Genomic DNA, 72,089 nt, shown 5'->3' on the forward strand with positions numbered 1-72,089 from the left:
CACTTGCCAAGCAAGTGAGGGGAGATGAGAAGGTCCTTTAGTCCATGAACTTGAGCAAGGCTAGGAAATAACTTGATACTTGGAACACAAGGCTTGATTCAAGGCAACAAGGTAACGAGGAGCAAGAACAAGATCCGTGGAATTACTTGGCAAAATCCGGGAAAAGAAAGCAAGGCTGAGCCCTGGAAAACAAGGCGAGGTCCGCGGAGGTAAACAAGGCTGGAAACAGGAGCGAAGGCTTGGAATCAGGGACAAGGCTTGAAACAGGAACGAGGCTTGGAAACGGAGCGCGCTGTCCACACACAACTTACTCCAGTAGCTGACGAATTGACTCCGCAAGATCTCTTTGTGGGTAAAACACCTAAATAGGGTCTAGTTTTCCCACCAAAGAGCAGTTCTCTGGGGAACCAGAAACGAAAGCTAATCTCTGAGTCCAGATGCATGACTCCTTAAGGTTTCCCATGGAAAGCAGGCTTAATCAGCTGAATTCTTAGCAGCTATCCTAGCACTCCTACGAGAGGCCGCTTGAACTCCTCTCTGATGTTTACAAAACTCGTGGCGAGAAAACACAGGAGATTAAGACTCAGGGCTTGTTTGACAGATTTCTGGAAGACAAATCTCTTGCAGGTGCAAGGTTCCCAAATCTGGCTGGGAAGGTTCCAATTCTGACTGAGACGGTGAAAAACCCAAGTTCTCCTCTTCATCTGGGACTACAGTGCCATGAACGGGACTACATGGCCCATGACTCATCACACTATCCCCCTCCTCAAGCCCCCTCTCAAACCAGGACTCTCTCCCCGAGGCGCGAGGCCGCGGCTTGGCGGGATAGGTCTGATGGAAGCGGCGGGTTAGATCAGGAGCATGGACTGTGGAAGCGTCTTCCCAAGAGCGTTCCTCGGGGCCAAAATCCACCCAGTCAATGAGATATTGTAGGCGGCGGCGGTGAAAGCGAGAATCTAAAATGTCCTCAACCTCGAACTCCTCCTCCCCATTCATCAAAACAGGAGGGGGGGCCGGTCGGTCTGTATCAGGGCGCACACCATCCGCCGGAAGGAGCAGGGAGCGGTGGAACACTGGATGAATGCGCATTGAACGCGGAAGTTGGAGTTTGAAAGTCACGGGGTTAAGTTGCGCCACCACTGGATAGGGGCCAATGAAACGGGCATCTAACTTCCGGCAAGGGCGATGGGAGGGCAAAAAGCGAGTGGACAGAAGAACCCGGTCTCCTACCTTGATTTCGGGGCCCGGCTGGCGATGTTTGTCCGCGTGACGTTTATAGTCCTCCTTGGCTTGGTTTAATTGCTGGAGCAAGAGTTGTTGCACCGCTGTGAGTTCCTGCAGCCAGTCCTCTGCTGCGGGAACTTCTGAGGTTTCAATGACAGGGGGAAAGAAACGTGGATGGAAGCCATAGTTTGCAAAGAACGGCGTTTCTTTAGTAGAAGCCTGGACCCCATTGTTGTAGGCAAACTCTGACAGCGATAACAGGGAAGCCCAATTGTCTTGCTGGTAGTTTACATAACAGCGAAGGTATTGTTCTAAAGTGGCATTGGTGCGCTCAGTTTGCCCATCTGTTTGGGGATGATGAGCCGAAGATAAACGAGAGTCTATGCCCAATAGTTTTTGTAGTGCTTTCCAGAAACGAGAGGTGAATTGGGACCCACGGTCTGTGACCAAACTCTTGGGCAATCCATGCAATCTGAAAACATGTTGGAGGAATAGATCTGCAGTTTCTTTGGCCGTGGGAAGGCCATCACAGGGAATGAAATGGGCTAACTTGGTGAAAAGGTCCACCACCACTAGGATCGTGGTGAATCCACAGGAAGGTGGTAGATCAGTGATAAAATCCGCAGAGATTATTTCCCATGGGCGGGATGGGGTAGGGAGGGGATGCAGAAGCCCTGAGGGCTTTTCTCTTCTTGTCTTGGAGCGCTGGCATACTGGGCAGGTGTTGACATATTTTTCCACATCCTTGCGGATCTTGGGCCACCAGAAATCTCTTAGGATCAAATGCATGGTTTTAAATAGCCCGAAATGCCCTGCTGGCTTGCAGTCATGACACAGACGAAGTGTTTTTTCCCTGCCCGGTCCTGGGGGGATGTAAACATGATTTCTATAGCAAAGTAGCCCATCCTTAAGCGAAAAGGGAAAACGTAGTCCTTGGCGAAGTTGGTCCTGTGCCCAGGCGTCTGCTTGCTGACTAGCCCTGATTTCCTGAGCACAAAGGGGTCCTGGAGTAGGGGAAGTTGATTCAATGGGAGTGGATTTGGTGTTTCCCACTGTGAGCGTGGCAAAGTTCTCGGGTTGTAGCAGCTGGGACTCAAAGGTCTCCTTGCGCCCTGCAGCGTATTCCGGTTTCCGTGACAGAGCATCTGCTTGCTTGGTCTGGGCTGGGGTTACATAATGAATTTGAAAGTTAAAACGTTCAAAGAATAAAGCCCAGCGTTGTTGCCTTTGATTTAGCTTGCGGGCAGTTCTTAGATGCTCTAGATTTCGATGATCAGTATGGACTTCAATGGGAAATTTGGCCCCTTCTAGCCAATGTCTCCAAGTTTCAAAGGCTGCCTTTATGGCCAATAGTTCCTTTTCCCAAATGGTGTAATTTCTCTCTGGCGCGGTCAATTGACGGGAATAAAAGGCACAAGGATGAAGATGGTCTCCCACTGGTTGTAGGAGTACAGCCCCAATTGCCACATCGGAGGCGTCCGCCTGCACAACAAAAGGGGTTTCAGGATCTGGATGCTGAAGGATTGGCTGGGACGTGAATAATTTCTTTAGTTGCTGGAACCCTTTCTCTGCTTGATCTGTCCAGCGGAAAGGCTGTTTCCCACGGATGCAGCTGGTGATTGGGTCAGACCAGCGGGCAAAGTCTGGAATGAACTTGCGGTAGTAGTTCGCGAACCCCAAGAATCGTTGCACCTCTTTCTTGTTGGTTGGCGCCCGCCATTCCAATACTGCTGAAACCTTAGCCGGGTCCATGGAGAGCCCTAGTGGTGAGACGCGGTACCCCAGGAAATCTACCTCTTGTAGATCAAAAGTGCATTTTTCCAGCTTGGCATAAAGTCCATGATCCCGCAATCGTTGTAACACCATTCTGACGTGGTTCTCATGCTCTGATTGTGATCTAGAAAACACCAAAAAATCGTCCAGGTAGATGATCAAGAACCGATCTAGATAATCCTGAAAGATGTCATTGACAAAATGCTGGAACGTTGCGGGAGCTCCACATAATCCATAATTCATAACTCGGGACTCGAATAATCCGAATTTAGTCTGGAAGGCGGTCTTCCACTCGTCCCCTTCTCTGATGCGAACTAGATTATAAGCCCCCCGAAGATCCAGCTTGGTGTAGACCTTGGCTCCCCGAAGTCGGTCTAGTAGGTCCGAGATCAAGGGCAGGGGATAGCTGTTCCGCTTAGTGATATTGTTCAATGCTCTATAGTCCACCACCAAGCGTAAGTCCCCTGATTTCTTTTTCACAAACATCACTGGGGAAGCGGCTGGGGATTGAGAGGGTCTGATGAATCCTTTGTGAAGGTTTGACTCTATGAACTCCCTGAGAGCTTCTTGCTCCGGTTCAGTCAGGGAGTAGAGATGTCCTCGCGGGATCGGGGCCCCCTCCACCAAGTCAATGGCACAGTCATAAGGTCTATGTGGGGGTAATCTCTCGGCTTCTTTTTCATTGAATACATCCCAATATTCTGAGTACTTCTTGGGCAAGGTGATAATGGGTTCAGTGTCTGTGGCATGGCAGACCTTGGCTACAAGGCAATGGTTTTGGCAATATTTTGAAGCAAACTGCAGTTCTCTGTTGGACCAGGAGATGCTTGGGTCGTGAAGTGTCAGCCATGGAATTCCCAAAATTACAGGGAAATGGGGAACCTCGGTAACAAAGAAGGAAATCTCTTCCATATGTTCCCTTATCCACATTCTGGTGGGTTCCGACCACTGGCTTACGGGACCCGTCTTGAGGGGGCGGCCATCGATGGCTTGCACCACACGGGCATCCTTGAAGTCATGGTATTGTAATCCCAGAGAGTCGGCATACTCTCTATCAATGAAATTGTTTGTAGCTCCTGAGTCTATCATGGCATGGACCATGACTGGCCCCTTTTTTGCTGACCACAAGGTGACCACTAGAAGAAATAGGACCCCGGTTGGCGGCTCTTGAGTGGGTTTTTTGACCGGGTTGGCGAGCCTCTCTACGCCCGGTCGCTGGCTTCCCCCGCCGGCTGTGCGCCAGCCGCCTCAGACGTCTTCGTCTCCGTGGAGTACGCCGCCGCCAGACGGGCGGGGGGCTTCCCTTTGGCTGGGCACTCTCTGGCGAAGTGGCCCCCGTTTCCGCAGTACCAACAGAGATTTAGGCGTTGGCGGCGGGCCTTCTCGGCGGCATCTAACCTGGGACGCACATTGCCCAACTGCATCGGCACCTCCTCGCTCCCCCTGGGGTATGGGGCTGGTGGCGGGGGTCTCCATACTGGACGCGGCTGGACGCTGGTGGGAGCGGGAGGTTTCACCCCAGCTCTACCGCTCTGGCCTCGGACCCATTGTTTTCTGTTGGCAAGCATGACTTCAGCTCGTAAACATTGATCAATGAGTGCTTCAAGAGAGTGGGGGGGGATCCACTTTGGAAATTTCTTCCAACATCTCGATGTTGAGACCCTCCCGAAATTGTCCTCTGAGGGCTATATCATTCCATCCGGTGCTGTGGGCCAGCACTCGGAACTCGGCTATGTACTGGGACAAGGGTCTGTCCCCCTGAGAGAGGCGCCGGAGTTTATGGCCGGCTGCCTCCAAATTGTCTTCAATCCCCCAAGTCGCCTTAATGTGATCCAAGAAGTGTTGCGCTGATCTTAGGTGTGGGGAAACTTGGTCGAACAGTGCCGTCGCCCAGTTGGCCGCTGGCCCGTCTAAAAGGCTGTAGATCCACGCCACTTTGATGTCTTCTTGGGGAAACTCGGCATTGCGGGCCTCTAGATAAGCTTGGCATTGGCGACGGAAAACATGAACCTTAGAAGCTTCTCCAGAAAACTTGGTTGGCAATGCCAGGGCCGGGAGTCGGATTCCGCGTTCCTTCAATCCCTTTATTTCTCCCTCCTGCCCATTGAGCTTATCACGGATGCGGTCCACTTCCTCCTTGTCGATGGTGTAGCTGAGCGGCTGGCCTCCCGGTCCGGCTCCGGTAGACATTCTGGCCTAGGTTAATTGGTGCTTAGGGTGGCGGAGTCAAACTGTCACGACCCAGGCTACAGAGCACCAAAAACCATACACAGAGGCCAGAATCTATCTAATATCTTTATTAAGGAAATATATATAGTTAATAAAAGCAAGTGTATGAAATAGTCCAGAAGTAGACCTTTCAGGAAAGGTCAAAATTAGTCCCAAGAAACAATGTCCAATATGAAATATTAAGGTCCAAGGTTGTAATCCAATAACCGAAACACTCACTTGCCAAGCAAGTGAGGGGAGATGACAAGGTCCTTTAGTCCATGAACTTGAGCAAGGCTAGGAAATAACTTGATACTTGGAACACAAGGCTTGATTCAAGGCAACAAGGTAACGAGGAGCAAGAACAAGATCCGTGGAATTACTTGGCAAAATCCGGGAAAAGAAAGCAAGGCTGAGCCCTGGAAAACAAGGCGAGGTCCGCGGAGGTAAACAAGGCTGGAAACAGGAGCGAAGGCTTGGAATCAGGGACAAGGCTTGAAACAGGAACGAGGCTTGGAAACGGAGCGCGCTGTCCACACACAACTTACTCCAGTAGCTGACGAATTGACTCCGCAAGATCTCTTTGTGGGTAAAACACCTAAATAGGGTCTAGTTTTCCCACCAAAGAGCAGTTCTCTGGGGAACCAGAAACGAAAGCTAATCTCTGAGTCCAGATGCATGACTCCTTAAGGTTTCCCATGGAAAGCAGGCTTAATCAGCTGAATTCTTAGCAGCTATCCTAGCACTCCTACGAGAGGCCGCTTGAACTCCTCTCTGATGTTTACAAAACTCGTGGCGAGAAAACACAGGAGATTTAGACTCAGGGCTTGTTTGACAGATTTCTGGAAGACAAATCTCTTGCAGGTGCAAGGTTCCCAAATCTGGCTGGGAAGGTTCCAATTCTGACTGAGACGGTGAAAAACCCAAGTTCTCCTCTTCATCTGGGACTACAGTGCCATGAACGGGACTACATGGCCCATGACTCATCACAGTTTTTCTCATCCAGCCCATTACCACCTCCAGGCATTTCCTTAGATGAGGCTGTTTTTGAAGGCATGGAGAAATATATTTTGGTATCATCCACATACTGATAATACCCCACCCCATGCCTCCGGATTATCTCTCCCAGTGGTTTGATGTAAATATTATAAAGCATTGGGGATAGAATGGCACCTTGTGGGATGCCATATAACAGCTCCTTTTTTGAGGAGCAGCTATTCCCAAGCTTCACCATCTGGAATCTGCCTCCTCACCCCCCCCCCAGGTCTCGCCTGCTGCTACACAGAGAAACCTGCTGGGCAGAGTTGGGAGAGATTAACCACCCCCACCCCCACCCCCACCCCCAACACACACACACACACACACACGCCTCATCCAGCCAGGTTTTTGTGTTTCAGGACAGGTTGGCGTGCTCATCTAGAATTAAATCTAGGATAGCAGCCATTTTTCCATTCACCAACCTGGCATTAAGCAGCAGCGGTTTTTACCCAGGCGGCATGCCACCTTGGTTATCCAGATTATATATGGCTGGAGACGGCCTGGGAGCAACAAGAAACTTGCAGGAAAAGGAGGCAGCCTAGGAGGCAGCCTGGGGGTGCATATCCCTTTGCCCTGGAGCACCATGATCGGTGCCCCCTCTGGAGGGTGGGCTCTGGAGGCCTAGTGCCTTCCTGGCTTCCCTCCCTTCCTTCTCCACCCCGCCTTCACTCTGCATCACTGTCCCACATTTCCCAAAAAGGCTGCCCTTTGTGCAGCTCCTCCCTTGGGAAGAAAAGGAGAGAGACAGGCGACAACTATAAGTCCCTCCTGCTACAATTAAAGCCCTCCCAACATTTGGCAATGCCGCCTCTGTTGAAAAACCTCCAGAGAAGGAGACTCCATCAGACTCAGGCAGCAATGCCACTGTCGACAGTGGCATATGCATTGAAAGACTGATATGTTTACACTGGTTAAAATTGTTCTTCATTTTATATATTGCATTGTTCTTTCATGGGGTTTTTTACATGACAATTATGACATATGCAGTGTGCATAGGAATGTGTTTGTGATTTTTAAAAATTATAATCTGTCCCCCTTCGCCCCCACCCAACAGGGTGAGAGATAGTTAACTGGCCCTTGGCTTAAGAAGTTTGGATATCCCTGTTCTAAAGTGTTCAAACACTGGTCAGATGTTCCTTTCCCAAGAATGAAAGAGGAGGCATATGTCATTAAGAGTGATGAAGTGTTCTACCCATGTACAACCTTCTGTTGAGAGAACAATATTTTCAACAGTTCTAAGACATTTTTTGCTGCTCTTAGAAAAGCCTTTCCTATGCCCTGTTTTCAAACTATATCATCATCTTATCAAGAGGGAAGGTATAAAAGGATTGCCTATACAGCAGCCATACATTTATGGTAGCTGCTTTTATTGTTGGTTTGATATTATAGCCTATAATTTCTTTATTTTTTTTCATTTTTCATTTTCCTTAGGGTTCCTTTGTCTAATGTAGGTATTTCAGTAATACATATTTTGTTGTACTAGATACATAGTATTATCAGAATGTTTTATAATGGATGTTGTGCTACAGACAGATAAAATTACTGCTACACTCCTGAGTGAATACATTCAGGGTATGTATTCATAATTGCCATAGAATATTCCAGGCATTATTAGACTATTTCTTCATATCTTATCTTTTTTCCCAGTTGAGGTGGCTCTCAAAAATTCAAACAAAGACTACTTAGAAAGTTTGCATCATAAAGAAGATAAAATATAATTATAGAATCATAGAGTCATAGATGCAGAAGAGACCTTGTGGGCCATCCAGTCCAACCACATTCCAAAAAGCAGGAAAATCAGATGGCCTTCTAGCCTCTGTTTAAAAGTCTCCAAAGAAGGATCCTCCACCACTCTCAGGGACAGAGAGTTTCACTGCTGAACAGCTCTCACAATGAGGAAGTTCTTCCTAATGTTCAGGTGGAATCTCCTGTCCTGAAGTTTGAAGACATTGTTCTGCATCCTAGTCTCCAGGGCAGCAGAAAACAAGCTTGCTCCCTCCTCCCTATGACTTCCCCTCCCATATTTATACATAGCCATCATGTCTCCTCTCCTCTCTTCCGTAGGCTAAACATGCCCAGCTTCTCATAGGACTTGTTCTCCAGACCCTTGATCATTTTAGTCGCCCTCCTCTGGACACATTCCAGCTTGTCAACATCTCCCTTAAATTACGGTGCTCAGAATTGGACAAAGTACTTGACATATTGGTACAATTAAGATTTGTTAAAGGCATGATCATTAAAAAGAAATTACAACAAATATAAACAGGACAGCATATTAAGAAAGGTTGATTGTCTCTGCACCCTTTAATATTTGCAGAAACAAAGGTTTTCACATGCCTACAACAATGCCGTCTTCACATGCCTCCTTGACAGCAAGGAGGTTTCAGAACTGAGGAGCAGCCAGTGAGCAAGCCCTCTCTGACCTTTGCACCAGGTATACCTATGAAGGTATGCAAATATTTCTGTAATTATTATGGAAGAGAATACTCCTTAAACAGTGATCCAGCATCAGTGAATTTCTAGGCAGATTGGACATCTCTTATGTCCAATATGCCTCCTATTTCATTCTAGGGAAAAGGACATCTGACCAGTGTTCAAACACTTAGAGTAAACATTGCAGGAAGGGAGATATTTTGCTTTTATTTTATATTCCTTTTCCTGTTGCTAAGCTATTTGCACAGTTTGTCATCTCTCTTTTTGATAAAACCTCTTTTTGGGAAATCCCTCCAGCATTTATTTGCACATGCTATTCTGTACAAACGTCTTCTAACTATTCTTCTATTTCTCCTTCCTGAGGGTCCCCATTCTCTTCAGATGGCTGTCTCTACAGCTTGGGGTGGTGGGAATTAAAAGTTCTTTTCAATGGCATATTGTACTTTGCTTTTGTGCTCTTTATCCCTCTTGGAAATTTTACACTTCTTTATCTTCTTCTATAGACCTGCCACACTGTTCTCCAGAGGTGTAAGTCCTGGAACTCACTCAAGGCAGATTAAAGTGTTTTTATTTTTGTTTTACTTGTAGTTTCAAATTTCAATAATAAGTGTATTTGTTTAGCTGTGGAAATAGAAACAATAACTTAATAAATTTTCTGCCACAGTTACTGCAGTTACTGCAAATCCAATTTCAATTGCCATTTGAAAAATAACATTTCATTAGAAAACTTGTAGAATCTCTTGCAATCTATAAAGACTGTCTTAACTTAATCAGATTACCTATTAGGGAGCTGAATCACACTGAGTGTGTGTACCCGAGTCTGAAAACCAGGGATAGACTGAGGATTCTGTTGGTGTAATGTCCACCTCACTGCCTAACAGACTCCTTGACCGAGCTCACAGAACTGGTCTTGGAGGTGCTGCTAATTCACTCAGACTTTTGCTTCTGGGTGACTTCAACATACCACTGGAAGCCAGTTTTTCAGGTGCAGTTCAGGAGTTCATGGTATCCATGACAACTGGTTTTTGGACCAATGCATTCAGCAGGTCATACCTATGATGCAATTTTCAGCTTATAACATGTGGATCTGTTGACAGAGGTGATCAATACCACCGAGTTGTCATGGACAGATCACTTTCTGGTCAGGGCTAGCATTACACCTACAACCTACCCCTGCAGGGGTGGAGGACCTAGTCAAATGGTCCACCCTTGAAGGCTAATGGATCCTCTGAGATTCCAGGAGGTCTTGGAGGGTACTATGGCTGGCATCACCATAGATCCTGTTGAATCCCTGGTCAATAAATAGAATCTAATGAGGGCTAATGACACAATTACTCCCAGTTGTTCTCTCTGACCCAATACAAATCAGGCTCCCTGGTTTACAGAGACCCTCAGGGAAATGGAAAAGGAAGCATGACGACTAAAGCACAGATAGTGGAAAAATCTAGTTTTATGCGACAAGACACAGTATAGAGGGCAACTCTGCTCCTATAAGGTGGCAATACACACAACGAAGATTTCTTCTTTGCATGCATTGCACCTGCAAATTCATGTGCAGCTCTGCTGTTCAGAGTCATAAGAGGCTTAACTCAGGTACCCTCCCCTACAAACTCATTATTAGAACCTTCAGTAGCTCACTGTGATGCCTTAAATAACCATTTCGCAGATAAAATCTCTCACATAAGAGCCAACTTAGACACTGTCATTGGAGAAGAAGCCAACAGCGAGGTTTCCAGCAACCCTGTGATTGAGTTTACACTCAATCAGTTTCAATTGGTAAGTACTGTTGATGTGGACAAGCTGCTGGAGAAAGTAAGGAAGACAACCTGCTTTCTTGCAAAATACCATGGCCTCTCTCCTGTCCACATATACCCCAACTTTGTACCCAATGCTGTCATTACTGAAATATTTGCTGACCAGCCCTCGTGTTCACATGAATTAGTACCACCATCCCACTTTTCTCACACTCTGCAGAGCAGAGAATGGAGTTCACACTTACTTGTATGATTTTTCATCAATGCACTGGCAGCCATGGACTCTTGGCCAGTAAAACTTGGAGAAAGGAAGGGGATCACCCCTCCATTATTCCTTCCCTCTCCAAGTTGTGCAGATACCTTTGCAGACATTGGCAAAGGTTCCAAACAATGGCTAGGGGCTCTCTGGAGCTTCAGAGCCATTACTGTTGTGACCAAAAATGACACAGGTAACAGATGATTATCCAGTGGGGTTGAATCAGGTTTGGTCCAACTGGGCAGCATGGACTTGGCTCCCACTGCTGATGCATTTTGGGAGCAGAATGGTGATAACATCATGGCAAAATCTCAGGCTGCTTGGAAGCAGCAATATTTTGGACAAGCTCCAGATTTTGTGGCCCCTGTAATTGAGCCCAAAGACAAGAACCCTATTGGTAGTCTCAACTAGAGTCGATCTATTATATCAGTTAAGGAATGATAAATCATGTAATTTTTTTTTAGCCACAAGGTCTGCTTTAGTAGGTAGCCCCTGCTAAATAGAATCCATTCCAGATTTTGTACTCAGATAATTGTGGCTCATTCAGTGCTAATTCCTATCATTAGAATAAAGCAACAACAGTTACTATCACTACACGTACAATTATTGTGTGCAAAAATTCTATCACTCATGTAACCATTTGCAGAAAAGATGTACAAACATATAATCAGTTCTTGGTTTACAAGATATTTCTAATTCTTGGCACGCCTTATGTAATATAAAAATAAAACTTCAATTTGCAAATTGCTTTTCTCCTCAAGCTTTTTTCTTGCCAAATAGAATTTTGTCTTGGTCTACATGGGGATTAAGGGGTTTATTCTGTGACTCTGAGCTACATATCTCATTTCAAAACTAGTTGAATAATAAAACTTTAGTAATATGTTTGCCTGGTAATTGTCCCAAATAAATTTTTAGGCAATGCAGTATGCCATTAACATTTTTGATTATAAATGGTAGTATACTGGTAAGAAAATGATAATTAGAGCTGGTGTGGATTAAATATTCTACTAGGGAAACCAAAGTACAAATCCATGCTCAGTGACAGGAATCCATTGGATTGACCTTAGGCAAGTCACACTCTCCACTCCCATCATTAGAGAAAGCAGTGGGAAACCTGCTCTGAACAAATATTGACAAGAAAATCTTGGGACATAGTCACCTGAAATCTGAGTTGATTTGAAGGCACATAACAGCAAGAAGAAGATAATGGATGCTGAGATTTCTGTCAGTAATTTGGCCAAAGACAGAAGTCTAGTGATGTATGCACAACAATCTGACAGCCACCCCCCAATGGTGATTGACTTAGTTGGTATTTTTATATGTCAGGACTCCAAACACCCACATTTTTCAGCTACTTTCTTTTAATTTGGTTTTTCACATTCCCAGTTATTTTTAGTGAAGAATTTACGAATGGGAGCTTTTGCTTTCTTCACATAAAAGTTGCCATTGTGCTTATTTGCTGGTTTTCATTTTTTGTGAAAATTATTTCCATCTCACATTTGATTTAATTGCAATATTGTATTATCTGCTATAGTCTTGGAGTGCCAAAGATTTAATAAAATTTGAGTTATGTTACCAGTGACAGATGCATAGGAGTACTTTCCTGCATACTTTGGTTCTTTCACTGGCAACACATGTCCTATGCAATTTGGTGAATGTCATTCTTTTTATTCTACTGCAGTTATTCATCTGTAAAATAATGTTAATGGTGGCTCTGGCTAAACTCCAAAGAGGTGGTCTGATGACAGATATTCTTTCACTAGGAAAAATATGAGAAGGCAGAATTGGTCAGTTGTAGCTGATGTCTTTAATGCCATTGGGGTAGTGGTTCCATATGGGTTATAGGGCCCTTAGAAGTCTGTAAAAAATGTATGATACTTATGGGTGAAGCCCAAAATATCAGAAAAAAGTCAGAAAGTAAAGTGCAAGGCTTTCTGAAAATGATACATTGATTGTACATTGATCAACTGAAGATCATAAAATATGCATATTTTATCAGCATATTAGATGTCTGCTTTAAAGTTAGGATTAAATCCTGAAATAGATTCATGGTTTCATTGACTTGGAAGCTACCTGATGTGACTGTAGCCAGATTTAGGAGTGACATTGAGATATGTGAAGAATGGAAAGGATCAGCAGTAGCATTATGTAGGCAAATAAGTATTGTAAAGAGGGAATTGACACTGGGTGATATGATCTATAGAGAATGATTACTGAACCAACAACCCTGTCGCACCCCAGGCCTGGAACCCCTAAGATCACAGCAGCAGACTAGAGTCCAGAATATAAGCAAACAGTTTATTGTGGAATATATCTAAAGTATAGAAAAATGCAGGAATAGAGAAATAATTGGTATATTCAAAAAGGTTTAGCAATCAGTAATAATCCAGTAGGAATCCCAAAGTCTCAAACAGATTCAAAGATAAAATAGTCCAGGAAAAAACAAAAATCACAAGAACAGCTAAAATTCACTAAGTGTGATGACTCATGGGCCATGTAGTCCCGTTCCTAGTGTTGTTGTGACGGATGAAGAGGAAAACTTGGGTTTTCCACCATTTCAGCCAGAAAGGGAACTTTCCCAGCCAGAATTGGAGCCCTTGCACCTGCAGGAGGTTTGTCCTCCAGAAATCTGCCAAACAAGCCCTGAGTCAAAATCTCCCCCATTTTCTCGCCGTAATTATTATCAGCAACAAAAAGGAGTTCAGCAGGCTAATCGCAGAAGCCTGAGAATCGCAGCAAAGCATTCAGATGATTAAGCCTGCTTCCATGAGAAATTTTAGGGAGTCATACATCTGGGCACAGAGATTGACTTTCGTTTCTGATTCCCCAGAGAAGTGTTCTTTGGTGGGAAAACGAGAACCTATTTAGGTTCCTTGCCCTTTAGGAATCTTGCGGAGTCAATTCGTCAGCTACTGGAGTAGTGTGTGTGGACAGCGCTACTCCCGCTTCCAAGCCTCGTTCCTGTTTCCAAGCCTCGTTCCTGTTTCCAAGCCTCCGCTCCCAGCCTTGTTTACTCCCCGGATCTTGCCTTGCTTCCCGGACCTTGCCAAGTAATTACCACGGATCTTGTTCTTGCTCCTCGTTTCTTGTTGCCTTGTTTCAAGCCTTGTGTTCCAAGAATCAAGTTACTTCCTAGCCTTGCTCAAGTTTCATGGACTAAAGGACCTTGTCATCTCCCCTCACTTTGCTTGGCAAAGTGAGTGTTTCGGTTATTGGATTACAACTTTGGACCTTAATATTTCATACTGGACATTGTTTCCTTGGACTAATTTTGACCTTCCCTGAAAGGTCTACTTCTGAACTATTTCCTACACTTGCTTTTATTAACCTTATATATTCCCTTAATAAAGATATTAGATAGATTCTGGCCTCTGTGTATGGTTATTGGTGCTCTGCAGCCTGGGTCGTGACACTAAGCAAAAGTTATCCTTAGTAAAACTTGATCATGAATATAAAACAGGAATGCAAAAACTTCTAAGATATTTAAATCCCCAAAACAGAGGCTTGACTTGAAACATGAATCAGGAACTCAGGCCTAGCTTCTTACGCCATACACTACGTTGCCTGAACTAACTTGAAAGCAAACACCTTTGTCATAGAGCATTGTTATCTAAATAGACAACCTAATCTTGCACATTTTTCTTCAGAAGTGAGTCCAATGGAGTGTGAAGCAAGGGGAAATGTAGCAAAACAATCTTCCTCAGGCTTTGCATAGCAAGATAATGTCCAACTTAATAATAATAATAATAATAATAATAATAATAATAATAATAATAATAATAAAAAAACACAACAAGATGAGTCCACAGCAGACACACTGCTGCCTGTTATATTAGATCACACATCGGACACTTCCCAAGTGTCTAGGACTGTGTGATGTATCAGCGAATAATGCGTGCAGATCCCAGTAAGGTGGCCTTCTGCAGCTGGCATGTGGTAATTTTGTCAGCGCCGATTGTGTTTAAGTGCAGGCCTAGGTCTTTAAGCACTGCACCCAGTGTGCCAATCACCACTGGGACCACATTGACTGGCTTGTGCCAGAGTCTTTGCAATTCGATCTTTAAATCCTCATATCGTGTCAGCTTTTCCAGTTGTTTTTCTTCAATCCTGCTGTCACCTGGGATTGCAGCATCGACAATCCATACTTTGTTTTTTAACACGATCGTGAAGTCAGGAGTATATTATTATTGTTATTATGATTATTATATTTATATTGTGCTTTATCTCCCCCAAAGGGGACTCAAGGTGGAAATGTATGGGGGAAAGTCTACAGAGGCTAGCAAACCTGGATGCACCTTCAATTGTCCTCACAATGTTTGAATACTTCCAGTGAACACTGTAGGTTTTCCAGGGTTAAACTGGATTTAACTTATTCATGCAAAGTTGGGGTATGCTTTTAGAGTTTGAAACTCCAAAATATCCCACAGCTTTGCAGCCATCTGGACAGTTGGAGCAGATCCAATGCAGACTAGTACACTACCCAGATGGGACATAACTGCCACCACCCTTTCTTTGTGCTCTTCCGGGGGGGGGGGGGGAAGGATAGGGTCACATGACCAGAGCTGACCACAGAGCTCCATTGATACTCCTGGCTGTCACAGGGCTTCTGGTAATGAGATTGTTCCTCCTCCTCCTTCCTAATTGTGCAGGCATCTCTACTAATGTCAGCATGGGACAATCAGGATGGCCAAGAATTCACATGAAGCTCTGTTATCAGCTGGACTGGGGGAAGGTGAGATGACAATCTAGCAGGGGCGATGTGGTCTTGGCTCAGCTGGACTATGTGGATGCCAACAATGTTGCTGTGTGTTTGGCAATGTATGTGGAGCTGCCAAATCCAGAACATTTCCACCCTAGACAGACTTGGATTTATTGGCCAGTATAGACTTGCCCTGGCTCAGTGGAATTTGTTCAGTGTGGCAGCCAAAAAAAAGGTTTATGCTAATTCACTCTCTTTATAACTTTTACTTCTCTACAGTTATTTTAAGATCTGTAGCAGAGATTGGAAAAGTTTCTTTGTTTGGACTACAATCAGCAATTCTAGTGGGTTCTGAAAACTGTAGTAAAAAATTCTTTCTGAACAGTAGCTATCTAGATTATCAGTCTCATCAATTTTGTTCTGTTCATAGTTGCCCTAATATCTACTGATTCTTGTGTCAAGTCTCATTTGAAGGTTTCTTTTGTTATCTTAAAATAAAATAGACTGATTCCCCTACAGCTAGAACTGTTTCCAATTTACAAATCCCAACATGATAAACCAAAGTACTTAACAACTGAAATGGAGGCAAGTTTGGTTAGCGATAGGTAATAGCAACATTCTGAAGGATAGCTTTAGATTTTCCCCTTACGCCAGCATGTAGTTATTTTTGCATTATCGTTTTTCCTCTCCTACAGTTTATCATCCTGTGATTTCTGTGGCAAAAGCTTTGTAAAATTCAAGTTTGTTCCACATGCTAAATTTGAAAATTGAGGTGATTTTTATTATCAAGGCTTAGGATTCATGTTTTTTTGGTTCATTTACACCTGAAAGGTTTTTTTTTATTCTGAGCACCTTTGTGTTTATTATATAACATATAAATTATTAAGCCATACCAAGCCAGAATTTATTAGCAGTGTGACACTGTAGAATCACAATGCCAAAACTGGTAAAAGAAACATTAGTTACTCTATGGCTGAATAACACAGTGCATATCAATTATAGATCACTGTAGGAACTTCTCTTCCATTGGACTATGGAAATAAAAACTTACTGCTTTCTTTTTGGTCTTATTTGTTTTTCAGTCAAATAGATGGCTCTTTGTAGGCCAGTGGTTCCCCAACCTTTGAGCCTCCAGGTGTTTTACCAGCTGTTGGGAACTGTGGGAGCCGAAGTCCATAACACTTGGAAGCTCAAAGGTTGGGAACCACTGTTGTAAGCTCTCAATGTTTGTAGTTCAAGCGCCTTTCTGAAAATTTTGGTGTTACTGTGATGCCTTTAATAACCATTTCAGAGATAAAAGCTCTCTCATCAGAGCCAACTTAGATGCCACCATTGGAGTAAAAGTCAATAATGGGGTGTCTCGCAATTCTATGAGTGGGATTACACTGGAACAGTTTTGTGAGTACTGCTGATGTGGATAAGCTATAAGATATATATGCAATAAGTGTGAAATACCATTGTTTGCTTTAAAGTGTGTGTGTGTGTGTGCTTTTTTATCCATTCATTGGAGCATACATTCAATTATATTGTTTGGACTGACTCTAAGATCCTTGCAGAAATGTCACGTAATAGTGGACTGATACCCTAAGAAAATACATTAGCCTTTGATGTCAGCTTGAGTTATGTATACATTTTAGTACACCTATGTCAAACTCTCAGCGCTGATGCAATGACTCAAATAATGCACAACTGAATTACCATACTTGTGATACAGAATTACTGTTATTTTAAATTGGTCTGGGTAGCTCAGCTGCAGTTAGTTGGCCAATGGGAGCTCTTTGTCTCTCAAATTCCTGACTCAATCTTGACAAGTTGTTTGACAACTCATACATAACATCTACAAACCAATCATTTCTGCAGCTTGCAGTTAAAGTGATTTAGTCACATTATGATCAATGGGACTAAATTGGCTGCAGCCCAGGTACTCTGATTGGGTTATGAATTATATCCAGCCCTCCATCCTAACAATATTATTTAGATGCAAATTCCAGGAACATCAGTGGAAATTGATGCAACACTCTAATCTGGAACTCTGATTCCCATGGCACTACTAGTACCATATCCAATGCTTTGTGAATTTACTTTCATACCTTAGTATAGATGAAAATAGAAAGATAATTGGGGTGATTGGTTAACTAGCCTATTTGCTTTTCATTGATGTCATGACTCTTTCTTCACATATGGAACACATACAGAAGTGTGTCAACAGATACCTGTTTATTTGTTATGTCAGGATTCATTCACAAAAAGTAAAGCTTAGGATCTGATTTTTTTTTTTTGGCTTATGCTAAATGTCCATTTTTGGGTTTGTGAGCCTAGACCAGGGGTCCCCAAACTAAGGCCTGGGGGCCGGATGCGGCCCTCCAAGGTCATTGACCTGGCCCCTGTTGACCTAAGTCTACCTGGTCTTTGGAGGTCCTTTTGCTTACCTATAGTCTTATGAGATCATCTAGATCAGGGGTCCCCAAACTAAGGCCCTCCAAGGTTATTTACCTGGCCCCCGCCCTCAGTTTTATAATATAATATTTTATATCATTTTAAATAATATAATATATTGTATATACATATAATATTGATAATAATATTATAATGTTATACAATATAATACTAATAATACCATATAATGATATTAATTATATGATATATTACATATAATATTACAGTATAGTGGTATAGTTCAATATAGTAATAATATTGTGCTATGCTAATAATATAATATATTGTATGTACATACAGCTGCTCTGAGTCCCCTTCGGGGTGAGAAGGGCGGGATATAAATGTAATAAATAAATGTAGTTTATGAATAAATAAATAAATAATTTTAGACTTAGGCTCAGCCAAAGTCTGACATGACTTGAAGGCACACAACAACAATCCTAATTAACTTGACTATCTCATTGGCCAGAAGCAGGCCCACACTTCCCAATGAAATCCTGATAGGTTTATGTTGGTTACAACTGTTTTCATGTTTAAATATTGTATTGTTCTTTCATTGTTGTTGTTGTTTTGCACTACAAATAAGACATGTGCAGTGTGCATAGGAATTTGGTTTTTTTTTCCTCTTCCAAATGATAATTCGGCCCTTCCACAGTCTGAAGGATTGTGGACTCGGCCCTCTGCTTTAAAAGTTTGAGGACCCCTGGCCTAGACCATGTTGTCTGTCAACAACATTTCCACTAAGTCTGGAAGTGAATTGTAGGACTGTGTGAAACACTGGTTTTTGGTTGTTTGTCTTGCTTTATTTGTTAGGAGTGTAATGTCACCACAGACAAAGTCTGTCATTTTGTTTTATGTCAAAAAAAAAAAGATCAATTTTATAAATTCAGCTATTACAGGGATATAATATAATTGTTAAATTTTGATTGGTCAGGCTTACCACTCAAACTTATTTTTCACACTTGCCTGATTATATTCAAGATAAGTATCAGGAACCTGACAAATAACCATCAGATTTTGCTAATGAAAGAAAAAGCTCTTTCAGGATTTGTGCCTCCTGTTAGCCTTCAGGAGATTAACTATAAAAATCAATTAACTCTGTAGGATTTCTTTTCTTTTCTTCTAGGATAAAGCTATACATTATGTTAATTATTATAAGTATGCTCCCTCCTTACACAATATTTGAAAAGAGGAGAAAAAAGGATTTCCATTGACACAATTTCAGGGGAAAGGGGGTTAACAGGAAAAGACTAAACATTTTTTCTCTCTTCAGAAGGGTCCCAAGCCTTAGTTTGGAGGGAAAAATTAAAAAGAGGGGGAACTGTATATTACATAATTCATCAAATATCTATTCTGATTTTCAATCCAAGACAGACCTGGGTGTCTTTGGAGGGTAGGTAATGATCTTAGTGGCCTAATTCACCCAAGTTCTACTTAATTTGGATTCAATGAACTAATCCACTGTAAACAGAAGTTTTTGCTTTATCAATGACGAATAGGAAATGGGATGTAGAAACAAACACAGAATATTTTAAAACATTTGTAGATTCTAAATTGTACTTAAATGTTTTTAATGTAAGCCTCTTTGAGTCTCCTTGTGGACAGAAAAAGTGGGGTATAAATAAACATAATTATAATAATCTTTCTTTGACAATACAAGGGTCAATCTCACCAATAGATGTTATGTTCATGGAAACTGCCTAGCTACACAGTTTCACTGAATAATATAGCTGTCAATTCTGTTGGTTACAGACACAACTTGTGTGGATTCAGTTTATAACCCCAATGACAGTAGACTCAATGAACCCATGGAATTTACATCACCATTACCAAGCTGCCGTTGACTCGATAGGTCTACTCAATTTGGGACTAACAACTGGATTTAGGACAAACCAAACCAAACATTCAGGCAAACAGTTCTTTCAGTTTGCATTTACCATGCTGGAACTGTGTACCTGCTTCCCAAACTGGATGTAAAAGTCAATAAACATGTCATAATAGAAAACACTGACCTTGCACAACATGTCAGAAACCCCAAGTTAGCAGGCAAAAGCAAAGGTTGAATGAAATCTTTGGAAAGAGGGCATGGAAGACTTGCTTGTTGAGCTATTGTGCTTAGGGATTTCTTACTTAATGCATTCTATGCAGAGCAGAAGAACTTACTTTGAGTGCTATTGACTTCCATGCATTCTGTACATGGAAAAATCCATTGTCACATTAGTGAGAATGTCTGACAAAATGTTATATTGATCATGCTCTTGTGAAAGTACTTTGTTTTCTATCCTCTTTAAGTAAAGTAAAAGCACCAAAGTAGGTGAAGGACAAAATTACAAAGTTATTGCAATTTAATGAAAGCACCAATGTCATTGTATGTAGGATGGCATGCATTTGCATTCTAATAACATTTCATTCATTATGATTTAGAATCCTTCTTTTTAAACATTAGATCTTGTTTCCTGCTAGTTTATTTTTTTTGTTTTTTAAAACAACAGAAGTAATGTAGCTTAATACACAGAGCAGTTTCTCTCAATGCACTCCTTCTCAGTTTTTTAGAGACTCCCATCATTTATCCCCATTGCCTCTCCAGACTGTGATCGGTGGATGTTGTAGTCCAAAGCATGTGTAGAGTATCACATTGGAGAAAACAGAAAAGAGGAATTGTCACTACACCAATAGCCATTTGGAGGGTGGAAAGGATATTTTTACTTTAAATTAATTCTATATTAACCTCTGAAACTGTGGTTGTTGACACATGGGAGAAACTGGTGGAACAGTGTGTGCTGTTCACAGATTCCATGACAGCCTGCCATGGGCTCAAAAGAATCACTACAACACCATGTCGAACAGTCAGAAAGGAACTCCTCACTTTGCATATAAGCATTTGAAAAATAAGATCAGTTCCCTCTTTCTCCTCCTTGCAGCCCCTGCATATATCAAAGTCAAAGGAGAGAGGGGAGTTCATTTTGTTTAGTAATTTCTATAAGGGAAAGAGATGCTTAAAAGCTCCAGCTGCATGATCTAGTTTTGGCTTCTATCCAAGGCAAGAAACAAGTCCAGTTGTCTAGAAGAGCTGGACCAGGAGGGTTATTTGGAACTAATCGAGGAGCCCTCATGACAGGTGGGTTGGTATGGTAGCTTTTCTCTGAAGAAAGCCATAATCTGCATTAATTACCCATCCTAGTTTTCAAAGATTTTTCTTTTCTTTTCCATATCAATCATCTTGATGAGCCTTGATTAGAACAGGTCACAGATTAAGACAAAGAAGTCACAGGAAAACTCAGCTTTCCTTCAAAAATGCTTCATTAACACCCCCAATATATTTGCTTATTGCATAGACTGTCCAATCCATTACCTCTATCTTCTGAAGGTTCTACATCTCCCTCTCCATATTTATTATTTTTAAAAAGTGTTCTTGGTACAACAGTGATATCTCGAGTAGGAAAACGTCTCCTTTTCTTTCTCTCTCTTTTTTCTGTCTCTCTCTCTCACACACAAACAGATGCCACCATGAGAACTCCAATGAAGGAATGCTTGCAACAACTTCAACAGCCATGGTTAAGTTTTTCAGTGGACCTATGCATGATCATCCAATGCACCAAATGTTTAACAGTGCAGTTCTTCACATGTGTACTGAAAGATGTCTCATTTAACTCAACAAGGTCAAGGTTTGGTAAGAACAGGGATGCAGCTTGATTGTTTTTATTAGATGAGGGTTACACCTCTTTAGCCAGAGCTCTTTGGGAGTCTACATGGTTTTAAGAGCTCTATAGAAATAGATGTTAAGACACACTGCAGGAGATAAGGTGAGAAAATGCTAAATGCCAATAACACCAAAACTATAAATTTAATTTTCCAAAATCTTGAAAATTACTATATGCAGCACAAAGTCTCAAATAAACCTTCTTCTTGGTTAGAAAGCCAAAAGAAAGCCATTGGCAAACAAGAACAATTATTCTACCCATTAAGAAGGCTGTTCTTCAATTAATGTTTCCATTTGGCAGAACTTGAAGCACTTTCTTAGCTGAATAGCATGTTTTTACAACAAGAACAATTATGATACTGAATATGCTCTTGTTCGTCTGGTAATCTTGATGCAATATTTTTATCAAAAGATCTTTATCATTTAGCTACTACAGTAAGACCCCATTATCCTTGTGGGAATACATTCTAAGACACCCTTATTGGTGTCTGAAACCACTGAAATGCCTCTCATTACTTTCTCAGGTGTTTGTGTTGATGTATGAAGGCATGCATTCAACTTCCAGCACAAACATTTTATAGATTTGTGCTGAAGGACTTGGAAATACCCACAAACACTGGAGCAACAGACATGGATAAATGAAATCAGGAAAAATGAACCAATGGAAAAGAGGGTCTTAATGTACTTATTTAGACCAGAAAAACTGGTATTTGCTATACAAGCATTTTGTTGGTCTGAGGTCTCTATCGTCCTCATATTTGACAAAGGCCAAAAAATTCCTTCATGTCTTTGAAGATATCAATCCATGAAAATAATTCCAAGATGTTAATATTTTTGTTTTGCCAGTTGAGACCTAGTAATCAGAAATTCTCTCAAAAATTGACATTTGTTCAATTTTACTGGGAAAAGTGTGGAACAACAGCAGCAATTGAGATAATAGTGGGCAACAATGAAGGATAACTCCAGGACAGCTAAAGACAGTCTCATGACCGTAAATATCCAAAAACTTGTTCAGGTGTTACTAGCCTGGAATAAAAAGAGGTTGCTAGCAATTGTGACTTTCCTCACATTGAAAGCACATGAACAAGGACCCTGATTTTCCAGTGTCCTTGCTCCTGTGGGAACTTCTAAAGTGGGTGGGTGAGGTTATCTATGAGATGACTTATGGGAACAATAAGAAACTACCATTGAAGGGGGAAAGGATTTGGTTAAATATTTTGTAGAATAATGTAGTTTGTCATCATCAAGGCACCTGTGTACTTTAAATGTACACACCAACTACAAGATCTGACCAAAGCCAAATTGAAAGTTGGAGCCTATAATCTGTTTCATAGTTGGTGCAAAATCTTATTTCCACAATACAGTTGGCATCCTTGTACCTAGTGAAGTCATATCAGTTGTTGCAATGAAAGCTTTAAAGAACTCTTATTTGAAAACAACTAGGAACATCTTTTCAAATTCTGTATTTTTCATAATTTAATATAATATTGTTGAAATGTACAGTGACATCAAAAGCTCATTTTAATATTCACTTTAACTCCCCCCCCTTACTGCAATAACAGGAATCTGTTTGAAGTCAATCCAGAAGTGTAACTAATGAGTGAAGGAATAACGTAGATAGCTGCAGGCAGGCCTATGAAAAACTGACACTTGCTTTTCAAGACTTCGATTAGCAGCTATGCATTTCATTGGAAATTGCATGCCAGAGTCTTATTTTCTTAAAGGGAAAACAGATTAGTCAATGCAATGTTTATTAATAAGGAGAGAAGATTGCTGATACTACTGGTGAAACATCTCAATTTCATAGAATTTCATGTGATTTGACATAAAGTTAAAATCGAGCCAACCAAAAAGACCATACATACAAGGTCATCTAAGAAATATATACACTGATTGCAGACATTAGTATATCAAGGATATACCTGAGGGGGAAAATAGCGGAAAATCAGCTGAGGAAGGATGCTAATCAGAGACTGGATAGGTCAAGTTGCATGTATTAAAAGTGTGTGAGTGTGTGTGTACATGTGTGTATGTATCAGAAAAAATACAGCAATGTACATAACTGGAATTTGATGAGAAATTGAAGAGAAAATTATTTTTTGGTTTTTCTATCAGTTGTAATGCTACTAGTAATGTATGCTACACTTAACTTAATTATTAGAAAACTATGCATAAATATCTTGGCAGCTGACTAAAAGAATATTTCAAACCATATGATTACTGGATAGCAACCTCATTATTTGTTTTTGTTGTTAAGTGCCCCCACATTGACTTCATTTTACAGCATCTCTATGAATTATTATTATTATTATTATTATTATTATTATTATTATTATTATTATTATTATTATTATTATTATTATTATTATTATACCCCTCTTTATCTCCTCAAAGGGAATGCTCTCCAAATCACCTCATCACCAACAGCCCTGCTCAGATCCCACAAATTCAGGGTTGTAGTTTCCAGTCTTTCTGTCTGGTATGCGGTCTTCTTTTTTCCTACTGCCTTCTATCTTAATAATGGTTATTATTGGCTTTTCTAGTGAGTCATGTTTGCTCAAGGTATTTCAAATGTATAGCAATCACATTTTAGTCCTAGGGCTTGATTTACTATGGTTATCATTTATTTGGCTTTTTAACAGCCCAAAGGACCAAGCAGTCCAATACCACAGTTCAAATACGTTGATATTCTTCCTACCAGCTTTATTCAGTGTCCAGCTTTCACAACCATAAACAGAAATTGGAAATGGGCAATCTTAATTCTAGTATTCTATTACATGGTATATCTTTAAACTCCAGGATCTTGTCTTATTCCTTCATATTTATCCTTTCAAGTCCAAGTACAGTAGAGTCTCATTTATCCAACACTCACTTATCCAACGTTCTGGATTATCCAACGCATTTTTGTAGTCAATGTTTTCAATACATCGTGATATTTTGGTGCTAAATTCGTAAATACAGTAATTACTACACAGCATTAATGCGTATTGAACTACTTATACTTTTCATGTATAACATGATGTTTTGGTGCTTAATTTGTAAAATCATAACCTAATTTGATGTTTAATAGGCTTTTCCTTAATCCCTCCTTATTATACAACTTATTCGCTTATCCAACGTTCTGCCAGCCCGTTTATGTTGGATAAGTGAGACTTTACTGTATTCTACTTTGGGACCCAGGTCCATGTCTACAATGTTAACACATGCCAAGTACATTAGGAAAAGTGGCAAGGGAGGACTTTAAGGGAAGTATGGCTGATGGGGAGGAATGCATCTCCTCGTGATAAGAGAAAAGGACCCATCTCGGCATATTTCCAACAATTCACAGAAGAAAGTTGGGACATATGCCAAACAACATCAAAGCGTGGGCAACATGACAGTACAGTATTTATTAATCTAGGAGCAGCTACAGAAGTTTGCCTCTGCCTAAACACAATGGGAAGGGCAAGAGTACATCCTTTCTGCCCAAGTTGTACTTTGAACTCAGTATGTGTTAGTTGAAGTAAGGACAAAGGGGGAATCAGCCAGAGGAGAAAAGAAACTGGGACATTTGAAAGGTACCTGAAAAAGTGGGACAACACAAGATCAACCCAGAGTGTCCTTGCCAAATTGGAATAGTTGAAGGTTGTTTCTGATTTGGTTTCATGCAGTCAAAGTATAAGGTTTAAACTGACCTTCAAACATTCACCTTCATCTGTGACATTTCCTCCCCTGCCCTATGTGAGAAGCTAGAGAATTATTCTGATGCTCATTTTTTTTAACAAAAACAGTTCTTTCTGTTTGTTTACACTTTCTAATGCATAGTTTGCAACCTGCCTCTTTTTTGCCCTCATACCTATTATTATTTGTAACATGACTTGTATTTTGAAAAAAACTGTTGCACAAGGGGCGAAGGGAAGGGGGTGTTTTCCTTTTTCTTATTTCTTGCCAAGAATTATTCTTATCTGAAATCAGTATTTTCTTTAACCAATCCTTGACACTTACTACTGACCACTGTCTCCATCAACTGCCTTTCATATTTTGTTGCTATGGTTATTGATCTTTCCCAGCAATGCTGTTATTCTTGTTCAAGTGTTTGTAATGACATACTTTTTTTTCTTTAAGTAAAAATACATCCCCTTGTTCTTTGTATTCGATTATCATGGGTCAGCATTAATTTCAATAATGTTACACTAGAAGTATTTTATCCAGGCTTGAAGAGTTTTCCAACCCTGAAGCTCCTTCTTCGTAATCAACTCCTCAGTCCTGCTGCTCATTAAAAGATTTTAGAAGTGTTCTTCGCTCCAGTCACAGAGCTTCAAAAGAGTCTGGGATTATTCTTTTTCATCATGACTTCATTTGTCTCGAGGAGAGTAATTTGAACACCCTTGTCTTTCTTATGCATGTCCATTGTGAAAGAAAGTTCAGTTACATTACCAGCTTAATCACATTGACTTATTTTATTTCTTTATATGTCAAAGATTATTTCTGATCCTTCTTGCTTCTCATTGTTTACAATGGACAGATTTCTTCCAAGGAAAGAGGGGGGAAGAGATGTTTTCCCATCTCCCTATTATCAAAGCAAATCTAAGGGAAATTACTGATAATTGTAATATGAGGCCAGTTTACATTGGTCTCTTGGCAGCAGTTAATGTCCAGCTTGCATCTGAAAGAACTTTGGATTGATGCTTTGATGTTTTAATGGTTGATGTTGCAGTGAAAAAACAGAATACATTGGGTACTAATCTGACTAACATGAAAGCAAATACCCCCAAAAAACTGAATCAAATATTCTAGAAAGAGCAAATAAAATAAATTAATGGAATTAATGAATGAAAAGGAAACCATGTAAGGCCATTTAAATCAAAATTAGCCTTATCATTCCAGAGGTAGGCTTATCACCCTTCCAGTTGAGTCTTAGCAGGGACATCTTCCTCTTCTAGAGTTGATGGCAATTGCAGTATTATTTGGACTCTACCCCAATTTTGGAAAATCCTTTTGTTGCAGCTTGATGGGCCTCAAATGGTGGCCACTATAGAGCATTGGCCAGATTCTAAACATAAAGCTGCATACGGAACACAGTTTGGTACGCCAAATAGTTTGTGCAGAAATTTTGAATGAAATGATTTAAGGGCACTGTTATTTGGGGTTAGCCAGATAGGGGCCCCATAAAGTATTTGTGCTCTCACCTTTGCTTGGAAGACTTGCAGGGCTGGGGAAATATATTGGTTGCCCCTGGAGTGGTAGAACCTCCTGATGGCACTGGTACTTGATTGGGCCAGGGCCAGTGTGTATTTTAAATGAGTAGACCATGACAAATCATTGCTAAACCAGAGCCCTAGGTATTTGAAATTTTTTACTTGCTCAATGTAGTGGCCCTTTGCCTTCCAAACTTGCTTTTGGTTGCTTTTCCCAAAAATCAAGATCATGGTTTTTTCATAGTTCACCTGGAGGTCATTTGTCTCGCAGAAGTCAACAAACCTACGCAGGAGTCTTTTTAATCCCACACGGGAGAGAGATAGTAGGGCTGCATTGTCCGCAAATAACAGGAGAGGAACATGCTTTGGGCCAATCTTGAGGGAATGTCCATCCACTCGGGCCAGGGCTATAGGGAGATCATGCAGGAAGATCTTAAATAGTAAGGGGGCTAGTACGTACCCTTGTTTGACTCCCTTTTTTACCTGGATTGGGTTCGACAGGAATCTCCTGTGATCTTTTACCTGGCATAAGTTTTGGTTGTACAGTTGCTTGATCAGAAAAAGAAGTCCTGGATCAATGTTGAGGGCAGCTAGCTTCCTCCAAAGCTTTTCTCTGTTTACAGAGTCAAATGTCTCCCTAAGATCCAAGAATGCCACACTTAATTAGTTATTTTTTGAGTATTTGTTGGCTAAGTGGGCCAAGACATGGATCTGGTCGAGTGTTGATTTCCCCTTAGAAAATCCCACTTGCTCGGGCCCAATTATGTTATTTTGTTTGATCCATGAATCTAGTGTAGTCAAGAGGAGCTTGGCATAAGTCTTCCTATGACAGAGAGCAGGCTAATAGGTCGGCAGTTTGCTGGATCATTTTGGTCGCCTTTTTTGAATACTGGGACCATTACGGAGGAGATCCATGCTTCGGCATTATCCCCATTTCATTTATCCTTGTGAAGATGTTTGCTAGTAGGTTTGCCCACCATATTGGGTTTGCCTTCAATATTTCGGGGATAATAGCATCACTACCTGACACGTAACCGGCTTCCAGCTTGGTCCTACCGGGACTTCACTTTTGCCATTTGCTTGGGAAGAGTTTTCTTCGGCAAACACTTTCGAGAAGAACTCACCCCATCTCTCTAGGGAGATGTCTGCCCTAGGTGGTCCCTGGGGGTAATTTGTTCTGTTTACAATTGACCAAAATTTCTTGGTATCGTTTGTTTAGGATACCTCCAGCAGTTGCTTCCAGATGGCTACAATGCGGGATTTATGTTTTTGGCCATAAGCAGTTGGAGCTGCTGCTTGAACTCTTGGATTTTTGTGAGGAGGAGATTGTTTGATGTGGATCTATAATCATTATAGAGTGAGCGGATCTGTTTGTTTGCTATTATGGACTCTTTATCGAAGCAATTTTTGGGTCTGGCCCTGGGTTGCCTCGGCGTTCTTTGCCAATCGTATAGTTTTTAAAAGATAGATTTTATAAGGAATTCAAACCCGGTGATCACCTCCTCGAAATCAGGATTTTCAATTATCATACCTTCCATGGACAACACTTCATAAGAGTCTAAGATATCTAGACACTTCTTAAGAGTCTAAGATATCTAGACTATCTATTTGGCAGCAGTCAAAAAGGTCAGATGCAGCACCAAGACAGAGAAAGTAGAGGGGTGATGATTCTTTTAGGTTTCGTTGGGATGGACTAAGCTCTTGCCTTTATTTATTATTATATTTATTTATACCCTGCTTTATCTCCCCTGAAGAAATCCACCTTACGATATTATTGTCTAGCCCACATTTGACTAGTTTGCAAGAAGATCATGGAGGACTTTGTCAAAGTCCTTACTGAAATCAAGATATGTTATGCCATAGCATTTCCTGTGAATGCTTGAAAAATATATATGAGCCGTACACCATTTTCGCACTTCTATCACACATATGTATGTCGTTGAAAGAATAACGTAAGTTCTGCAACAGAAGCCAAACTTGCGGGGGACACTTTAGGGCTGGAACCCATAGGCATGATCAACATCATGCTCATCATAAAGAGTGCTTACGTTTCACAGGCATTTAGTATTCCGTGTATTTCAAACTGCTGGTACATGTATAAACCATTAATAGAAATCTGCAATCTTCATGTCTTCTGACCAATTTGGACTTTGATTCTCTGTAATGCAGAGCCATATACCTACTTGAAAAAAATCTATATAATTCTTTACAAGGATGCAAATTAAAACAAGCTGCTTCAAAAAAAGTTATTAAAATAATCTCATTAGGTAGGAGATCTGTGTCGAAATGAAAGACAGGAAGAAAGGGGGAAATTATAGAACGAAAGATGCCAATCTAAATGTATTGAGATGTGAAACATTTTAATTTGCATGCAAATTAAATATTGAATTAAAATCCCCAAGAAAATTGAAGTGTGAAGTATTCTGGAAATAAAAGGGGTGAATCATCAAAATGGAGATTCACCCTTACTTGTTTCTTTTTAATTCCAGATAGATGATGGTGACAGAAAGGTAGATGTTGTTTTTCTATTGATTCTGTTAATTTGCTATTTCCTGAAACAGACTTTATATCATCACATAAACTTATTACAAAACGTTTGGAATGATTACAGCCAAAATGTTTCTCCTTTGTAGTGGGGTCAATGTGATCATAAACCCTGTACAACCTGTGGCCCTCCATATATTTGGGCCTCCATCTCCCAGAAGCCCTAGCCAGCTTGTCCAGTGGCCAGGATTTCTGGGAGCTGAAGTCCAGAAGGGCCACAGGTTGTTCAGGCTTGCCTGGGAGCACATAAAGAAGGAGCCAGTAGACTGCTGAACCTCTGAAAAAAGCCATGGCTGAAACTGAAGTGCACTCAGGTATAAAACTGAAAAGGAGGTGGCAGGAGGGAAATAACATCCATTGTTATCCATCCCCATATTGGAAAAGCAGGTTCCTTACTAGGAAACTATAGGGAAAACACATGGGACGGAGTGGAGGGATGGAATCTTGCACAATTTTGTCTCCGCATTCATATTTTCTAAAACGTGTAGAAAAATACAAGGGCTGTGTGCGTGTGTGTGTGTGTGTGTGTGTGTGTGTGTGTGTGTGTTGTATGAAAAAATATGTTTTTCTAAACAGAAGAACACTTTATGACAGAATAACAGGGTAGGACTTTATGACATGGGAATACAGGGACAACAGTGTGGAAGAATGTTAATTTTCTCTAGCAGGGAGGAGTAACCATATTTATTTAGCCTCATATATAAAGAGAACAACTTGAGGGTTTTCATTCCTGATAAATAGGCACATGGTGAATGTTAAGCTAAAATGCACCATGGTTTCATTTGATTTTAGAACTTTGGAAGAGTGCAAAAAACAGTGCAGACTGACCAAATTATGTGGCTAACATACTTTCCAAAGGTCAAGGACAAACCATCACCTAAAAATATTCAGTATAATTTATACAATGCCTAGTTTATCACCAAATCTATTTGAGCTTAAAATTCCCCAACATAACTGAGAACTGGTATTCCATTATTTAAAAGTGACATGTCTAAATGGGTGACCTAGTTATAGAGCTAGAACTTTTAGGGGGAATCTCTAATGTTTGTTCCAGTTATTTTTTATTTATATATTTATTTAATATCTTGCCTTTCACCTATATGGGCCCAAGGCAACTCCCATCATGAACTGTCAAAATAATCTAAAAATAACTCTAATAATAAATACTGGTAGTTTGTTAAAATGAAATCAACTACTATATTAAGCTATCAGTACATTGAAACAATGTTTCTAAAACATGCTAGAAAGATAAGTGCAGCAGAGAAACCACATTAAAACTAGTTAGTGACAAAATTCCTGCTCATGGTAGGAGAGCAGAGAAGAGGAAGTGGATCTTAAAACTGGGGCAAGCATAGGTAATATAAAGGGATAAAGTATTTTAGATAGGTTTTGGACATAAGGCTATCCAAGACTGACTTCGAGATATTATGTTGGCTTGCATTAATATAGAAGCTGCCCTGGATTTGTGTGCATAATGAAGCTGACCATTAGTTTGTAATCAGGCATATTTTTAAAAACTCTAGCACTATGTGTCCAGAACTTTACTGTATATACACTGAGGGTGCTTCCAGACATAATTTAAACCCACACTGAAGCAGATTTTTTTTAAACCCGCTTCTGCACAGGTTTAAATTCACACACCTGCCCAAAAATCCAGGCTTTCCCCACATGAAGCTCCTCAAAACAAGCTTTATTTTTTTAAAAAAAAAAATATTGGGCCGCCATTACAATGGTCCTTTCTTCTCTGGCTTGTAGAAATGACATGCCACAGAAGGACCACCATAATGGTGGCATAGTAAGTTTTTTAAAAATAAATAAATACATAAATAAGCTTCTTTTGGGGCACTGGGGGGAGGAAGTAGGCACCATCTCACACCTTTGGGTTCCAGGAGCCCAAAAGGTATAAGATGGCAAATGGGGACTCACCCGCAGGTAGTCCCAGGATTCTCTGGGGATGAGTCCCCACAGGCCCAATACCCCCATTAGACCAGGGCCTTTCAGGAAGGCCTGGATCTAATGGGGTATCTAATTAATTTGGAACAAAGTAGGGAAACCTTACTTTGTTCCAAAATAATTCACTTTTACCAGAGGAGTCATTTGGATGCCTCCAGTTAAAGCCTGACAGACCCTGCATTTTTGGGTTGTCTGGAAGGGCCTTGAGAAGTAGAGAAATAGTTCTGGCAACACCAATCAGCTGCTTGGGAAAGAAGAAAAACTAATTACTTTTGTGCTAAGCATTCCGACTGAACTCATTATAAAATGAAGTAGTAGTAAAATAAGATATTGTAAATGTAAGGGAAAAGATGCCAATGCTAATTGCATCAAGGCCATGATACTGTGCATTGGGGGGACAGAGCAAGGAGGTTTTTAGGATTTGTCCACCTGACTTGCCCAATTTTTTAATGTCACTTTCAGCCCTCTCTCCTGCCTCCAATGCAGTGTGAATGCTTTTTGTCACTTTGAGGCTGAGTACAAATTTTCTCACTTTTATCTAAGGTTCTGTTTTGAGATTTTGTTTGCAGGGCGTTGTTTTGGGGTGTTTTTTTTTTTTGTTGCTTGCCTCATAATGTATTTGGAGAACTTTGATAATAGGCTTTGATGGTGTCTTTAAACAGGCAGTCTCTTGGCAGGTAGTGATGAGAGATGAAGTAAGAGTTTCAGTGAAGAAACTTTCTTGGTGAAGAAGAGGACACAGGAACTGCCTCTTTAGGAACCTTATCAGAAAGGCCCATGGATGCACCCTGCATTGGGCAAATTCATGGGCTCCTGGCAGGGGGCATGGAAGCTACCACTCCACATCCCGCATTGCCTGCCTTACCTTCTCCCTCATCCCTTGGGGAAAGTGTGGCTGCCCGGCTCCTCCCTTTGAAGGGGAGGCAACACAGGAAGGCTCCGTGTTGCCGCGGCGAGTGCTGGTTCACCTCCCATTTTGTCACAGAGTCCAGCAGAAGTCCATTTATGTCATGTGAAGGGCTCTGTGCTGAAAATGGAGGTGAACCAGTGTATGATGGGCAAATCTGCCTGTCTGATGAGGTTGTCTGTCCCATGGCCCTTGGGGCGAGAAAGGAATATAGCCTTGAGGTGTACCTGGGGCTTTTGACCTCACTTTTAGTTTTCCAATTGTGGGAAGTGGTTTTGTGTCTGCCTTACAATTTATAGCTTGGGCAAGGAGCAACCTAGCTAGTAGCTACTGTATTGTCCTCAGGGCTCATATGTTTCACCCAAAGAAGAGAGCATCAAGGGCAACACCTGACCTTAGCTGAACCCGAATTAGGTTGCTCCTCCTTCTTTCTCCTTTCCAGATCCAATGCAGCTCAAATAGGTTCTAAGTTAGAATAAATGGCCCTTGTTCAACCCAAACCTTTGTGTTCTTTTTATTCCATAACAGTTGGTTGGCAAAAAACAGCATTAGCAACATTCACAAAATCTCAAATTTCCATCATCATTTTCAGATGCCAATAAAACATTTGTGACCAAATGCTGAAATGAATTCCATATCTCCCTCTCTCTCAATCTTTCTACAATATGTTCTGTTTTTCTTCTTGTTCGTTAAAAAACACAAAATATGACTACACACACACTTGACAGTTTCAAGACATTGTGGCTGTCTGATATCATTATAACAGCAGTGCATACTGGGAGTTAAAGTAATATTCCCCTGAAATATTTTTAATAACACAGCAGGTTTCAAGAGCTTAAGAAGCTCTAAGGAAATAAAATGATTTTGTTCAAAAGACAAGGAGACACTGAAAACTCTGAATACTTGGATAATGAGCATTTCTTCTTGTTACTTAATAAGAAAAATAGATATTGGCTTGAATAGGACAAATTTATCATTTCATTTCATATCTCCCTTCAGGGCTGTAGTCTTCAATCTTTCTCACTCCCTGTGTCTTTATGCATCCTCATTTCTTGCTCTTTGACTGCAAAAAAAAATACGTAGGTATATTTGCAAATGTATCTGGGCAACATCATATGAAATATAAGATGCTACCTGTGTGTGTATAGAGGGGGGAATAGAGTTCCAGTTTTCATTCATTTTCCTCTTCTTCCTTATAAATAGAGAAATTAAGCAAAATATACAGAACTTTGCTGTTTGTGTCATCATTTCCATAAAATACATTATTCAACTCTTCTTGGTACCAGAACTTTCATTTTAAAGTCTATTCACCCCTGCCTATATTTCTGTTAGCATTTTCCCCAGGTGATTTGTTTCCTTTTTAGTGCTTGCTTATAGCCACAGGACCTGGAGTCGTTTATTCAGTAACTGTATGTGACCTTTCATATCCTTGTATGTTTTATGACCACCCCTCTGAGTCCTTTTGCTTACAACCTTTGCAACATTTATAATAATTTATGAATGTTGTAGAACTCACAAGTGCTCCTGCCCTGTCAAATATCTTCCCTGCAATAGCCAGTGTTTCTCTTAAGGGAGGCATATGAACAGGTGCAGCTTTTGTTATGCAAAAAAGAAGTCTGTAAATATTACAATGTGATGTATTTTAACCCAGTGGTTACATACAGAACAAACACCTGGGATTGAGTGATAATGCCACATGTTCTTTTTCATAATTTCTATGCTCTGTATAAGAACAGAGCTTTTGGGTGTAGGTTTCTCTTGTAAAGAGTATGGGCTTCATAGTACATTGTAGCCCAACCTTGGCAGTTTTATTATTATATTTTTATTCCAAATTTATCTTTGAAGACATCCAAGGCAGTTTTCATGATTTTCCTCTCCTTTGCCCTCTGCCAGATTTCTATTTTTTCTCCTTCTTTTTAATAAGACAAGGACACATGATTCCTAACTCTGATATATACAAATGAAAATATTTTTATGGAAGAAAGATAGTCAACGTCAAGAAATGTGGAAGGCAGGAGGGCGGGGAGCATGAAATAGCATTTAATACAAAAACTATATTATGGACAATTGTTTTCATATGCAGACCATTTATGTCTTGATTTTCATGTGTTTGTTTTTCTTTCTTAGGGGGACCAACACATAACACAAAGAATTTGAAGAGTGAATAGCAGGATCTGCTATTGTGTTTGTACCTTATGAAACTTATTTCCTGAACTTAAATGGACTTAACACCATAGATGATATTATATAATCATAGAAATTTAAGACAGGGCTATCTAGTCCAACATCCTACCAGACAAGAATATACGACTGAAATATATCTAACAAATCATAGAATCATAGAGTAGGAAAAGATCACATGGGCCAGCTACTCCAACCCTCTGTCATGCAGGAAAAGTACAATCAAAATTCCCTGACAGATAGCCATGCATTTCTCTTTTAAAAACCCAGAGAAGGAGACTCCACCACACTCAAAGGTAATGTATTCCACTGTTGAACAGCTCTTTCCATCATGACATTCTCCCTAATGCGTAGCAGGAATCTCTTTTCCTGTGTTTTGAATCCATTGCTCCATGTTCTAGTTTCTAGAGCAGCAGGAAACGAATTTGCTCAGAAAGATAAGCTTTCAAATATTTAAACATGACTGCAAGCTAAAAAGCAGAAAAGGGCTCAAGACTACTTAGACAGTATCTTAGGGTAAACCTGAAATGAACTAGAGAATTAATCCTATTTTACACAGAGGCTGTGAATCAATTTTGATTACTAGCGAGAACAAATAGTTCTCCCTGAAAATCATGGTACATGAAATGGAATACAGAAGTTTTGTAAGAACTTACTTACATATCCAGTCCTAGGGGTACTGCGAAGAAATGTGATAATTCTAGTTCTTTAAAACTAATTCATAGTGAGAATCACTTTTTGTGTGAGACTTTGTGTGACACATGGTTAACAAAAGGGAGAAGGAGAAAGACACAAGGGCAGGAATAAGATATTTCTTTAAAAAAAGATTTGCTACAGGAGCAGGAAGGCCTGTGAACACACAGATACAAACAAAATGGAAAGAACTGGAAAATCTCAATACTTTCAGGTAGTTTGGCTGGGCACTCTGCGCTCCAGTCTAAATAATTAATGTGGTTACATTTTCTAGGTCTCAGAGTAATTCATCAGCATTTGGCTATTGAGATTTGAAATAAGCCCCAGTGATTCTTTGAACATGCAAGCCTTGCATAATTCTATGATTGATGTCCAGAACTGAACACCAAATCTTAGACATTAAAATTATACTTCTATTTTAATCCCCATGAGGCAATCAAATCCTGGCATGAGCCCCATTGATTTTAATAGGTTTATTTTTAGGATTAATTTGCCTCAATATCTGTTTTCTATTTATAGCAAGGTACAAAAAAGAGGGATGGAAAAGAGATTTGTAGGAAATGTGTTACTGAATTCTCAAGCAGACAATAAACCCATAATATAAAACAACATCAACAAACCCCGCAATTTGATAAATTTCTCAGTTCATTTAGTGGCATTTGTTCTGTAAATGGTAACTTGGCGTTAATGAATAGAAGATATATTTCTCCATCTATCTTCTTGGGGGGTGGATTCTTCGCTGTTCATTCCTTCTACCATAAGCTTTTAAAAACTTAAATGTTTCTGTTTAGCATACTGTGATTTCAAGCTGGGCTTTATATCCTCTCTTCTTTTGTCTGGTTCTTTATCTTTGGGAAAGAATTGTGGAGGAAATTAAGCACAGGTTTTTATTTACAATGGTTGCCAATGCCATTAGTCAATCAAGGTGCTCATGAAAAGAGCTTAATTCCTGCTGTTTGCTGTTGTCCAGAAGAAAACATTACCCCTTTGGAAAGTAATGACATTCTCCAGACTCTTTTAAGATTAGAAACAAAAACTGCCATTTATAATACAACCCAACTTTATTTTGTGAAAAATATTTCTATTCAGCTATGTAATAAGATTGAGATATCGCAAAACATGGCTGCCATTAATGGCAAGTTCCATTCAGAATTGAATGCCAGTTTCTCTTCTTTTTCTGTTTTGTTGTCCATTTTAACTTTTTAGATCAGATGAGAGAATGTTGTGGTCCTCCAGATGTTGTTGAATCACAACCACAGCTTCCACTAGTCCTGGCCAGCATAATAGTAGTCTGGAGATCCACCCTATTCTTTTTAGAGATTCCAGGTGCCCATTCACAATATAACATTATAGCATTGATATTCCACATAGTTCCATGCTGTGAAATCCTGGATTTTTTTTTTTTAATTTATGGAGCATTTGAATGGTTGAGCTGAGAATTGTAAATGCTTTTCCCCCAAACTTCCAAACTGAGGATTTCATAGGACATAACCATGGCTGCTAAAGTGGAATAATATTACAATTCTTTTGTCTGAATGGGCTGACATTAACACCATCCTCCTAATACCAATACTGCTTTCAGCTAGGCAAGGATTATGACAAAAAACAAGTGGCCTTGGTGGATGTAAATGAAGTTTCATTTCCAGAGATTTTATTAACTGAAATATGCCTATGGAATTCAACAAAATGAATTATATACTTTTCACAAACCCTTCTACATCATATAGGCAACTGTGTTTCTATTTTATGTTTTAGATTCTGTAGTCAGGTGGAATCTGCACAAGATGTAAATGCCAGATAACTATGTTTATTGGGAAAGGGCATGGTTATGAGATGATTTCTGACAGACTGAGAACAATGTGTGTCAAATGTTCACTCCAACAACATGTTTCATTAGTTATGCAATTAATATGCTTACACATGATGTGCATTTGCTTTTATAGACAATTAGAGATGTGCATGAAGATTATTTGGAAGCTTCAACTAGTACTGAGTTTGGAGGTTTTCCTTCTACTACCGTGTTTCCCCAAAAACAAGACAGTGTCTTATATTAACTTTTGCTCCAAAAGATGCTCTAGGTCTTATTTTCAGGGGATGTCTTATTTTTCCATGAAGAAGAATTCACATTTATTGTTGAACAAAAAAATGAACATTTATTATATACTGTACAGTAGTTGTCATCATAAACCAGGATAACCAAATTTCCATGCACAACACTTTATGGTACGTACATTTACCGATCCTGCATGCTCTGGTGTTCTGCTTGGCAGGCATGCTTCCAAACAAAAACTTTGCTAGGTCTTACTTTCGGGGGAGGCCTTATATTTAGCAATTCAGCAAAACCTTTACTAGGTCTTATTTTCTGGGGCTGTCTTATTTTAGGGGAAACAGGGTAGAAGAGATTGTGCCAGTTCTTTGACATTCCTTGATAGTAAGTGGCTAGCCAAGTTGCATCCTAGTAGATGCCCATAAATTAAAATACATTTTTCACAAAGTATAGTTAAAGAAATGATCATTTAAGCCCTGTAGTTGAAAAAAAAGTTTTCCTGTCATTTTGAGGAAAATAGTCAATGTAACCTTTAATGCAAATGGATCTCAAACTGGCTTGATCCCATATTAACCTCCCTATGCACTTAAGAAATCTTCAGGGGCTTTGCTAATAATGCCATTCTTTGCTAATAATGCCATTCTTTGCCATTCTTTGCTAATAATGTTTACTACATTATCAGTTCCAAATGTTTTGTTTCTCCCAGGCTTTAAATGTATCTTTCTTTCCTTTTAGAATATTATACTTCATTTGTGTATTTTTAATTGTATTTTTTTGGAAACTGAATTCTCCACTACACATAAAGGTCATACAGTACATAGAGTGACAGATCTAGAGTTAATGGTTTGTTCCTGAGCATATTAGGGCAAATGCGTATTTTGTACAATTTAATGTACCTTTCTTGCAAGTGACCATGCATTCTTTGTTGTGTTTCTTCACATGTGAGTCTCATTGAGACTCAGGACTTTATCACACCAGCCTGCTATTCTGCTACAGTTGCATTATCATAAATAATGAATGCATACCAAGTTGAGCACCTTTGATATCGCACCTCGCTTCAATAGTGCAATTGTTGCAATTTGCCACTATGTATATAATGTATAACAGCTGAAGTGGGAACCAACTCATAAAGCATATTTTATCCCTTTTGTTTATGGCTTTGCACTCTTCCCCTCACATCAGCACCACCACCTCCAGTTGTATGATATATCACTGAATTTAGCAGGAATGTGCCAACTAAAGACTGGGCGTGATTCTTTGCATTTCTCATTAATTGAGCTGTATATCACATTAACTGTTTATTCTAAAATCATTATGAACGAGACATCGCATAAAGGTCACTGAAGTGTTTCCCCCTCAAAGAAAAAAAATGGATTCTAGGTTGTGGCTACAGTCCAGAAGAGCTATTTATACTTACATAAGAGATCTGCTTTCTCCACAATTTTCTCTATACCAGCTCAGTCAGCCAATGAATCACTCTATGGTTTGCTTTAAAAACAGCTTAGCCTTCTAGTAAGGTTGTCATATTCTCTTGTGCTGATTTGTTGATGTTGAAGTATTATATAAGGGGGTGCTTGCTGCTGATAATAACCACCCATAATAACCACCCAAATCAACCTCCCTCCTTTGAATGTACACCACAAAATATTCCTCATGTCATTAGGATGGGTGTTTCAAAAGCTCATTGCTTTCTGGTAGCATGGCTGTACACATAGAAAGTTCCCCCAAATGCCACTCGTTCATCTTTTTAATTGATGTTATTTTCCCCAATGCATTTTCCCCTCTTTCCTTCAACCTTTCTAAAATCTTTGCTTTCTTGGACACTGTTGTTTTCAAAATTTCTTTGACCTCTCCAGACACTAAGCATTTTCCTCTTCTCTAACCTCTCTAAATGTATTCTCTTCTCTTTGAAAAAGGAACGCTCCTGTGTACTAATGTAGAGTGTATGTGCAATGGCTAGCAATTATATTTCAGATTTAAAAATACCAATGGCTAGAGAAACAAACTAAGGCATTTTTTGTAAAAAAAAAAAAATCCATTAAACTCAAGAATGCTATCTAAGGCTGAGACACTAATACTGAAGTAAGCTAGTTTTGTTAAGTGACAAAGTAAGAATATAAGGAGGCAGGAGGAAAAGAGGTGGAAAGATGATAAGTGTAGGACATAGAGGTTAGGATAGGTGGATAAGTTATGGTTCACTGAAAACTACCACTACTGCTCTTTCTAACACAACTTCGGCTCTCTAAGTGCTTAACCTTTGTCCATTCCCAACACCTAGAAGCACTCAGAGCTTTGAAAAGTTGAGCTGACTGAGCGTAAAAGTTTCATGATTGAATCAGACGTCCAAACAAGTAATTTTTAAAGATACTAGAATCATAAGAAGAACCATTGCTCTTCACTTCTGCTCTCTCTACTTCTGGTTTAATAATGCTACCATCTCATGATGATGAGATGAGAAGAAAAACATGTCTTGGTTATAAATTCAAAGAGGAATTGAACATTTTTTAAAAGAGTGGTACCAAACAACACATGTGGAATTGAGTATCATTGATAGTGTGACTATTATTTACAACCGCTTTCCAAGGTGTTACAGTCCTATTCAAAACTTTATAATCCTAGCACATAAAATGATGAACTTGGGGAAAGATATTTCAGCTCAGCTCAGAAAAAAGATGTCACAATATAGACAATTTTATAACAGGACTAGGAAAACTTTGATTTTTAAAAAAATAAAAAAAAAATAAACCTCTCAGAATCCCCTAGCCTGCTAGAAGATTCTGTAAGTTGGAGAAAAACTTTATGTGTCACAGCTTTGTATTATAGAAGGGGTTACTGAATACTGGGCTGCTGTTTTTACCAGTAACCTCTTTTGTTTCACTCAAGTATAGTAAAATTAATCAAAATGCAAAAAGATCTTATAGAATCTTTGAAACTAAGTAAAAGAAATTGGTACCATAAACTTTACAGACTTAAGTACACTTCATCAAATGCATTAAGTGAAATGCCTAGGAACATACCTTGTAGCTATAAATGAGCAGGACGTATGTATTTAAAGCAATAGAAAATCAAAGTTTGTAAATATTAGGCTTGATCAATCCACGAAAAATTTGATTCTAAACTCGTTGCAAAAGTAGAGGGGGGCAGCGTTTCGTTTTTGAAGGTATTTCCGAATTTTGCCTCCAAAAAATTTCAAAATTAATGAAAATTCGTTATTTTCTAAATTAATTCGTTAATGGCGGACGCGCATGCGCAATTCCCAAAAATAGCACAGAGGGAGAGGACTTTACAGGACTCTCCCACCCTCATTTTTTGAGTGATCTTCTTCAAACTTGGTACAGTGGTAGAACACATTTAACACTGATAGCTCACCAAAATTTGGAACGTTTCCCTTATCCTCTGATTTTCGGCGAATTTTCATAGCTTTTATAATAAACCATTTTTTAATAATTGCAGAAATCTGTTCCTGGTTTGAAAGTCTTATTTCCTGTTAAATTGGGTTGTCTTTACTGTGAAAGTCATTGTTCTACTTCAGAAACTTTGTTTTTGTGGCTGAAACTTTGTTAAACTGGTGTGTGTGTGATATATACTGTGTATATATATATATAGTCCCTGCATATGTGTGTGTGTGTGTTTGTGTGTGTGTGTGTGTAGGTAAAGGTAAAGGTATCCCTTGACATTAAGTTCAGTCATGTCTGACTCTGGGGGTTGGTGCTCATCTCCATTTCTAAGCCCAAGAGCCAGTGTTGTCCATAGACACCTCCAAGGTCATGTGGCCGGCATGACTACATGGAGTGCCATTACCTTCCCGCCAGAGCGGTACCTATTGATCTACTCACATTGGCATGTTTTCAAGCTGCTAGGTTGGCAGAAGCTGGAGCTAACAGCGGGCACTCACTCTGCTCCCGGGATTTGAACCTGGGACCTTTCGGTCTGCAAGTTCAGCAGCTCAGTGCTTTAACACACTTCGCCATCGGGGCTCATGTATATATAATATACATACACATACACACAATGTGGAGAATATGTGGAAAGGTAGATAGATAAGTTGGGAGCCACAGCGAAGGCACCTTCCTGGGAGCAAGGTCTAATAATAATAATAATAATAATAATAATAATAATAATAATAATAAATCCCTTACAATATCCAAGATGGGTACCATTATTGGCAGAGAAAGCCAAGCTGTAGGAGTTGAAATCCAATCATTTATCCTCCCTATAGAATCAATTTTATATGCATTTTTAGCTACAGAAAAGCTAAAATCAGGACAGTAAAAGAACAACACCCAGAAAATGGGAATTCCAGACAGGAAACAATCAGGGCCAGCTAATACCTCCCAACAAAGGATTCCCCCAGGTAGGAAGCAGCCAGGCTTTGAAGCTGCAAGGCTATTCAATGCTAATCAAGGTGACCAATTGCAACATTCACACTTGCCTCCCACAGACAAGAGTTCTTTCTCCCACCCTGGACCTTCCACAGATATATAAACCCCACTTGCCTAGCTTCGCACAGACGTCAAAACCTCTGAGTATCAGGCCTGAGCTGAGGCGAGGCGGCGGCGGCCATTTCCCCCCTCCGTCTTCCTCCTCCTCCTCGGCCTCCTTCCCCCTCGCCCCCTCCCATTGGCTGAGCCCGTGACGCCCCTTTTGCTGAGGGGCAAAAGGAAAGGGCCTGAATGGTGGGAGTTTGGGTGATTTGCAAAAGCTTTTTTTTCCTAACGAAAAAAACGACGACATAACGAAAAACGGCCTCTCGCGATTCGAAACCGCGATATCCAGACATGTGGACAACCAATGCCGTATATTGCTTCAAAACAAACGAAAATAACGAATTAATAACAGTTAACGGGGAAAACGAATTATTTGAGCAAGCCTAGTAAATATGGATTCCTGTCTTGTGGATCTGAATAGATGTAACTGAATCAGAGGGCTTGGCTGTAAAATATATTTTGGTGAAAGTTGGGTGAAAACCAAAAGCATGTAAGTAAGTGTAGCACATTGTGTAGCTGTACGGTAGGTCCAGAAAATGTTTGCTGATAGTCCCAGGCTCAGATTGATGGTAGAAGTTGTTGAAAATCTGGTGGAGTGAGTAAATCAAAATCTTAAATCAAAATTTGTCTTGAGTAACAAGAGGCAACGAGAATGCTCTGTGGGGAAATCATCACAAAAGATAAATATGAGAATTGATGGTGAAAAGAGAGCCTGTCAGTAGAGAATAAATTGACTTGTACAGTCTTAGAATGGGCAAATATTTGCTGAGGTATCTACAAATACTTGGACAGTGTAATAATTAGTGCTCCGGGACTATGATATTTGAGTATAAAAAAAAATCAGGGAGAGATTCATTTTGAAGGTGCAAAATATACAAATGTGATCAGAATTTACTTGAGCAGGCCAATATTATCATGGAGATCCCTAGTAATGAATTTTCTTATAACATTCAGAATTCATCTCACTTATTTATGCATAATGTTGCTCATTATTTAATTACATGAATTAATAATTGTTTTCAAAGCTAACAGCAGTGTCATGCTAGTTTCAGGGACCACACATAATGACAGAGCAAAAGAAAACTGTCTACCAGGGTCAGTAAAAATTGAATAAAAAGATGTAATGGCCTGTAAAGCAGCTTCCTTAGGCTCTTTCTGACCTTCAGATTAATTTTGTGCAGCTAAGAACAAGGTCTGGAGACACACATACACACACACACATGTCTCCTGACAAGAAATTTGATCTTATTCTCATCCCTCCCTCTTTTCTCCAAAATATATTTGGTTGTGGTGACACAAAGCATTCTTTGTCGGAATCTACACTGCCCTTTATCCCAGGATCTGATCCCAGATTATCTGATTTGAACTGGATTATATGAGTCTACACTGCCATATAATCTGAGAAAAGATGATAATCTGGGATCAGATCCTGGGATATAGGGCAGTGTAGAAGGGGCCTTAGACGCTTCAAAAATAGCATTACAGATAGCAGGACTGCTAAGGATTATAGCTTTTCAGGTCTTCTGGGTCTATTGTTAAGAACCAGTGGAAATATGTAGGACCTGTCTATTTATGGGGCAGCCCTAGTTTATGACAGCAATCCCTTCTTCATTATGAGTAGTGGCCAGAGGTAGTTGTGGGAAATTCATTTTATTGAATGTCTTAATTGTTCTATTGTTGTGTTGTTGAGAGCCCCTTTGTTGCATATTAAAGAAAGTTTTGAAGGCATCCTGGTTACTGCACATCTCTGCCTTTGAGCAGATCAATATAGTCACACAAAAGATATCATCTGATAGTTCACAGATGAAACCCAGAATCACCATTCTCCTTCCTTTCCCAGGAATGGCAACTGCTGTTGATGCAAACATCACCACTGCAGCCACTACTGCCATCTGCTGGTCTTCTTCCTGCCGAGCCAGTTGTTGCTCCCCTACTACCCAAATGTCTGCCTAGGATATTGGCAGAACGGCAGCAGCACAAGCTCAATCAATGCCTCCTGAAGTCATGGTGACCTCCTGCTACTGAACATGACCAGCAAAGTCTCAGCTCAGCCAAGTGAAAGGGTTGCTGCCTTTTCCCACATGAAACTAGCACTAGGCTGATGATACGGGTGGACATGGTGGTAATTATTATTATTATTATTATTATTATTATTATTATTATTATTATTTTATTATGACACAGCAAACAAGATAGATATGCTGGATTTCATATTATTATTATTATTATTATTATTATTATTATTATTATTATTATTATTATTAATTATCTCCCCAAAGGGACTCGGGACGGCTAACATGGGGCCAAGCCCAAAAGAAAACAAGGTACAAACAAGTTAAAATATAAATACAAGAACAATATAAAAATCAAATAAAAACAGATTCAAGCACAATTGTACAAATAAAACAATAAAAGCAGAAAAAAGGTCATAAAAACAACTTCACCACTGATGGATAAGATGGATGGTCAGGTCAAAAGTGCATTGTTGCTAGACTGTTTAATACTGTGATGTCTCATGGGCCTTGTAGTCCCGTTCCTAGTACTATTGTGGCAGATGAGGAGGAAAACATGGGATTTCCACCGGTTCAGCCAGAATCGGAGCCTCTGCACCTGGAGGATGTTTGCCCTCAAGAAGTCAGCCAAACAAGCCTTGGGCAGAATTCTTCCCCGTTTTCTCATCGGGACAATTATAATAGAGATAGAGGAACTAGGGAGGCGAATCGCCGGAGCGCCAGAATCGCAGCCAAACAATTAGCTGATTAGGTCTGCTTCCCTTGGGAAATTCTAAGGAGTCATGCATCTGGACACAGTTTGGGTTTCACTTCTTGTTCTCCAGGGAAAGTGTTCCTTGGCGGGAAAACAAGATCCTATATAGGTGTTTTGCCGCAAGGGGAACCTTGCGGAGTCAATTCGTCAGCTCGAGGAGTGAGATCGTGTGTGGACTCCAGTCCTTGTTTCCCGGACCAAGTTCCAAGCCTGCCTTGCTTCACGTTTGACCGCGGACCTCGCCACGGACCTTATTCTTGTTTCTTGTTGCCTCGTATCAAGTCTTGTTTCGCCAAGAATCTAGTTTGTTTTCCAGCCCTGTTGTCAAGCTTCAATGGACTAAAAGACCTTGTCATCTCCCCACACTATTGCTTGGCAAAGTGTGTGTTTCGGTTAATGGATTATAACTTTGGACTCTAATATCTCATATTGGACATTATTTTCCTGGACTATATTTGACCTTTCCTGAAAGGTCTACTTCTGAACTTTATTCTTCACTTGTTTTTATTGACTTTATATATTCCTTTAATAAAGATATTAGATAGATTCTGGTCTCTGCGCATGGTTATTGGTGCTCTGCAGCCTGGGTCCTGACAGTTTGACTCCGCCGCCTAAGCACCAATTAACCTAGGCCAGAATGTCTACAGGAACCGGGGCGGAAGCCCAACCACTCAGCTACACCATTTCCAAGGAAGAATTCGACAGGATCCGAGATACCCTCCGAACACAGGAGGGAGAAAGGAAAGCGGTGTCCGGCTCCCTGGCCTAGCGCTTCCAACCAAGTTTTCTGGAGAAGCCTCCAAGGTTCATGTTTTCCGTCGCCAATGCCAGGCGTACATAGAAGCCCGCCAAGCCGAGTTTCCCCAAGAAGAAGTCAAGGTGGCGTGGATTTACAGTCTCCTAGAAGGGCCTGCGGCCAATTGGGCGATGGCGCTATTTGATGCGGGCTCCATGCACCTAAGTTCCGCGCAAAACTTCCTGAATCACCTTAAGGCGACATGGGGGATCGAGGACAACGAGGAGGCGGCCGGCCATAAATTCCGGCGTCTCTTCCAAGGGGACAGACCGCTATCCCAGTACATAGCCGAGTTCCGGGTGTTGGCCCAAAACACCGGCTGGAACGACATAGCCCTCAGGGGACAGTTTCGTGAGGGTCTTAACATCGAGATGCAGGAAGAAATCTCTAAGGTGGATCCTCCAAACTCTCTTGAGAGACTTATCAATCATTGTTTACGAGCCGAGGTCCTGCTTGCCAACAAAAAACAGTGGCTCCGAGGCCAGAGTGGAAGGGCCGGAGTGAAACCTCCCGCTTCCGCCAGTATTCAGCCACGTCCAGTGTGGAGACCCCCACCGCCAGCCCCAAACCTCAGGGGAAGCGAGGAGGAGCCGATGCAGTTGGGCAATGTGCGCCCCAGACTAGATGTTGCCAAAAAGGCCCGCCGCCAACGTTTAAACCTCTGTTGGTACTGCGGGAATGGGGGGCACTTCGCCAAAGGATGCCCAGCCAAGGGAAAGCCCACCACCCGCCTGGCGGCAGCGTCCTCCGCGGAGGCGGAAGCGGCGACTGAAATCAAGCCGGCAGGGGAAGCCAGCGACCGGGCGTAGAGAGGCTCGACAACCCGGTCAAAAACCCCGCTCAAGAGCCGCAAACCGGGGTCCTATTTCTCCTGGTGATCACGCTGTGGTCAGTGAAAAAGGGACCCATCATGATCCATGCCATGATAGACTCAGGGGCAACAAACAATTTCATCGATAGAGAGTATGCCGACTCTCTGGGATTACAATATCACGATTTCAAGAATGCCCGGGTGGTGCAAGCCATAGATGGACGTCCCCTAAAGACGGGCCCAGTAAGCCACTGGACTGAACCCACCAGGATGTGGATAAGGGAACACATGGAAGAAATTTCCTTCTTCGTTACCGAGGTTCCCCACTTCCCTGTGATTTTGGGGATTCCATGGCTGATGCTTCACGACCCAAACATCTCCTGGTCCAACAGAGAACTACAGTTTGCCTCAAAATATTGCCAAAACCATTGTCTAGTAGCCAAGGTCTGCCGTGCCACAGACGCTGAACCCATCATTACCTTGCCCAAGAAATATTCGGACTTTTGGGATGTTTTCAATGAAAAGGAAGCCGAGAAACTGCCCCCACATAGACCCTACGACTGTGCCATTGATTTGGTGGAGGGGGCCCCGATTCCGCGAGGACACCTCTACTCACTGACTGAACCAGAGCAAGAAGCTCTCAGGGAGTTCATAGAGTCAAACCTTCGCAAGGGATTCATCAGACCCTCTCAGTCCCCAGCTGCTTTCCCAGTAATGTTTGTGAAAAAGAAGTCAGGGGACCTGCGCTTGGTTGTGGACTATAGAGCATTGAACAATATCACGAAGCGGAACCGCTACCCCCTGCCTTTGATCTCGGACCTATTAGACCGGCTTCGAGGGGCCAAGGTTTACACCAAGCTGGATCTCCGGGGGGCTTACAATCTAGTTCGCATCAGAAAAGGGGACGAATGGAAAACCGCCTTCCAGACCAAATTCGGATTATTCGAGTCCCTAGTCATGAATTTCGGATTATCCAGAGCTCCCGCAACATTCCAGCATTTTGTCAACGATATCTTCCAGGATTATCTAGATCGGTTCTTGATCATATACTTGGACGATTTTTTGGTGTTTTCTAGATCACAATCGGAACACGAGAAACACGTCAGATTGGTGCTACAACGATTGCGGGATCATGGACTATATGCCAAGTTAGAAAAATGCGCCTTTGATCTGCAAGAAGTAGACTTCCTGGGGTACCGCGTCTCGCCTCTAGGGCTCTCCATGGACCCGGCAAAGGTCTCAGCAGTATTGGAATGGCGGGCGCCAACCAACAAAAAGGAAGTGCAGCGCTTCTTGGGTTTCGCAAACTACTACCGCAAATTCATCCCAGACTTCGCTCGCTGGTCTGACCCAATCACCAGCTGCATCCGTGGAAAACAGCCTTTCCGCTGGACGGAGCAAGCAGAGAAAGGGTTCCAGCAGTTAAAGAAGTTATTCACGACCCAGCCAATTCTTCAGCACCCTGATCCTAAAACCCCTTTTGTTGTACAGGCTGACGCCTCTGATGTGGCAATTGGGGCTATACTCATGCAACCAGTGGGAGAGCATCTCCATCCTTGTGCCTATTACTCCCGTCAACTAACAGCCCCAGAGAGAAATTACACTATTTGGGAGAAAGAACTTTTGGCCATAAAGGCAGCTTTCAAAAATTGGAGACATTGGCTAGAAGGGGCCAAATTTCCCATTGAGGTTCATACTGACCATCGTAATTTGGAACATCTAAGAACTGCACGAAAACTAAATCAAAGGCAGCAGCGCTGGGCTTTGTTCTTTGAACGTTTTGACTTCCAGATCCATTATGTGACCCCGGCTCAGACCAAGCAAGCAGACGCTCTATCACGGAAACCGGAGTATGCTGCAGGGCGCAGAGAGACCTCAGAGTCCCGATTGCTGCAGCCGGAAAACTTTGCCACGCTCACAGTGGGAAACACCAAATCCACTCCAACTGAACCAACTCCCTCTAACCCAGAATCCCTTTGCTCTCAAGAAATTAGAGCCAGTCAACAGACAGATGCCTGGGCTCAAGAACAGATTCGCCAAGGACTACGTTTCCCATTCTCACTTAAAGACGGCCTGCTATGCTACAGGAACCATGTTTACATTCCCCCGGGCCCCGGCAGAGAAAAGGCACTTCGTCTGTGTCATGACAGCAAGCCAGCAGGGCATTTCGGACTATTTAAAACCATGCACTTGATCCTACGAGACTACTGGTGGCCCAAGATCCGCAAGGATGTGGAGAAATATGTCAATACCTGCCCTGTATGTCAGCGCTCCAAGACACGAAGGGAGAAGCCCTCAGGGCTACTTCATCCCCTTCCCACTCCTTCTCATCCATGGGAGATAATTTCCGCGGATTTTATCACTGACTTGCCACCCTCCCTTGGATTCACCAGGATTCTAGTAGTAGTGGACCTTTTTACCAAATTGGCCCATTTCATTCCCTGTGATGGTCTTCCCACGGCCAAAGAGACTGCAGATTTATTCCTTCAACATATCTTCCGCTTACATAGGTTGCCCAAGAGTCTGGTCACTGACCGCGGATCTCAATTCACCTCTCGGTTCTGGAAGGCACTGCAACAACTATTGGGCATAGACTCTTGTTTATCTTCAGCTCACCATCCTCAAACGGATGGGCAAACGGAGCGCACCAATGCCACTTTGGAACAATACCTTCGCTGTTATGTAAACTACCAACAGGACAATTGGGCTTCCCTGTTACCTCTGTCAGAGTTTGCCTACAACAACGGTGTCCAGGCTTCAACTAAGGAAACCCCGTTCTTTGCAAACTATGGTTTCCATCCACGTTTCTTTCCTTCTGTCATTGAAACCTCAGAAGTCCCCGCAGCGGAGGACTGGCTGCAGGAACTCACAGCAGTGCAAGAACTCTTGCACCAGCATCTGGATCAAGCCAAAGAGGACTATAAACGCCATGCTGATGGTCATCGCCAGCCGGGCCCCGAGATCAAGGTAGGAGATCGGGTTCTATTGTCCACTCGCTTTTTGCCCTCCCACCGTCCCTGCCGGAAGCTAGATGCCCGTTTCACTGGTCCCTACCCAGTGGTGGCGCAACTTAACCCCGTGACTTTCAAACTCCAACTTCCGCGCTCCATGCGCATTCATCCAGTGTTTCATCGTTCCCTGCTCCTTCCGGCGGATGGTGTATGCCCTGATGTGAACCGGCCGGCCCCCGCCCCTGTTTTGGTGGACGGGGAGGAGGAATTCGAGGTTCAGGACATTTTGGATTCTCGCTTTCATCGCCGCAGCCTTCAGTATCTCATTGACTGGGTGGGTTTTGGCCTCGAAGAACGCTCTTGGGAAGACGCCTCCACAGTCCATGCCCCAGACTTAGTCCGCTGCTTCCATCAGGCCTATCCTGCCAAGCCGCGGCCCCGCGCCCTGCGGAGAGGGCCCATGTTGGAGAGGGGCCTTGAGGAGGGGGATAGTGTGATGTCTCATGGGCCTTGTAGTCCCGTTCCTAGTACTATTGTGGCAGATGAGGAGGAAAACATGGGATTTCCACCGGTTCAGCCAGAATCGGAGCCTCTGCACCTGGAGGATGTTTGCCCTCAAGAAGTCAGCCAAACAAGCCTTGGGCAGAATTCTCCCCCGTTTTCTCGTCGGGACAATTATAATAGAGATAGAGGAACTAGGGAGGCGAATCGCCAGAGCGCCAGAATCGCAGCCAAACAATTAGCTGATTAGGTCTGCTTCCCTTGGGAAATTCTAAGGAGTCATGCATCTGGACACAGTTTGGGTTTCACTTCTTGTTCTCCAGGGAAAGTGTTCCTTGGCGGGAAAACAAGATCCTATATAGGTGCTTTGCCGCAAGGGGAACCTTGCGGAGTCAATTCGTCAGCTTGAGGAGTGAGATCGTGTGTGGACTCCAGTCCTTGTTTCCCGGACCAAGTTCCAAGCCTGCCTTGCTTCACGTTTGACCGCGGACCTCGCCACGGACCTTGTTCTTGTTTCTTGTTGCCTCATATCAAGTCTTGTTTCGCCAAGAATCTAGTTTGTTTTCCAGCCCTGTTGTCAAGCTTCAATGGACTAAAAGACCTTGTCATCTCCCCACACTATTGCTTGGCAAAGTGTGTGTTTCGGTTAATGGATTATAACTTTGGACTCTAATATCTCATATTGGACATTATTTTCCTGGACTATATTTGACCTTTCCTGAAAGGTCTACTTCTGAACTTTATCCTTCACTTGTTTTTATTGACTTTATATATTCCTTTAATAAAGATATTAGATAGATTCTGGTCTCTGCGCATGGTTATTGGTGCTCTGCAGCCTGGGTCCTGACAAATACAGTGCCTGGACAAGTGTCCCAAAGTTTCCTAGGATAGAGTTAGGGATAGGATAGGGTGGGACAAGAGATAAAGTGCAAAATAGCAGTATGTCTATCAAAGAGTCTGTAGTGTCTTTGCTTATTTGAAAGTACACTGGAAGAACCATGTTTTATTTTATTATTTACAGTATTTATATTCCGTCCTTCTCAAAGGGGACTGAGGGCAGATCACAATGTACACATACAAGGCAAACATTCAATGCCATATGAACATAGAGACAGACACAGAGGCAATTTAACCTTCTCCAGGTTCCTGAGGGTATGCTCGATTCCGGCCACAGGGGGAGCAGCTGCTTTATCATCCACTGTGATGCCGACTTTCTCATTCCAAACGCTGCTGGATGATTTTTATGGTGTCATAAATTAGTTAAATTAGCTGTTTAGTAAAGGCAGACAGGATTAGAGTCAGCCTAATCTCCCTAGGGAGGGAGTTCCATAGCCGAGGGGCCACCACAGAGAAGGATCTCTCCCTCGTTCCAACAAGCCGGGTCTGTGACAGTGAAGGGAATGAGAGGAGAACCTCCCCAGAAGATCGAAGAGATCGTGCAGGCTCATAGGGGGAAAGGCGGTCCCGAAGGTAGGCAGGTTCCAAACCATAGCGGCAGCAGTGCTGCCAGAATTAGGGTACGACTACGACTGATTTGACCCCCATAAAAACTGAGAAGGAGGAATCAGCAATATGTTCTTAAGGGCAAGTTGTAACTCTTCTCTTTGTCTTCACTGCCAGTACCACTTCTTCCATCTGGCCTAACTAAGCCTTCACTAGTCATGCTGTAGTGGCTCACTGTTGCCTTAGGAAGAGCTAGCTGCCTGAGCTATTGGTACTATTATATATTTTACCCTATAGTTTACAGGAGCTATAGGTTTGGCTTTAAAAAATAATAAAACTTTAGAATTTGGAAGAGCAATATGAAGCATTTTAATAGCAGCTAAAAAGGTGGGAGGGAAGATAACTAGGTGATTCAACGAAAGTAAAATATTTCCTCTGTCTTCAAAGAAATGTATAAGCAAGCATTGAACCCGAAGGCACAAGGAACTGTAATTCCTAGAAATCTGGGCAGCTGGAACACATCTAAACATACTGCTTTGTAACACAATTCATGGACATGATAGTTTCTTATGATTTCTTGCTCAATATATATTTGTTTGAACAAAATACTAAGAGATCCTGATACCATATCCCCACAAGGAGAACAAAGGCTGGAACAGCAGCACTTGTCATTGTGACCAATAGTAATGAAATGTCTGAAGATCAAGATGTATGAAATAATTAAAGCTTCGTTGTATATTTCAGAAATGTTTGGGCTTTGGTATCAACCAAAAGATTATAAATTATTGACATATATGCTAGTATTTGGAAAAGTTTTAGACTAAAATTCCCAGAATCTCCCAGAACCTTTGTCCATGCTGTGTGGTCATTTCTGGTAGCTGTAATCCAAAACAGTAACCTTTCCAACTTCCACTCATTTTCAGTCATGCATTCATGCACATGTACAGTCACTTACCATGACTGTAAACACACAAACACACACATGACTACATACATACATGGTTCTATTTTACTTGATAGCAGAATGATAGATTCTCACAGAATAGAATCTTACAGTCTCTGAAAATAATAATAACTAATATATAATTTAGTTTAAAAATCAAACAGGGTGGCAGAACTGACCTTATTAATGGCTCCAGTTGTGAGTGCAGAATTCCTCATTTATTTGCATAGATCTAGAGGAGAAAGAACTAACACCAAGCTACAAATTGAATATCTATAGCAAACCTGTGATCCCTGAAAATTAATTAAAAATAATCCACATAGAAAATAACAAACCACCCAAAGGCACAATGACACTTAACCCCAATTAAACTAACATTCTAGTAATTCCAAAAAGCAAACTAGATGCAATCATTCTCAAAGCACAATCTTATGAATATCTATTTAGAAGTCAATACTGCTGAATTCACTGTGGATGCAGCTACACTGTAGAATTAATGCTGTTTGACATCACTTTAACTGCAATGGCTCAATACTTTGAAAACATGGGAGTTGCTCCTATGCAACTGCATTTAAGATTTAAGCCTAAATATACTATATGACTCCCTTGCTCCCTGCTTCACACTCTCTTGACAAGCAAATTATATAGCCATCAGCACAATCTTATGCATATTTACTAGGAAGTAAAACTCCCTATATTCAATACTTCTAATAACCATACTGGATAATTAGAGTCTGGGGCAAAGGGAACAAGTTCTGGAATATATGATGGCTTCACAGCTCCAACGGGAGATGTAGTTTAAAGATCCATTTTAATCTGGCTTCAGAACCTCTAATTTGTAACAGACTGCTTTTGGTTCTTCTGATTCTATTGTGGAAGCTGCACAGGGAAGTATCTCCCTCTTGATTCTCTTAGGCTTCATCTACACACCCCTAAAATGTGGGATGGGAAACAAATCATCCTCAGTCTAATTCAATATAACACAGAGTAAATTTGAAAATCCAGGTTTACTCTGGTTTAAACAAAAAATACCTGGGAAGATGCTAGTGAAGACTGGAAAGACTCATGCTGGTGATTGCCATGCACAATCCAAGTGTCAGTCCCCACAGCCATCCTGCCTTTACAGGCTCCAATAGCCCAGGGGAGTAGTATGGCAGTGCCATTCTTCCCTCCCAACCCCGTTTCAATGTAAAGCTTACTTCAAAGTGCCTTTATATGGAGGCACAAGAATTGCCAAGAGCTTCTGGCACATTAAAATGAGGCACCTCAATTTTACATGCTTGTCACCTCATTTTTTGTGCGAGGAGCTCTTTAGAAGCATTGTGCCTCAGTAGGGATTTCGACTAGGACCACGAATAAGGAGGTCTGTGCCTGGGGAGCTTCTGCTAAACCAGATCAGCCAGGATTGAGGACAAGTGTTCCGGATTGATGGTAAAGCTACAGAATTTTATTACAATTTGGCCAAATAGGGTGCAAGTACAAGCAATAAGCTTCAAAAGGTACAAGCCCAAATTCATTGTAAGACATCAGACATTTTATGCAGACATCACAGGCAAAAAAAGGAGAGCCCCATAGCAGGAATGAGAACTCTTAGCATAACAAAACAGTTACAGTATAATATAGGCATCACTGAAACCTGGTGAGATGAATCCTATATTGGAATGTAGTAGTGGAGGGATATAACTTATTTCAGAGAAATAGAGAAGGCTCAAAAAACATTAAATAATTAATTTCCTGAATGGGCAGTTATCCCCGATTATTTGGAACGGTCACTCTTCATTTCTTAAGTCTTGCATCTTTGTCTCACACAGAACTCGACACTTGAGTTAATCAAGGAATCACCTGCAAACCCATATCACCACTTTCTCCAGTTTTGTGCCTTCTCAGGGGCTGTCTCTGCAACAGATTGGACCTGCAAACTGTCCATACACCAGCTGTTCCCGTTCATCTTGTTTATTTCTTATGCTCTGTGCATTAATGTAGAGACATCTAAGCCCATGGGACATTTCCCATAGCTTGCTATTTGTGATTACTTTTGCAACCCAGGCACCTGTTTCTCTTCAGTCTCTAGGCCTCTGCATTTATTAAAAGCTTAGATTTAAGAGTGTTTTGGTATACAACTGCTGCTAGGACCTTCTGGAGCCTCTAGTGCAGTGGTGTCCATCCAAACAGTTCATGGTCCCTCAGCCTATTGGGGGGCCAGACTATAGTTTGAAAAAACTATGAATCAGTTCCTATAAATACTGTATTTGTTCTGTTTGTAGTGTGAAAAAACCATGAAAGAACCATACAACATATAAAATGAAGAACAGTTTTAATGAGTGTAAATGCCCCAGTCTTTCAATGGGAAGTGTGGGCCTGCTTTTGGCTGATGAAGGAGTCAGTTAACTAGGATTGCTGTTGTGCACCTTCAAGTCATTCAGACAGTGGCATATGTTGCCTCAGAGTCTGGTGGAGTCTCTTTCTCTGGAGGTTTTTCAGCAAAAACACCACCTGTCAGGGGGGTTTTGATTGTGGAAGTAGGGGCTTATAGTTGCCACCTGGCTCTCCCCTTTTCTTCCCAAGGGAGGAGCTGCAGGGAAGGACAGCCTTTTTGGGAAACGTGAAACAGCAACGTGGGATGAATGTGGGGTGGAGAATGATGGGAGGGAAGCCAGGCAAGCACTTGGCCTTCAGAGCCCACCTTTCCTGGTCATGCAGTGGCAGGATGCCTGTCATAGATGTGTCAGGAGAGAATACTTCTGGAACATGGCCATACAGCCCAGAAAACATACAACAACCCAATGACAGTAGCGGCAGCAGCAAGCACCTGGGGCAAGCAGGGCAACTGGGGAGCCTTTCTTTACAACGAAATAAAAAAACAGTTGTGGGGGGAAAGAGAGAGAGACAAAGGGCCACTGGGACAGGATGCCCAAGGCAAGAGCCACCTGACGAGATGGCAACACAAGAGGCTGCCATCTCTCTTTCTCTCCTCCTGAGAAGCCCACCTTTTCTGGGGTCCTGATCCCCAAGAAGGAAGGAAAGGAGGAACTAAAGGGAAGGAAGTCAAGGAAAGAGGGGGAGGAAGGAAAGAAGCAAAGGAGGGAGGGAGACTGGAGAGAAAGGGCCAGTGAACACTTGAAAGGAGCCACAGTTGGCCTCCCAGCCAGTCTTTGGACATGCCTGTTCTAGCAGCTTCAGCATTTTGAAACTTTGAAACCATGGGAAATGTTTAAAAATAAAGAAAAATTGTATTTCTCTCTTAAAGTCTCTTTATTAGTCATAAACTTTTGTGAAGGGGGTTGCCATTGTTCAACAATGTCTTCATTTGAATGCCCTTTCAAGTAAGATTTACACTAAAACAGGGAGTCAGCAGCAATACCTGCAGGTCAATTATGGATTGACTCGGAAAAGTATCTGGGTACTACCACGCTGAAAAGGTAAGGCTTGGGGTCACTGTTTGCCCTCTACAGTGAGTGAAACTGGTATTTAAAATGCCAGTTTCACTCAGTTTTTCAGCTTGCGTGGAAGCTGCCCCCATGGCCTTCAATACCTATAGATATAGCATTCTTCTAATGAACGTCTCTGGGATGGGATTTGTGGGCACTGTTCAACAATTGAGTTTGGTCCCTCATCGAACCACAGGAATAGACTGTTCAGAGGATTTGGGTTCATGGTAACTCATATGCTAATATCACTAAACTCTTCCTGTCCTTTCTGCCTAATTTTTTTAGAAAACAGCTGACAACCTGGCTATACGCGCAAGCGTTTAAAGAATAAATTTCTATGGCTTCGACATGGTCTGGATTAAGGATTATGCACAAGGTTTTTGGATGAATGGAACTATGCACTATATATGTTTTAAGTTTCGTGTACTGTTCCATGTGTATTCATGCTTAAGGTAAATCATTTTGTAACAGTTGTGTTTTTACTGTATTGTTGTTTTTATCGGCATTGAAATTTTGCCATATCTATAAACCGCCTTGAGTCCCTTTGGGTGAGAAAGGCAGGACAGAAATGACGCAAATAAATAAATAAATAAATAATCCCAATGAAGGTGTCTGAATAGTAAACCAGTGTCTATGATTATTAAAAGACTGGATGAGGATGAGCAAACTGAAGCTTAATGCAAACAAGTCAGAGATACTTCTGGTCAATGAAAAGGAAGATCAAGAAATAGGGATTAACTCTCCTTAAAATTTCAGGTCCATGGGTGCATCTAGACTGTGGAATTAAAGTAGTTCCACATCATTTTAACTGCTATGGCTCAATGCCATAGACTTATAAGAGTGGCAGTTTTACAACTGCCAGAGAGTTCTGGTGTCTCCCCAAAATGCAAATTAATATTAAGTGCCCAGGTTGCTTTTGAACTGGGAGAACAGCATAGGAGAAAGGAGGTTTAACTCTTTCCTGTCCCACTAAGATATTTACCAAAATCACAGGAGGGAAAATGCTCTATTTGGATTAACCTCTCGTGTAATTATGTCCTTAGAAGTGCTTCTGGCTGGTATAAGTAGATGAGTGTAAGATTGCTGTGTTATTCATTTTATTCACAGCTTAAAAAGTACAGTGTGAAAGAAAGACAGAAGGAATATTATTGAAACAAAAGATGAACTAATGATCTGAAATCTCAGTGCTCTAGAGACTGGATAAAGGCTCCTCTTCGCAGCATTACAGCAAATCTTAAGTAACTGTGAAATCATCTTATCAAAGGGCTTTTAGAAACACATCCAATGCTGAACAGCCTGAACATAATGAAGGAGCTAACAAGGTAGGGATATGAATGCAATAACACATATCTTCATGTTTTCACTGCTGGATAGATTAGATTTCCATATAAATCTATTGAAAGGAATCATAGATAAGTTTTAGATTCTTCTTGTCATGATGACACAGAATGTAAACTCTAAGAAAAGTTTTGGCAAGTTCCCTTTGAGACCACAAATGAATGTTTCTTTTTTTATGCAAAACTGAGCAAACTTTAACATTACCAAAACTATTTTTTATTATTTTCCACCATATTCATTAATCATCACAACAATCATATATATCATGGTGGGAAACATGTGGCCCTTGGGAAGTAGGGCCCAAAACCCAAGAGGCCCTTTTAAAACAGCTTTCCTGGGTCTCAAATAGTCTGTGGTCCACCAAGGGGAAGTGCCCCCACATCCTCTGAGGGCCCCTTGGGGTGGGGTGGGGTGAGGGACGATTTACTTTATATTAAAATTATTTCCGGTCTAGGGGCAGTGGGCTTGTGCACCTCACAATTTCTGGTAGTTTCTGACCTCAGATCGCTCCTATTGAGTTGAGTACAGCTTAGTCCCAGGTAATGCAATACAAAATCAGAACTTCAAAGTTAATAAAATTATTTTTCAGTAAAATATTATTTCTATAGGATTTACTTTGAAAGAATACCGTCATTAAATTTTAAGATGTAATCCTCCACTCTTACACCTGGAGTAATCTTGGTTGGATTCTGAAAGGTTTATTTACGGTAGTCTTTTGGAAAACTAAAAATGTTCTTCAACACATATTTGTATTTTCTTATACCTTCTAATACTTCACAGCCTGAAGCCAGGGTACATGTGGCCAAGCAGTATCAGGGTGTTGTCTCATCAACATATTTTGTAGATAGGACTCAGCTCTTGGATTTCTTCTTTAAAGTTTAAACTAAAAAACTGGAGTAGATTGACATGGAAGTCCCCATTGACATGGAAGTCACCTGCTGCCCCTGTTATTACCATTCCTCACTTCCTCGAGTTATTATTGCTTCAAGATTCCCCCAAGACGGGGGGGGGGGGTAAAAAGACTGGCAGAATAGTAAACCTGTAGTATGTCACTTGCATACTAATTCATAAGAACATATTGGAGACCAGGCCTTATGTGAATTGTAGTTAGGGGAAAATACACAGGTTTTTTAGAGCTCCACATTTCTTTATCGGGCAAGATGAAAAGCAATTAGAATGAAGGAAAACAAACTGGGAAAATTGTTGAAGCTATGGTATGAATCAAACTGAATCTGAAACAAGCTGAGCCTGTTGAGATGAAGAGACAAATAATGATAGCGTGTCACGAAAATATAAAATCTAGGTTTTATTTGGAATCGTCTCTTTACTTAGATGAAGGATACAATTTCTTGGTAGAAGGAAACAATACTAGAGAGAAACATGAAATTTTATAATAATGAAGATAAACAATTAAAGACAACAGTAATCGAATTGGCCAAATATAGAAGACAGGTCTTCAAATAACAAGATCTCATCTGTGCAGTGATAAAACCATTCACAGGACCCAAAATCCAGTGGATCCTGTGAATGGTTCCATCACTGTTCAGCTGTGTTTGGCAAGACGCAGAAAACAACCAAAGATTGCAATATTTAATATTGCAACATATTAACCAGAAATCAAAAAGCAAATCCCTGTGGACCTGCATGAGCTGGGAGTGGGGATTGAAGAGAGGGAAGGCGAAATAAAAAAACACTCCTGTAATGTAATGTAATATTTTAGAAACATCCCTGTAATGTAATGTAATATCATTGTCTGAGCTTTTATGTTATTTAATAAATGAAGCTATTGATGAGTTAGCAAAATCTATTATAATAATACCAGGCAATTACATAGCACTATTCATTTTCAAAGCACTTTAAAATATTAATTAGTTGATCAAGCACATTTGAAAATTATGCTCAACCAATTTACCTCATTTTTATGCTATGGCTGGTCCTGTGGCCATATTAATTTAAAATATAACAGTCATTTCCTAACTAACAATTAGAGTACAACTAATTTTAATGATCGATTGTATATGTTTAGTATGCAATAACGTTGCCCTGACTTAAAGTATGAAACACTTTCACCCTGGTAGGATGATGCTGATGTATATATAGGGTCCAGTGCACATAAATAGAGAAGTCAATGTTTGAATTACCTTTTTAAACAACACCTCTAGGAAATCTTTGCCCTTGCAAATAAAATTGAGCCCTTTTTAAAGGCTTTTTATTGAATTATGGTGAATACACATCCTCTGTAAGTTAGACCCAAAACCCTACCTGGATCTGGTTTTTGACCCTCAAGGTAGTCAAAGATGTGTTTACTTTTTGGTGATATATAGTCAGTCTTCCTCACTAATTCTTAAATGATTGTTAGACAGAGTAGAACATGAAACAATAATGATTTATTATGTAGAAAGTAAGTTAAATATCTCCATAGACAGCATTATATAACACTTTAACTATGGCAAACTAACAGCTTTCCCTGAATTTTCCACACTCACAAATCACTATACTAAGTCCCTATTGTGATTTCATCAATGCCTAACTCAACATTTTTTATTCCTAACTGCTACTATCTCTAACTTCCCCTTTTAAGAACTGATTTATTTCTAATTGGCCAATTTCCTGATCTTTATTTCTCACTGGCCTATCTCAAAGTTTAATAAACAATCCTCAGGAGGATGTTACTTCAATAGACCACTACAACCCCTCCTTTCTGACCCCCTTGCCTTGCCCACTGCTGGACCACAAAACCTGGAGGACAAAGCTGGGAGAAATTAATCCCCCATCTTTATCCAATCAGGTCTCTGTGACATGAGTCTGGTCGACCTGGTTGTCCACAATAAGGTCTTATAAGACCGCAGACTTCCCATTAACCGACCTGACATTGACCAGTAGCAAGTGAAGGTTTGGGGGTGGGCTACCAGGAATATCCAATTGCTTAAGAGGGGAGCCCATGGGGTGTAGTAATTGTTCTGGCCCGGTTTTCCCCAGCCAATGTCCATTACTATAGATTCCTCTTCCTGGGATGGTGGGGATCGATTGAAGGGGACTCTGATGGCTCTGTCAGTCCGATAGACTGGGAGGAACTTTAGTCTCCTCAAATGAGTCTCTCAGTTTTAAAATAAAGAACTTATTAACATCCCCTGAAAATAATTCTAGCAATATCATTTCCAGCTGGGACTTTCCTTCTCTGATCTGTCCTAGGATAGAGTTTTCGGAGCTAGGGGCCCATGGCTATGTCGCTGTTGAGGGGGAGATTGGGTCCTCGGATGTCCTTGGTGTGAATGATGAAAGGCATGCCGATATTATTTTAGGGGGTGGAATGATCTGTTAAAGTAGTTCTTTAGAAGTGTTATTGATGTTTTTTAAACATTGGAGATAATGAGTATTTGGATTGGGGTTTGAGACTGAGGAAACAACAGTGACACTTGTAGTGGAACTCTTGTGGTCCATTCTGTACAATTCTGCTATAGTTTATATGTACATGTGTATCAAAAATATGTTCCTCTGTATAATATATTTAATTATTTATTAACTAAGAACAGCCTTCTTCAATCTTGCACCACTAAGACATGTTGGGCTATATCATCCTTAGAGCCATCATAGGTATGAACTTAGAGGAATTCCAGTATTCACACTTGTTAGACTACAGTTTATATAATCCACAGCTACACTGGCTTGGACTGGAATTGCAACAGCTATAAATCCACCACTCCTTTTATACATTGATGAAGCTTTCTTTGGTTTAAGATATATAATACAATGTTCCTGGGATTAGAACAGGAGAGATAGAACCATAGAAATGTAAGAATTGGAAGAGACCAAAAAGGCCATCCAGTCCAACACTTTGCCAAGCTAGAATAACAATCTTTTATTTTTTAAAAACCTCCAGAGAAGTAGACTTTAGCACACTTCAAGACACCATAGTCCACCAATAAAAAGATCTGACTGTCAGGAAATTATTCCGGATGTTTTGGTAGAATCTCTTTTCTTGTAGTTTGAATTCATTGCTCCATGTCCTAATCTCTGAACCTGGAAAGAAAGACCTGGCTCCACCATCAATATGACTTTATTTCATGGCTAACATGTCACCTCTTAATCTTCATTTTTGAAGGCTACACATGCCAGCTCCCTAAGCCATTTCTCATAGGGCATGGTTTTCAGAACCTTTACTTGCCCTCCTCTGGACACATTTCAGTTTGTCATATCTTCTCGCCCTCCAAATGTTCAAGCTGACCTTGAACCAGATGGTACTCTCGTGCAAGATTATAAAACAAAAGTCTTTGAGCATTTGAATCACTTTTACAATGACAGCTGAGTCAGTGGAAAGCAGTATGCAAGCTAACATGTATTTCTTGTCCATCAACTTGAGAGGGAACTTCTATTAATGCAAATGCCAGAAGAGACAGACTATATGACATCTAGACCATATTTGATGCCTTCCATGGGTAAATAAGTTTTTACACATTACCTAGGTAGTTGACGTTTAGTTAGCTTTCAATACATAAAATGTGATCATAAAAATGACACCAAAAATTCTGATTCTTGTTAATCTATTAATTTTAGTTGGTTGAAGAAATGTATTCTTTTCCTAACAGTCAAAGATGTGAGAAGATTGCAAGCCATGTCAGCTTCACTGTAGTCACTTGTGGTCTTTTCACATACAGTATTTTCATATTAAAATTCCTGCTTTTAAGTTAATGAAATGACCTTACCAATCAGCAATGATCTTCCCCATTAATAAAGAAACTGTCAAGAGATAAAGTCTTCAAAAGACAATCTCAGGCCCCATGTGCATTGTCGTATAATGCAGTTTCAGAATGTAGATTATTTACAATAAAAAAAACTTTTTAAAATAGATTATAGTGCAGTGTATACTCGTATAATCCACTTCAATGCAATTCAAACTGCATTATATGGCAGTGTAATGGGGCCTCAGTATAATGAAATAGAATCCTATCAAAATACCTTAAGATTCTATACCTTAAGAATATGTCTATAATCTATAATATTGAAAGAAACAAAACCCATACAGGACATAACAATGATGTATGCCATTAAACTATACCAGAATTGATACATAAACATGTAATAATAAATAATGCCACACAAGTAGCAATGATAAATGCTATAAGCAAATGTTCAGGTTGTGGGATGCATTCTATAATCCATAATGATGTGTCAAATCCAGAGCAAATGGATTATAATCAACATAAATTGCAAAATTAACTCCAGCCTTTAACAGACTTTATTCCACAAATAGGCTTAAATCCACAGACAAGGACATCTGGGAAAAACAGAGTTGATTCAAAAGATGTGCATCAGCAATGTAAACATTCCCCTCAACACACTGAAAACACAACACATGCTGCTGAGATTCCCTAAGGACATGTAAGTCACTAAACATTCTAAATAACATGGGGAAATAATAATAATAATAATAATAAAACTTTATTTATATACCGCCCTATCTCCCGGATGGGACTCAGGGCGGTTTACAGTCATAAAAGCAAACACAAACATTACATAACAACATAATACACATTATTAAACAAAGTAAAACAATACAATTATAACAATAAATCACACTTACATGACCAGATCAAGGGGACGGGAACCATAAAACCAATATATTAAAATGTATCATTATAGGCTAGGGAAATCTTGTGCAATATATTCAGGCCCAGAAATCGGCGGTAGTCCAATGTAATTACTCAAAAACCTGCCGACACCACCAGGTCTTCAGTTCCTTACGGAAATTGGATAATGTAGGGGATTGCCTGATCTCTTTTGGCAATGCATTCCAGAGCCGGGGGGCCACTGCCGAGAAGGCTCGTTCCCTCGTCCCCACCAGCCGCACTTGAGACGGTGGTGGGAGCGCGAGAAGAGCCTCCCCGGAAGATCTCAAGGTTCGCACTGGCTCATAGGAGGAGATGCGATCACGGAGATAGGTAGGGCCCGAGCCATGTAAGACATGTAAAGACATGTAAGTATGCATAAGTAACATGCATGCATACATACATTGTTTCTAGTTGAAACTGTAGCAACCAGTAATTCTCAACCTTTGGTCTTCCATGTGTCTTGGACTTCAGCTGCAAGAATCCCAGCCAGTTTTCCTGCTATTTGGAATTGTGGGAGTTCCAAAACATCTGGAGGATCAAACGTTAAGAACTACTGATATAGACAATTGCATCATGTTAGGGTGATACATTTCAAGTCACAATGTAGCCAGCTTGCAGTAGAAGCAGTATATTTGATTCCCCCTCTCCAGCCTCCCCGGGTCAGCCTCACATTGATACCAGGCAAGATTCTGGAAAAGATTGTTAAGGAAGTGGTCTGCAAACACTTAGAAACAAATGCGGTCATTGCTAATAGTCAACACAAATTTACAAAAAACAAGTCATGCCAGACTAATCTGATCTCTTTTTTCAATAGAGTTACAAGCTGGGTTGATACAGGGAACGCCGTGGATGTAGCCTATCTGGATTTTAGTAAGGCCTTCAACAAGGTCCACCATGACCTTCTAGCAAGCAAACTAGTAAAATGTGGGCTAGACAAAACTACGGTTATATGGATCTGTAATTGGCTAAGCAAACAAACCCAAAGGGTGATCACCAATGCATCTTCTTCATCTTGGAAAGAAGTCATGAGTGGAGTGCCACAGGGTTCCGTCCTGGGCCCGGTTGTGTTCAACATCTTTATTAACGACTTAGACGAAGGGTTAGAAGGCACGATCATCAAGTTTGCAGACAACACCAAACTGAGAGGGATAGCTAACACTCCAGAAGACAGGAGCAGAATTCAAAATGATATTGACAGACTAGAGAGATGGGCTGAAACTAACAAAATGAAGTTCAACAGGGACAAATGCAAGATACTCCACTTAGGGTAAAGGTAAAGGTTTCCCCTGACATTAAGTCCAGTCATGACTGACTCTGGGGGTTGGTGCTCATCGCCATTTCTAAGCCGAAGATCCGCCGTTGTCCATAGACACCTCCACGGTCATGTGGCCGGCATGACTGCATGGAGCCCTGTTACCTTCCCACCAGAGCAGTACCTATTGATCTACTCACATTGGCATGTTTTCAAACTGCTAGGTTGGCAGGAGCTGGGGCTAACAGCGGGCGCTCATTCCGCTCCCGGAATTTGAACCTGGGACCTTTTGGTCTGCAAGTTCGGCAGCTCAGCGCTTTAACATACTGTGCCAACAGGGGCCCCATACTCCACTTAGGCAGAAAAAATGAAATACAAAGATACAGAATAGGGGATGCCTGGCTCGAAAGCAATGTGTGTGAAAAAAAAAGATCTTGGAGTCCTCGTGGACAACAAGTTAAACATGAGCCAACAATGTGATGCGGCAGCTAAAAAAGCCAATGGGTTTTCGGCCTGCATCAATAGGAATATAGTGTCTAGAACCAGGGAAGTCATGCTACCCCTCTATTCTGCCTTGGTCAGACCACACCTGGAATACTGTGTCCAATTCTGGGTACTGCAGTTGAAGGGAGATGTTGACAAGCTGGAATGTCTCCAGAGGAGGGTGACTAAAATGATTAAGGGTCTGGAGAACAAGCCCTATGAGGAGAAGCTTAAAGAGCTGGGCATGTTTAGTCTGCAGAAGAGAAGGCTGAGAGGAGACATGATAGCCATGTATAAATATGTGAGGGGAAGTCACAGGGAGGAGGGAGCAAGCTTGTTTTCTGCTGCCCTGCAGACTAGGACGCGGAACAATGGCTTCAAACTACAGGAAAGGAGATTTAACTGAACACCAGGGAGAACTTCCTCACTGTGAGAGCTGTTCAGCAGTGGAACACTCTATCCCGGACTGTGGTGGAGACTCCTTCTTTGGAGGCTTTTAAGCAGAGGCTGGATGGCCATCTGCCAGGGGTGCTTTGAATGCGATTTCCTGCTTCTTGGCAGGGGATTGGACTGGATGGCCCATGAGGTCTCTTCCAACTCTATTATTCTATGATTCTATGATTCTAAGTCATCTTGTTATTTCTTCTCAATAGCACACAATTTTATCAACTGTTTTATTTTCAGAAGCACAACCGCTTATATTTAAAATGAGATATGTTAGCTCTTAAATCAACTTGTTGGCTCACTTATCTTTAGATTATGTTGGATATTATTTATTCTTGTTGGTGGTTCATTCATCTCTTGTTTCAAGGAACACGGATTGTCCTACCTTGCCAGCAATTGTTCATTAGTTTCTCTGACAGTTTTACTTTGACTTTCATTTCTCTTTAGCTCCCTGGGGCAGCGTGACCTAGAAATTTCCAAATGGCAGCTGAAATGAAAACAGGCCATGATTTCAATTTTTCAGAATTATTGCAGAGCAGCAGAAAGAACAGTGGAGGTTCATTTATTTAGGCGTGAACATGACATTTTCATTTTTGAAAGCCTCCTTAAGCCCCAAGGCTCAGGAAAAGATGAAATAACTGATGATGATGATGATGATGATGATGATGATGATGATGATGATGACGACAATGATGACGATGATGATGATGATGACAATGATGACATGAAGATATTTATTTTCAAATTATTAGACCTTCTAAGAGTTCCATCACATATTTAGAACACTCGGTAGTTCATTCATTTCTATAGTTTTGGTTATTTAAATATTATCTTCAGTCTAGTACTGTAAAAGTTGTGCTAGTTCATAAACGGACTTTACTGGAAACCCTATATAGTGGCAAAAACTTAGATGAATCACTTATGTTTCCTAACACAACTAGAAAACAGGTGTATTCTAACACAACTGGAATTCCTATGAGATTTCTAGTAAAACGTGAAACTTTATAAACACTATTGTGCCATGCCACTTAAAAACTGACTTTGAAAAGACACTCCTTGCATATTGATGGAAAGGCAAGGCATAACATGTATTGACCCAAAACTACTTTGCCCAATTTTATCTAGTAACAAACAAGTATTTGATCATGTGTTGCCAATACTATGTGTGGATATTACAGCTGAATGAAACATTTGTTTGAAAGATTTGCTGAGCTTTTGTTCATAGGAAATTCAAATAGAATAGTAAATTATTCATACCACTACTAGAATACATATCAGCTTACTTAGAAAACAACGTCAATAATTATGTTTTATTATCCCATCTGTCTTATTGCTGTATAGTGCTCTCCCAGACTCCCTTCCATCATGCAAGAAAAACAATATAGAGAGAATACAAATTCTGTTGTATGAAAGAGAAAGTTTGTACAGCTGTGCGTTTGCATGCAGGAATGGCACTCACTGGATCAAACAAATCTATGCTGGGTTTTAATCTGAGATTCTGGAGATACAGTTCAGCGATTTGGGTAACTCCATTTATTTTGGACTAAAGTCCAGAATGCATCCATTGGGCTGCTGTCATAGAAGCCATCACCTGACTATGATGGCAGTCGCAATCAAAAGGTTTGAAGTCTTTGATTGGCTTTCCATTTTATTAGCCTGTCATTTGATTTGGTGGTTGCACCAGGGGTCCTGTTTTTGTCCTTAATTTAAATTGTGTAATTAAAATAAGATGAAGAAAATAGTATTTTGGTGAATGAGTTGGCTAATAAAATTTTAAAAGTCAAGGCAAACCCTGCTTGCATGTAAGGGACCATTAATGAATCAGAAAATCCTTTTGTTGGTATAACATGTAGGTTGCAGGATTGAGATTACTATAGCACACTTGTTCCCACCCCCTTTACTCTCTAAATATCCTGAACCATAACAGTATGTGATATAAGTAGCTCTCTTGATGACCTCATATAAGACTCAAACATTTCCATCAAGTTCCTATTACTGATATGTAATCCAAACAACCTCCCATAACTATCCATGTGTGCATGTCTAGGGTTACAGGCAGTTGACTTCTTTCAATTAATTAAACTGCATAGTGAAAAACAGCCAGGCATGAACGAACTCACTTTTGAGATGCAAAATACATTTTCAGCACTGCATTCCATCTGATAGACAGCATATCTTGACACTGATCGACAAAATGATACATTTTAGACAGTGTGTTGTTATATGTTTTTTAAAAGGAAGTTTCATTTATTGTTTTTTATTTTGTACCACTTTGAAAAGTTTCTTACTTCTTTTTAGTCAAGACATAAAAGTGACTGAACAACAGCTTACAAGTTGAACCATAGTTGTGGAAAGGAAACAAAGCAAAGCCAAAAAGGCTGCCTTAGTGCCTTGCTTTGCCTTTTCTCTGAACTAATGGAGTCTCAGCATTAGAAGCAGGAAAAAGAGGGAGCAGTGTTTGCTGAGAACAGCACAGAACTCTGGGAAATGTAGTTTGGAAAGGGAGGAGCTCTATGTCAGAGAATTCAAAAGGCCCTGCCCTAAATTACATTTATTTATTTATTATTTATTTACAGTATTTATATTACGCCCTTCTCACCCCGAAGGGGACTCAGGGCGGATCACATTATATACATATAGGGCAAACATTCAGTGCCCATATACGCTTAGAACTGAGACAGAGACAGACGCAGAGGCAATTTAACCTTCTCCTGAGGGGATGTTCGATTCTGGCCACAGGGGGGAGCAGCTGCTTCCTCATCCACTGTGATGGCATTTCCTCATTCCAATGTTGTAAATTAGTTAAATTTGCCTCTCCACTTTATAAGTGGTACCTTATTTCCTACTTGATAGATGCAACTATCTTTTGGGTTGCTAGGTCAGCAACGAGCAGGGGCTATTTTTTATTTTTTATTGACGGTTGCTCACCCCTCCACGGGCTGGCCTCAAACTCATGAACTCATGGTCAGAGTGATTTATTGCAGCAGGCTGCTCACTAGCCTGCACCACAGCCCAGCCCCAGAATGCATTCACATTAGAAAGCACAAATCAGGATAGCAGAGAAAGTTATTTGTCCCTCCCTAACAGAAGCAAGCAAGAGTTCCAATGAATAGTTAAATCTTCAAAAAGGAGGAGGATATTTTTAACAAGTAAATCTCTGGGCTGGGCTAGGAAGAAATCCCTAAATGGATAGCCCTCATACTATAGGGGAAGCATGTTAATTAGTTTAGAGGCTGGATGGCCATCTGTTAGTAGAGTTTTGATGGTGCCATTTTGCCTGGAAGAAAGGGGTTGGACTAGATGGTTCTTGCCCCCCCTCAATTCTAGGATTCTGTGAACATGTAGAACAGGTTAATATTCGTTCCTACTGGTGAATATGAGAGACATTCAATGAGACAGCTGTTGTGGCTAGCTTAGATAGCTTTTTCTAAATCTCTAAAATCAATAGATGTATGAATATTTCTGAAACTTGTGGGGAATGATACTCTGTTATCTCCTGTCATTGTATAGAAAATTCAAGGAGATTGCTCTTGTAGTTTTTTTTAAATGTTGCTTGTAAAAAGTTTGAAAATTCCCCAAAATTTGTTATGATTTTACAAATTAAGTACCAAAACATCGTGTTTTACAACAAATTGACAGAAAAAGCAGTTCAATACATGGTAATGTAATGTAGTAATTACTGTATTTACAAATTTATCACCAAAATATCTGAATGTATTGAAAATATTGACTATAAAAACATTGACTACCAAAAGGCAGACTGCGTTGGATAATACAGACCGTTTATTTATTTATTTATAGCATTTATATTACGCCCTTCTCACCCCGAAGGGGACTCAGGGCGGATCACATTACACATATTAGGCAAACATTCAATGCCTTTTAACATAGGACAAAGACAAACAACAACATAGCTCCAAGCGGGCCTCGAACTTATGACCTCCTAGTCAGTGATTCATCACAGTTAATTGCACTGGCTTGCTCTCCCGTCTGTGCCACAGCTCTGTTGGATAAGCGAGACGTTGGATAAGCGAAGGTTGGATAAGCAAGACTAGTATTCTTATTCTGATCCAACAGCCCAGGAGCTAAGCTGGTTTTCTTTTCATTAAGTAGTAGTGTGCAATTTTAAAAGAAAAAAATGGATGTGTTCAAATCCATTCATTTCAAATATCAAAGCTAGGGCTGTTCAGCTCAGAACAAAAGGTGTGTACGGTGGCATGGCAGAAATGTTTTCCATTCTGCAGAGAGTTAAGAAGCTGGATATGGAGAACTTGGTCTCTGCCTCTCATCATACTAGATATTCTGTACAGCACAAAAACCTACATAGTAGACATTTTGAGATAAGCAAAAGAATAAGCAATAGTTTCACTTAAACTATGAAATTTGCTTCCAAAAAAATGTAATGATTATTAACAACATGGGTTTATTGAAAAAAAGGATTCAACAAATTCATGAAGAATAAGCGCTCAGCAGCAACTTACCATATTAACTTGAATCTAATGCTCACCTTTTTAAAGCTAAATGACTGTGCCAAAATTTGGGTGCATATTAGATTTATGTCATACAGTAATGTCATAATCGAGGCAGATAATCCACAATATCTGCTTTGAACTGGATTATCTAAGTCAAAATTGCCATATAACCCAGTTCAAAGCAGATAATGTGGGATTTTATACAGCTGTGTGGAAGGGTCCCTGGTGCTGAGCCAAAGCAAAAGGCAAAGCTGTTTCAAGAGCTGCACCTGGAGCTCCTCTTTGAGTGACCTCATCTCTAATTAAATGGCCAGGGCTCAATGCTATGCAATTCTGGGATTTGTAGTTTGATGAGGCACCAGCATTCTTTGGCAGAGAAATCTCAAAACCTTGTCAAACTACAGCCCCCAAGATTCCATAGAATTGAACCAAGGCAATTAGTGGATTCATTCCACAGCATAGATGCACCCCAAGATTTTCCATTACAGGAAACTTTGATTTTCTAACACAATTGTTTATTATGAAGGAATTCTAAACAGACAGCAACAGTAATGTGCACCATTTTTGGCCAAATTACAAAGAGCACATGTTTTGCCACTATGCATTACATTCAGCAGCAAATACTTCTTTTGTTTTCAGGGTTTTGAAAATTGAAACACACGTTCGATTTGATGGTGCATTAGATTCGAGTAAATACGAGTAGTTCTTAAGTCAATCTGCTAACAGAGGCATCATGCCAATCACAGCTAGAAGCTGGAGAGCATAAATAAGAACATGCTGTTATAGTCTTTTTGAAATTTGTTAAGCATACAGCTCTGCTTTATTTCTAATCTTCAACCCTGTCACAATCTGAATAATCATTTACTAATTTTGGGCTTCCACTGGTCATCTAGCTGACCACTGCCATGTTATATGTGACAGGAACTGGATTTGAACCATTATATTTCCCTTTGTGGAAAGAGAGTTCAAATGAATGAATACATATTTATAATAAATTTGCTTGAAATGAAATTTTAGAATTGTCTATTCAAATCATAGGAAAATACAGGGAGCAGTGAAGGAAAACCAAGGGAAATTTTGCAAGCATTGGTCAGAATCTTGTTGGGACATTAAGTTAGTATAGTTCTGGCTTTCGCTGGTGGCAGTATTGTATGTGCTTGTGTAAGGAGGGATTCAATGCTTTCTTATTTATTTATTTATTTATTTATTTATTTATTTACAGCATTTATATTCTGCCCTTCTCACCCCGAAGGGGACTCAGGACGGATCACATTACACATATAGGCAAACATTCAATGCCTTTTAACATAGAACAAAGACAAACAAACATAGGCTTCGAGCGGGCCTCGAACTCATGACCTCCTGGTCAGAGTGATTCATTGCAGCTGCTCTCCAGCCTGCGCCACAGCCCAAGCCCAAATGCAATTCCTCAATTACACTTAGTACACTGGATTGGCTTTAAATAAAGTCCAGCATGCAGCCACAGATAATCTCCTCACCAAAAATGGCCACTGACTTATCACCGAGATCATCACTTCTGGATGTGAACACCAGCAGAGTTTTACATTCATCTAGCACAGAAAACCATCTGAACCTCTGAATGAAATTGTCCAGTTTGTGTCTGAAATGCAGATCAGTCTCCTATAGTCTTCTTTCCACATCACCACACTCTCAAACCACAGTAACAATAGCTAGCAAAGGAAATGAGTGAATCTATAAAAATGGTAAATAAAAATGCAGTTTAGCAGATATGAATTATTCAGTAAGCCATACATTTTTAAAAATGTGCATTTGCACCAAAAACCCCAAAGTAACCAAAACACTGGCTCACACTCACACAATAGGAGTTATAGAAATGAAAATGAATGGCACAAGAAAACAGTTGTTAATTCCAAACTTTAATTCAGAATAGAATATTTCAGAATTTTGAGTATTTCTTTTCAGCATAAAGATGATCCTTCCAGGCTGTGTCTACTATCTCCTTGCTCTAAGAGCCAAAACAGATTTTGTTTGATTTTTTTTTTTTTACTTTATAGTTGCGTACTTTTCTTGTTTGATTCCAAAGTAAGATCAGGAGACGAATTGGAATTAGGAACTTATTCGGGTTATCTGTCTCAATCCCTTCTCTCCTGATCGGACTTCAACCTGGTTTAAAACTATAGTGGAAGAGTGAAAGGCTCACTGTCCACTACACTTGAGTCCTCATCTGGAGCCTCCAGAATTTCTCTACTAATAAGAGTATGTAATAATATCTGCTCTTCCCTAAAGTTCTTTAACTAGGCAGAACCCAATGGAACAAATGTGAAATCGTTTCAACATGATGGAACAATTATTATTTCAAAGTGTATACACTTTGTGTGCCTTCTGAGTGCCATATAACTGTGCTGATTTCTCAAACCATATTTCAAAAACTACAAACTATATATAAGCAACAAAAAATGAGACCTTAGAGATGTGCCCTAATTTTCATATCAACTATTTGTATGCAATTTACCATATGCTATAAATGGCACGATTGCTTCTAAGTTTCGGAGCAACGCTCAAACCAGAAAGAGATATAGAAAGGTGTTCATTTTAAGATCCCATTTGATCTTAAGAGGGAATTCAACATATAAGAAAAGGAAGAACTTGGCAAGTTAATCAAGCTTTACAGCAGTGAAAAGGGATTTGGCAAAATACTTTTAACATAAAAGAGTTAAGACTCAATGCACCAGTGATGCTTTGATTAAAAAAATGCTGACAAAAGGTAAACCATTCCAGGGTAAACACAAATTACTTTGGGGACTAAATTTCAAAATAGTTATTTGAATATAAAAGTGGAAGAGAAATGATCAAACTTCAAAACAACCTGAGAACGGAGAACTTATGCATTTGACTAGCAAAAGAGACTTTCAATTAATTTGCACCTTTTCACTTATGGCATTCTTCAATCACTCTGGTCTCCTGGTTCCTACCAAATGACTAAAATGCTAAAAATTACTAGATGAAAAGTCTTTTCTTACCACTAGTTTGAGAGAGTTTCACAAATATTGATAAAAACTTTTTGTTAAGTTGTGACAATACAGGGCCATATTCAAGTGACCCTAATATGGTGGTATTGGAATTTCAAGTTTTTATCGTATTATTATAGCGAAGTTCCATCATAAAGAATAAATACGAACATTACAGAAACACATAGCAGTTCCTTGCACACTGAAGATCTACAAGTTTCTAGAAAACTGGGAGAGCATTCACAAAAGCATCACTTATGGTTGCATGTAAATCAAGGGAATTTTAAAACAGATATTTTGCTACAGTGGAACAACTTCTCATACTAAGCACTCTCCTTGATATGCTGAACTA

The sequence above is a fragment of the Anolis carolinensis genome, chromosome 4, assembly GCF_035594765.1.
Source record: "Anolis carolinensis isolate JA03-04 chromosome 4, rAnoCar3.1.pri, whole genome shotgun sequence".
NCBI lineage: Eukaryota > Metazoa > Chordata > Lepidosauria > Squamata > Dactyloidae > Anolis > Anolis carolinensis.